Raw genomic sequence first — 72,089 nt, forward strand, 5'->3', positions numbered from 1 at the left:
GAGCCTCCGCCTAAGAAAGGTCATGACCTGCTCTTGCAGTCTCCTGGAGGAGAGAAGGAAAGGAAATGGCCAGGAATTACAGAAAGAGAGATTTCAAGTCGATAAGTGAAGCAACTTCCCAGGCATGCTGAGTGGATTGCCAGTTTCTTGTACAGAGTTGTGCCCTGGGGTTAAGTGACCCTCGGCCTCGGGGTTACACGACCCAATCATGTTCTGACAGACCGCAGCCCCGCTTTGGGTCAGACGCGCTCCAAACGATCCAGGCCTCTGGCCCGCTGGAATTTGCCCCTGCGTATCGCTCAGGTTTGCTCAGCCCCCAGGAACTGAAATCAGCGCTAGTGTTTTATTTTATTTCCCACAGCGGGCTCTCCTAAAACCTGGGCCCGTGCAAATAATTCTATACCTGGAATAAACACTTATTAATATTTTTATAATCACACATATCTGTATAGTATGTGCATACTTATTAATGTTTCTATGTAAGATTTTGTTCTATATTAAACCTGACTGGAATCAGTTTAGTCGGCGTATGAAGTAAATGGATTCGACCGTTAGCTAAGTCCGCTCAGTATCTATAGTTACCAGTGTGACTATAAGGTCATGAAGTAATAGTGTGACATATGTTTGCAGATGTGTGTACAGTGCACCCTGTCACCATAAACCCCCACACCTTCCTTCGTACACACAAACCAGTCCTGTCTGATAAGAATCCAAAAAATTGTACCTGGTTTAAACTTTAAACTTGATCAAATCAGTGTGTTTATTAAAAATTATATAATAGACTAATGTGAATTTAATATTTTTAAGGAACAATAAAGTCTGTGGTGGCTTTAATGGAGACAAAATAGTTCCTAGCTTCTTAAAATGAGGTTTTCATTCTTTATAAATCCTCGGAACCAAATGTCATATGAATTTCTAAGACCTACTATTCACTCAAATAAAATAGGCAATGATAATAGAAGCTACTATTCAGCCCCTGCTGTAGGCCAAGTGCTACACTAGGAAACTACCAATACCATACCTTTAAAGCTTGCCATAATTATTCCCGTGTACATGCTAGATTTCCCATTCCACGGATTATAAAAGGGTTCAGAGAAGTTCAAAGAAGAGTGTAGCTAGTCCAACAAGCAGTCAAGATTTGATCTGAAGACCATCTGACACTTCCTACCCTCCTACCCAGTCTCAGACCAGGCAAAATACTGTCTCGGTGCCCCTGTTGCCTGTCACTCCCTGGTCTGTGTCCCTGAGGTTGTCTGTCAGCCCACAGGTGAACTGCAGTGACCAGGCAGAGTCTCTAGTATTTTCACTGGCTGACTCCGTGGAGCTATTGATTTGCTCAGAACTCAAGGCAAATGCACACACTGAGCTCAAGAAACTATTGTCTTTAGTCGTTGGGTGAATGATCCTCTATTCTCAGGAAAGCTTAAGGATGAGGTGGGAAGAAGATAAGAGTAATAATCAAATCTTCTTATGGTAGTCATACATTTTGTTTAAGAAAATGCTCTTTAAATGAAACAACAACAAAATCATCTAGAACACATTTTCTAAGCGGTCAGATTTTGTTGCGAGACCAAGCTCTATTTTTAAATATGCTTTCAACCCTCCACAAAAGAAGAAAACAAACCCTCTTTGTTGTTAGTGGTGTGCACATCTGGATACAAGAGGCTGCTTCCCAAAATTCTACTTGCTCCACCAACAGCAATTCAGATCTCATCACCCCACCCCCTGTCCTCCGCCATGTGCAGAAGCCAGTTGAGGGTGGGAATGGTGCCCATTCATCTAGGGAGCTCAGAGCCACCAGCTCCCAGCTAGCCCAGCATGTCTTGCTCCCTCCTTCAACCCTTAGCAAGTCCTCTCTGGAGGCCTACTGTCTCCTACAGACCAGGCATCGAGAGAAATGAAGACAACTGGATCATCAGCGGCAAGGAGCTTACACCTTAGAGAGGAAAATAGACACATAAGCAAATGAATGGGCATAATACAGTGTGATAAGGGTTGTCGGGTGCTGTGTGCAGAGCAGAGTATGGGCTTCCAAGAGGCACCTGCCTATTCTACTTTGGGATAAAATGACCATAAGAAGCGTCCAATCAATCCCTGGGGAGCTGGGCCTATTGGCCAAAGGAAAATGGAATGAGCCAAGCAAATTCAGAGGGCCACCCTACAGGACTCTGCACATGACAAAGACTGGGTCCAAAGGTCCAGATACGGAGTAGCCATAGCTCCTTGGGGTAGAGGATAGAAAGTGAGGTGCCCCATCCACCCTGCATGACCCATCTCAAGTGCAGCTTCTTCCAGAAGTCATTTTTTCAAAGAGGTGCCCTCTCTTCCTGGGAACTCCATCACCTTGTCTTTATATGTCTCTTCCATGACACCCAGCACCAGCTCTAACTTTCTTGTGGCACTTCCTTTGTCCACAGAATTTCCAAACAAGGACTGGACCAGAAAGTGCAATTCAGTTCACTGGTTCAGCAAGACTTACTCCGCACATACACTGAACACGCACCGTGTGAAATGTTGGTACACCATGACAGGGCAGGGGGCTCACCAGCTGCCAGCACCCACCAGCACCCTCTGTGCACTCAGAGTCTGGTCCCCACAGGCTGGCCGGGCACCACCACCAAGCCCCCCACATCAACCTCTCTTGCCTTCATTTGCTTTTTACATTAGTTCCATTTGCTTTTTACATAAGCTGAGGCTCAGTGGAGGGAGATTCTTGCTCAAAGCCACAAAGAAAGTCAGCCCCAGGGTCTGAGCTGAGGCCCACACTGCAGGGCTCTGGGCCCTGCTCCCTCTCTGGTCTCAGTATCCTCGCACATCCTCACCCATCCCATCATGGGAGGGGAGTCCCCCTTCCAATCCGAGGCCTGCTTCTCTGGGGTCCAGACTATCCCCAGGGCCTGGAGAGATCCTAGTCCAACACAGTCTGCCTCCCTGGCCGAGCCTGCTGTGTGCAGGCCTGCTCCGTCTCTCTTCCAGGTCTGGGCCATTCCAGAAATACTTCTAGAACAAGCTGGCTTCAGGACCCTCTGGGGCTTTACTCTCTGGGCATGTGCAAGTATATACACATGGCGTGTCTGTTCGTGGGGGTCCCAAGGGGTCATGCATATGTTTGTGTGTGCCTGTCTGTTCATGTCTTTTTGCACACTCAGGGGTCGGTGTGTTCTCTCTTTGTAACAAATGTGAAGGGATGTGTGGGTAGGCATCCTTGTGTTGTGTTCAGTGTATGTCGCGGTCTCTAAGCTATGTGTGTATCTGTGGTGTACATATGGCATGTGTGAATGTGTGTATGCCTCCCTGGGGCATATGAATGTGTGATATTCTCTAGGGTGTGAGTGTGTAAATGTCTCTTTGGTGTGTGTATACATATATATGATGCATACATGTATATATGGTGTATAAATATAGATGTATAGATGTCTGTGAGGTATATGTAGATGTTTCTGTGTTGTCTGTGTATCTCTATGATGTGTATGGTGTGGTGTGTGGTATGTATGGTATTTGTGTGTTGTTTGTGTAAGATGTGTGTATGTATCTCCATGGTGTATATGTTTGTATACCTATGGGGTGTGGTGAGTATGTGCATGTGTATGGTGTGTGTGTGTGTATGTCTATGGTGTGTCTCTGTGTGTCTCTATGTTGTGTATAGTGTGTGCATGCATGATATGCACACACATATCTCTATGGTGTGTCTGTGTGTGTGTCTGTAGGGTGTGGTGAGTGTGTGTGTGCACACATGGTGTGTGTATGGCATGTGTGTGTGCACCTGTGCAGACAACTGCTGACCTGGCTTTTCTATGAGCATCGAGCACTCAGCTGACACAGCAAAACGCTGAAGCCTCAGGAGGAAGCCCAGGGGCACTTCTCGCATGCCCAGAATGAGAAAACAGGGCAGCTACCCTTGTGTTTTCCAGGCAGCACTGGTTCCCCGGCCCTTGATTCCCAGGAGCTCAGAGAGGGCCCTCTGGGGGAGAAGGACCAGGGACAGCTTAGGGCTCCCACAGAAAGGGCTCTTGTTGCCTTTCTCTGCCATCCATACCTGACAGGAGGGTGTTCTGTGAGGTCTGAAAACCTGAGGTTTGTGCTGGAAGATGGACGAGTGCAAGGTGTTGAGGAAGAGCAGAGCAGGGAGGTGGGTATTCTAGGCAGAGCACAAGTGCTGAGGATGTGTGCGCACAGGTGTGCACATGTGCAGTTAACCACAGGGTCCACACACTTCCGATTCTTTCTCATCCCACTTCCAGCTGCTGGAGCGGAGCAAGCATTCTCCTCGCACAGGGTGGGAGAGAGTCAGCTCCTTACCTGCTTCTCCCTGGGGCTCCTCCGGCCGGAAGATGACACCTGGGTCTTCTGCAGGTTACAGGGACTCCACTGTGCCATGTCAGCACACAGAGACTCACAGAACTGGCAGAAACCATACCATTTCTCCAGGCAGCCAGGCCTTTGTTCCAGGCCCCTCCGAAAGGCTTTTATCCATAGGTTTGCCATGAACAAAATCCTGTTCACATGGTCTAAACCTGACAATAAACCCAACCTTTCAGATTAAACTCACTGGCCACACCAGGGAGGAGAAAAGGAAGAATTCCTGTGCATTTCAGAAAACCTCTCCGAATAATCCCTTGAGCTTCCCCACCAGCTCCAGCCCCCTAATGGATGCTTTGATGACAGCAGATAAAGGGCAAAGGTACTTTTATTCTCTTAGAAATTGCTCCAAATAAACAACCTTGATGTTTAAAGCAATAGAAATCCCCGGAAGATTGATGGCTTGGAAAATGCTGCTGAGTGAATGAATAACTTCCCCCTTTATTTCCAAGAGCTAATATTTGTCCATATTTGCTGCCTTTTAGAAAAAAAAAAAAAATGCAACCTTTTTTTCTGCTGAGTGTTGGTCAGAGACAAACAGTCACCCTCCAGTTATTACTTGAACTTTAAACCGAGCTCCGTTTGTGAATGATTGAGGCCACTGTCCACGTTCACCCATTTATCAGGCTCAGACGGGGGGCCTGCCCTCTGAAGGCCACCCCTGGGTGTGGACTCCAGTGTGGGGCCAAGCATTCAAATTCCTTTTGAAGGATTTAAAATGTCCCAGTGTCTCCAGAAAAAAGTCCTGATATCTCTTTCAATGGTCATGTTCATTCAGAATCTTAACAAAATGTGCCCTTGAATGCCAAAAGGTAGCCTTTAGCAAGCAATGGCACCAGCCTGCCCTGGCTAATGGGCAGTTGAGGTTCTCAGCCATGCTGCCAGGGCTCTGCTGAGGCCTTCAGTGGCAGATGGGATGCAGCCTTCATGGGCTGTACCTGGACAGCAGGTGATGTGATCACCCCAGCACTGGCACAGTCAGGGAATCTGGAGAGAGCACTGGCACAGTCAGGGAATCTGGAGAGATTCTGGTTTGCACAGCACCTCAAGAAATGCTCTTAGAAGCATCACATGGCCAAGGCACACAATGGGCTCACACTCCTCTTTTTCCAATGCTTGGGTGATACATACTGAGTCTCCCAGACAAGCTGTGCAGCTTCCTGAACAATCTCCTCACCCTGAAGATCTCAACTCAGGATCTTGGTGTGCATCCCCCTTCTTGAAAGACCATCCAGGAACCCTACACATACCTTCTGGGTCCTGGATCAGCTCAGTTCCTCCCCCCCGTTCCTTTTACCCAATTCAGCCACCCGTTCTCACGATTTTGTTTTGAAACTCTCCATGACCTAGCATTATGCCAGCTCTGAAACCTGAGTGTAGACCTGTCTGCCTTGGACCACCATCTCCTAAATACTTCTGGATTTTTTTCTTGGTTCTTCTCATTGCTTCACCATTCTGTTTATCTGACATCATGGACAACTTCTATTTCTTAGCCCCTTTAACTCCATCGGCTTATTGTAACTTTGGTTGTTTTTTCTTTAAACTCATCTGGAAACATTAAAGCCCTGGATCCAGCCAGCCAGCCCTAGTCTCTGAGCCACAGCTAGAGTGCATTGTGTTCATGCAGAAAATACCAGGTGCAGCGGATTGCCATCACTGCAAATTATAGTTTGTCACCCCTCTGGGTCTGCGATGTCACCTGAAATATTCTGAGCTTCCTGCACCCGGCTCACGCCCATCTCCAGAGCCTGTATTAAGTGCCCCTCGTACTCCCTGACTCACAAGCTTGCCCTGGCAAAGGTCACTCACAGTGTCATACACAAATTAGAAACCATTAGAAAGAAAAATCCTGCAATGTCTGGCCAAATTACCTACCAGCTTACCTACACCTCCAGTCCTTGCAACCTCCTTCCTGTCTGTCCTATTAGAAGGCAGGGAAGCTCTCTTGTCTAAGGGCAGGCCTTCCAGCATGGTTACTTCGAAACTGCTCCTGCCTACCTCACCAAAACTTCTTTGTTGCAGAGCTGTTCGATGCGTTTTGTCATCTTCCTTTTCCTTGAATGAATTAAAAACTGACTCTCTCATGTCTCTTGGCTTCCACATTCCCACGTCTCCAGCTTTTCCTCTAATCTGTATGATGTCCCCTCTCATAGCTCCTCTTCCACTGGCCCTGGTTTCAATGGCGCTATTTCGGGAGATTTACATTAACCTTTTGAATATGCTTTTTCTGAGCATTATCACTCATTCTGGGGTTTCACAGAACTTGTCTATTCTAAAGACTCTAAATATTGGTCTCTAACTGCAAAGTTTCTCCAGGCACCCAGGTCCTGCTTTCCTACTCAGCACTGCTACACAGAACTCACACTCTATGCTCAGAACTGAGCTTATATAGTTCCTGCTCTAGGCCTCGTTCTCCCCTGAATGATCAGTGTCTTCCTGGTTCCCAAAGCCAGAAGCCTGGGCAGATGCTGGACTTCTTTGTCCACACTCATCGGGGCCACAAGAGCACCTCCTTCCTGCGTGTGCCAGGACCCTCCTCTGTTCCCCAGGTCCTTGAAAGCAGGGCCATGTCTGAGTCATCTGGGCACATTAGCACCTACTGTGGAGCCAGGGACTTCTTACACTCTTAATAAATGTTGAATTGAGTGACGAGTTCTTTGAGGCAGCTTTTGTCACATGTTACAGATGACTGAGGCTCAGAAATGTTAAATCGCTTTACCAGAGTCAGAAGTTAGCAAGAGGAGCCAACACTTGAACCTAGATCTGTCTAAATCCAGAATCTGAACACTTACATGTTTATCCTATGTCATATTTAGGGATATGGCATTTTCACGTGCCAACGTTCTGCCCACATTTATGGAAAGTTGAAAGCTAAGCATACGAGATATTTTCATTGTGAATTGCACTTGGAAACAAACTTCCACTTTAGTCTCTCAGGCTTTTAAATCCCAGTTTGTCTCTGCGATGATTTCTGACAGATAAGGCCCAAGGCCCTCCATGTCACTTTCTTAATCCCTTCTGTCTGAGGCCAGCTCAGGCTCCTCCTCAGCTTCCTCTTCTTCATTCTTGCCTTTCTCTCCAGGTGGCTATGCGCCATCTGGCAGTTGTGCCCAAGGCCCCACTTTGCCAAATGTGCTTCTTCTCCAACAGAAGGCAGCAGAGCCTAGAGCTTTCCCTTACACACACACACACACACACACACACACACACACACAGGCCCGACTGAGTCAAGGCTGCTGTGCCCCAGGCTTTACTACAGACTAAGGGAGCTGGCTGAGGCTTTCTGGAGCCAGCCAAGCCCTAAGCATCTCTGATGTGCCAAGCTCTGCAGTATAGGAAGGCTGGATGCCATGGTTCAGGGCCCGTCTGGGTTGGGCAGAAAACATGGGATTTATCAGCATGTCAATGGCAACCGACAGAATGAGAACGTAAGAGTTTGCCCAGGGAAAGCATGAAGAGTAAGATGAAAAAAGGACCAAGGACAGATTATTTGGTAAAGAAAAATACAGAGAGGACTGTCGGGCATGAGGAATGAAGGCTAGTCACGGACAAGGGGCATTAGGACAATATGATGTCATAAAATTCAAGAGTTTCCCCCCAAATGAAATGGTTGATGGTGTCAAATACAACTGGAAGGCCCTGAAATAATGATAACAATGACAATAACAATAAGAAGGGAGAGAAGGAGGAAGTGGAAGGGAAAAAGAAAGGAAATTATTTATTAAATGCTTATACATTAATTATTAAAATAACCTTATGAAATAAATATTAATATCTCTATTTTATAAATGATGGATGATTGAAAACTACCTCTGGAATTTGGCAGAAAGTGCATCACTGGTAACCTTAGCTAAATGAATTTTACTGAAGGAAAGTGACTAGAAACCAAATTGAAATAGGTTCAATAGCTAATGGAAGGTAAGAATGGAATACAGTCTTTCAAGAAGTTGGGAGAGGGAAAGAAGAGAGATCACACAGTAACTGAAAGGAAATATAATATCAAAAGAGGTTATGTTTTAGTATCAAAGAGGCTTGAACATGTTTATAATCTGAAAAGGGAGTGGTAAAATGATGACGAAGACACAGGTGGGCATAGTGGGCAATTAATGAACCCGATGTGGTGGGAAAACTCAGGTCAAAGGCTCAGGGAAAGATGTCCTTAGGCAGGCAGGGGAAAAGAGAGTCCTATTTTTAGAGACTAAATGACAATGAGAGTGAGGTGGGTATAGATAAATCTGTGGTTGGTGGATAGGAAGTGGAGGGAGATTGTGGCTTTTAGTGGCAATTTTCTTAATGAAGAAATTGAATAAAGAGTAGAAATAGAGCAGGAATTTTTTTAAACCACAATACAGCAATTTATATAGATGCTTAAAATGAATACAAAGGGAAATCAATATTACAAAAGTATACATACTACAACAGTGTGTCATATATTAGATGGTATAAATGAATACACCAGATGCAGTTTAACTAAAGATAAAACTAAATATCCAAAATGCAGCACTGTTGGCTTGCTGCATCAACACAACACACTTTCATACAGATCTGAGAGGGGTCAAAACTAATAGCTCAAAGCAATTCTTGCATGTGATTTTAGCTTAAAGGATTTCAGAAAACAGATCTACAACAGCAGTTTTTGTCTGTCAGCTGCAATTATGATGGGTACACAATAACATCATAAACATTACTTGAATAGGTCTAAAAGACTGTACAAGTATACATTTCAAATATTCAGAATGAATTCAGGAAAAAAATCAATTTTCCCCAAAGCCTACTTACTATCCACATTGGACTGGTAGCTTGTATGTTGGTCCTACAATACCCTGCAAATCAAGATAACACTTCTTAAGGTCATCCAACCAAACATTTACAGAGAGAAAGAAATGTTGAGAAGGCAGAAAAAAATAAACCTCTGCTTTTCCTTGTGTGCATTTGTGAGCCGCCAGCTCATTGGTTTTTCACAAGTAGTTACTGTGTCTGTCACAGCAAGCTCTGAAGCAGGATCAGCTAATCAAGTGTCATAGAACTAACCGTCAGAATTATGCACAGTTGACAGTGAGGATGGGAGCAGACTGAGAATATGACTGACAGGGTCGCTGAGCTGATGCATGGCCATTTGCTTAACCCGAGTTCAACTGAGCAGCCAGCAGGCAGAAGTGCCAGCTTCTCTGGCATCAGTATACAGCCTGGACCCCTGTTCTCCTTTGAGTACAATTGCAGAACCAAATTCTAACTGGTACCGCCTTCTGAGTGCTGGGCCATCAAGCCATGAGGACATGTGGGCCCTGCAATCCCAATCCTTATTTCCATGACACATGATTGGCTGATCTTGTTTCAGAGCTTGGCTGTGAGCAGGAATTTCTTTAAGAGTGAAGGGCTGGAGTAAGATAAGGAGCTTGATGAGAGAGGTAGATGTTTAAGTACTCCCTGAGGGATGATAAAGGAAGCAATCCCCCAAATTAAATAATTGGTAGATGGCTCTTAGGACTCCACTGAAAACAGAACACAGGAACGTGCAGGAGCTCTGGATTTCTTGTTTTTACTTTTCATGACTTCAGCTGCCAATTGTTGGAGCAGAGACAGTTTAATGTGTAGACCCCAGGTTGAACATATCTCAATGCCTTCGGTGGAAGGATTGGACACAGTGTGAAGTTTACATGAGATAGCCTAGGTGGGATGCTAGCACAGAATGGGCACCAGCTACCTGTTCAGTGAACACTGGTCTGCTCGCCTTGACAGAGTTTTTCCAGCAAGGAGGTAAGCAAGTTACATTAGACATCTCTAGCTATGACATTTTGTGTCCATGTGGCTATTTCAGAGAAGTCTAAATTCAGCATTTCTCAAAGTGTGGCCACATGGCTCATGTCTAACAGAACATTCTGGAGAGTTTCTTAGAAATTTGGGTTCCAGAGCTATTACTTACAGGGTAGGAATCTTTATGGAGAGAATCAGACTCTCTACATTTTAATAAGCTCCCAGGGGAACCCTATAATGCAGAAACATCACCTGAGTGCTGACTATGGCATTAGCTATGAAGCCACCATGACCAGAAACACCAAGACCCTGCCTGGCCATAGTGACAGGCAATGGTGGAATTCTGGATGAGGGGGGATCCTGCATGGGACTTAATGGTAACTCTTTCCCCCTGAACATTCCTGGTGAAATTTGGGGGCAAATCTTGTTTTCAGCCTACTGACTCCTGGCTGCCCCTCCTCTGCCTTGGATGTGGGCATTTGTCAATATGTCCTTTGGTCCAGCTGCTCTTTAGGGTTTTGTGTGTAGACAATGTGTCTTACTCATGTTTTTCCCCTTCATAATGCCTGATTGTTAGGAGAGGACCTTTAAGAAAGAATCAGCAAATAATTCATTATGATTGTCATTTAGTATACTGTCATAGCTCTGTAAAGTTCACACTGTGCTTCTATAGTGTTACTTCTACACTAGTTGATATGATCCACTCAGAATCATATTAACTAAGGCAGTGATTAGGCAGTGTGCACATTGGGCTAAAGGCCCCATTATGTGTTTTAATCCGTTTGTGCTGCTATAACAAAAAACAACAGACTGGGTGGCTCACAAACAACAGAAATTTAATTTTCAAAGTTTTGGAGGCCAGGAGTCCAAGATCAAGTTGCCAGCATGATTGGCTGAGGGTCCTTTTCCAGGTCACAGACTTCTGGTTGCTTCCTCGCAGGGCAGAAGGGGCTATGGAGCTCTTTGGGGTCTCTTGTAAGAGTATTAATCCCATTCATCAGTGCTGCACCCTCAAACAAAACTACCTCCCAAAGGCTCCACCTGCTAGTACAATCACCTTAGGGAGTTAGGGTTTCAAGACAGGAATTTTGGTGGAACACAAACATTTAGACCATGGCACAATGGTTTTCTATCTAAACGTCTAGAGTTTTCCTAATTGAATAAAGGAAAACAAGACCTTCTGACTCTCCTTTATCTGCAACCAGATTACACAGCCCCTACATCCTCTCAAGCCTCCCTGGCCCCCACCCCCTCAGCTCCAACCCCTTTCCCATGGCCTCACCACGATGGTTGTCAGCCTCCATCCTGGAGATCATTTCACCGAAGCTCAGCTCTGGTCTGCGATGGGTTTCTGAAGACCATCTTGGTGCATTAGACGTAATGTCTCCCCAGCATCAGGAACCAGGATCTTTGCTGGGCCCTCACAGCTTCCTCTTTAGTCCCCTGGACAGCAGTTGGACCAAAGGACGTCCTGACAAATGCCCATGGCACCCCGTTGCTGCCGTAGAGACCAAAGGCACTGTCTAGGAGAAAACGCCGAGGCAGAGGCCCCTGACAGGGAGGCTCAGGGAACTCCCACAGAGGTGTGTGTCCTGGTTCTGCCTCCTTTCTCACTCCAGTGGTTGATTAAAAGGTGTCAGACTATTTAAATGGTTGCTAACTTCATGACTAAAGTGTCAAACCTAATTTTTTGAAACTTTAGAAAATTTGTTTGAAAAGCTTTTTAAATGGAAACTTTTTTTTCCCTGCCAAGTTCCACCATAGCACACATTTTTACAGCCCTTATAATTCCTTGAAAAACTCAGTGTATAATAGAAGTGCTGACAGATGCTGGACCATAGCAGCTAGTCTAACAGCTCAGCTGTATTTATTTTTCATTACACTTGACTCTAATTGGTGCCGGTTTAACTGTGGCTCATACCAGAAAGAACCTTTTAACTCAAACATCAGTCCAGGGAAATTGGCTTTTTTTCCCCATATCTTGGCTCTTAATATTGGTGACTGCCCATATTTCTCCCCATTCAGACTATCTTTGTGTTTACTGAGAGGCAGTTAGAGTCATGCTTTAAAAGCACAGGATTTGAAATAAAATAGACCTAACTTTTAATCAAGCCTCCTCCATCGAGTGACCTTTGGAAAGCCAGTCATTCAGCCTCTGCGAACCTGTTTCCTCATCTCTAAATAGATGAGGAATAATAATTCTTATTTTGCAAGGTTGTAATACACAGGGCCTGGCAGAAGTAACGCCTGCTTGAGTGTGGTTGGTAGGGTACGTGAATGTCTCACACGAGGTGGACAGCAATTTGAACATTTCACCTAAATTTCATATGGAGTGCTTGAGTGTGATATTGTTAGGTTACAGAATTACATGCTTATGATTTTGTAATAAAAGATTTTGTAATAAAAAAGGGAGTTATTTGTGCCAGACTCTGTGTATCTTGTGGAAGGTTAGGCATGAGGTAAGGGATGCATCTAGCAGAGTGCTTGGAGCATGAGAAGAGTTTGCTACTTGATATTATTTTCTACATGTTCTATTCATCAACATTGTAATTGATGATGACATTTCATGCAGAAAAGAACCCCCTGTCTGATTAGTCTGTGTGGAATTTCCTACGACTGCGATGAGCTGCAAAACCACTAACTCATTCATGGAGAAGCCCCTTGACAATCCCACACAGACCAGACTCTTTTGCATTGGAAGCTAGCAGTCATGGGCCAGAGGTGGACCTGTGAGTCAAGGTTGCTTGGGTCTTCCCAGCTGCTCTGAAATGCTCTTGGGTGTGGGAATTCTTCAAATGACTCTTAAGTGGCCTCCTTAGAGATGCTGACAGGTCCAATCAAACTCCCTTCTCCTGGGCCTCGGATGAAAGGCAGTGGCAGAGGTGTCTGGGAAATAGAAAAGATGCCTTACCTAGGCCCGAGGAAATTCCCTCAGAACAGTGCCACACACAGCCCGAGCCTGTGAGTCCTCCAAGGCCTGCATCCTCAATGGAGGCCATGTTAACAACTAGAGTGTCTGCTCATTGAGATAGAGACGCTCTGGAATTCAGGCCAAAGACCACCCCCTCACCAAACACACAAGGGAACCCAAAGTGGACTTACCCCTAACCCACCTGGATTTATACTGGAGGATAAAGGAAAGAGCTTCTGGTTTAGTAACTGGTATGCACAAGGGCTTTACATAGGTGACCTTGACCGAACCTCATAGCAATTGCTTCAACCCCAGTATAATTACTGCTGTTTTGCAGGTAAGGATGTGAGACCTGGAGAGGTGAAGTCTTGCTAAGGCCACACTGGGGCTGAAGGGCCAGCATTTGAACCTAGGTCTCTAAGAATGAGGACCTTGAATACAACTCCAACTGTGAAGAAGAATCAAAAGAATGAGCAAACGCATGCTAAATCTTATTTTATTGCTCAAAATGTTACAATAGAAAAAATAGAAACTTTAAAATGAAAAAAAAAACAGAATCACTCAGAATCCTACCATTTATTCAAACCACTTCTTTTTTATTTTTCCATACTTGTTTAATTTTTTTGTAATGGGCACATTATTGCTGCTTCTGATACTATTCTTTGTATTCTTTTTCTATATTTAAACATATTGGTACAAATACAAAGAAAATAAATTCTGTAATGAGCTTTCTGGGCCATAACTATTAATTTCCCTAAGATACATAAATGAAATTAAATTGTGGCACTAGTTCAACAAATTTAAACTAATTGAGCATTTGAACGTAGCTCCAAATTGCTTTCCAGAAAGTTTTACCAATTTTAATTCCTAATTGTAGTGAATATGTGTAAATAGCCATCTCACTACACTCTTGCCAATTCCAATAATACTATTTTTGGTTTTGCCAAATTATTGTGTAAAATATGTTGATGTTGCTTTATTTCCAACATTGAATATTTTCATGTATTTTCACATATCAATTGGAAACACTGAAATATACTTTTGTATATTTACTGGCCATTGCCTTATTTTTTCCATTAATTTTTTAGTACTCTTTTCTTATTTTCTTAACCAAGTACCAGTTCTTTGTATAAAAAAAACTTTATTAAGCTTTTGTCCTGTTTGCCACCGCGTTAGCCAGGCTTCCCTGCAAGTTGTTAGTAAAGAGCAGCTCACTCACAAACACGTGCTTGGCTGTTGTGAAGGCCTTCAGGAAGGTTTGTGTTACGAATATGTATCCCAAGCCTTTGGTCTTTAACATTCAGCTTTGACTATTTAGCTTAGGTATTGCATCAGCCTCGTTGGTGTATAGTTTCTAGTTGTTTGAATGTTATTGATATAGAATGCCTCCCCTATACCCCAAATGGCATACCCCAGAAGTTGGCCTCTAGGAATAAATTGCAAAATATAGATATTCTTTCTAAGAGACAAGGAGTTGTTTTGCTTAGTAAGTAAGCCATGCTTCCATGTTTTTTCATATTTATGTTGTATGAGGTCATATCTCTCCACTTGACTCCAGGCTATTTTTTGTTCATCGCAGTATTTCCTGAGGGCCTGGCAATGCCTTGTGTATCACAGACCCCATAAAACATTGATGAATGAGTAGCAAATTTGAGGGGAGGAAAAGATCACGAGATCTGGAGTCCTATCTCAGCTGTCACCTTGGATGAGCACTCTGTTAGCCCCTTTCCCTTAGAAAGCAGAGTCTGAGGCAAGAATGAAAATGCCGATACTTTATCTGGAACCACAAGGCCAGAGCAGTGAGAATGAGAAAAGGTGGAAGTCAAGTGCAAAAGATGTAGAATAATGTGACAAGATTTTTTCCCACCTGCTAGTCAGGCTTTTCACCAAGTCTTTAGTAAACATTAGTAGATCACTCAAAAGGTAAGTTCAGCCACTATTCAGGACTTTTCTGGAAGGTTTGTGGCATGGGCTTTTGTTTTCATGGGCTAAAGTGTGTACCTCCCAAAATTCGTATGTTGAAACCCTGACCCCCAGCACCTTAGAATATATACTTGGAGATAAGGCCTTTAAAGACGTAATGGAGTTAATAGGAGGCCATTGCAGTGAGCCCCACTCCAACCTGACTGGTGTCCTGAGAAGAGGAAATTGGGACACAAAAAAGACACCAGATTATAGCTGCAAAAAAATTAGTAAGTCTTAGAATTTGAGGAGGTATTGTATTTTATATGCAAAATTATACTACAGTATACCATAATATTTTTCAATTCACATTTGGATTTCATGGAATTATTTTAAATAAGATTGTGTATTCTTAGGAAAGAAAGAAAGAAAGAAAGAAAGAAAGAAAGAAAGAAAGAAAGAAAGAAAGAAAGAAAGAAAGAAAGAAAGAAAGAAAGAAAGAAAGAAAGGAAAGGAAGGAAGGAAGGAAGGAAGGAAGGAAGGAAGGAAGGAAGGAAGGAAGGAAGGAAGGAAGGAAGGAAGGGAGAAAAAATAAGGACTTCATTAATTTCTCCAAGGAGTTTTGATGTTTAAATAGGAGCGGGGGTTGGATGAGGCACGGGAGAGCAACAGAGGGGAAAATGGGGACAACTGTAACTGAACAACAATAAAAAATAATACTAAAATAAAATAAATCTAATAGTTGAAAAAATCTATCTTGCCATTAACCTTCTCTTATTTCACTTCTACATTTCATTTGACAGTGTGTTCCAGTTACTGACTTGTCAACAGCTTTGTGTACATTCAAGCAGAATCTAATAGCACTTTCGTCAGCTTTGTTAAATCTTATCCCTTTTGCCTGGAATGGTGTGGCTCAGTGGGTTGAGTGTCGTTCCATGGACCAAAAGGTAACTGGTTCAATTCCTGGTCAGGGCACATGCCGGGGTTGTGGGTCAGGTGCCTGGTTGGATGCATGTGAGAGGTGTTTCTCTCACTCATCAATATTTCTCTCCCTCTCTTTCTCTCTCCCTTCCCTTCTCTCTAAAAGTAAAAAATAAAATCTTTTATAAAAAAGAAATCTTTTACAAAATGACTAATCTCACTTTGGATTTGATTTGAGTGATATGTTAGCAGCTTATACTAACATCTCAATGCCTCAGCCTCCTCATCTCCATAACAAGAATGGCCACAGTACCAACTTCATAGCATGGTGGTTGAGGATTAAATGAGTTAAGTTTTATAGAGAACTTATATAGTGCTTTGCATATATCGACTATTATTTAGGGCATGCAGTTGCTGTTATAAGTCTGTTAAGCCTTTAATAACCATTTTCGTTGAAGCTGAAAAACAAGGTAGTAACCAGATAGCAAATGAGTAGGAGCAGCTGATTCTTAACAGAAGGCAATTCTCAAATTTTTAGTAGGATGTGGAGAGATGGTTTGTGGTTGCAGTGGCAGCTGGGTAAGTAAGAGGTTTATCTATGCGTCCCCGAGTGACTCTCTTGCTTTCTCTAGGTCTTCTCTCTCAATAGAGTAAGTGGGCTGAATTAGTGGACCCCTGATATCTTTCTTCCCTCTGACATCTTATACTTTAATCTCCCTCTGAAATAGTCAAGATTAAAGGTATGGAGGCACATGTGATACAGCCAAGGACCATGCAATCTTCTTCCTATCCTGCAAGGGATGGCTTCTCATTTGAGGACATCCTAGGAAGACCATAAATGATCTTTTTTTGTGGTCAGAGTGGGAAGGCCTGTGGTTAGTGGTGTGGGTCCCCAAGAGAGTTGAAGATCTCACTGGAAAACCAATATTCCTGCAGGGAAAAGTATTTTTGGAAAATTGGTGGTAGTAATAAGTAGCTGAGGAGCAGGCAAGAGGGAGAAAAGCTGTGATCTATGAATTGCCTGATGCTCCAACCACTGTGCTAGACATTTAATAGATATTTCCAATTCTCATAACAGCCCTTCAAGGTGAGGTTTATGTCCCTATTTTAGAGATGTGAAACTTAAGGTTTAGAGAGGGAAGGTAAATTTGCAAGTATACACAAGTAAATGGTCCCAGAACTGAATTGCAATCTTTCTGGATTCTGCTCTTTTCACTTCAGCATGATGCCATGGTCTCCAACTTACCCATTCCCTCAGCCAATGAGAATAAGACCTGGTGGTATGCGACTACCCCACCCATCAGCTGGTAGGTGGCAGAATGAGTCTGTGGCCTAGAGCCCATTTCTGAATGCCAAGGACAAGCCTCCAGATGCTTACATATTTCATCTTTACCCTCTGTTCCAAAATGTTTTCCAACTACAAGAAAAGACAAAATTAAATTATAGAATTATTCTTACATTGATCTTACTCCTGCTCCAATTCTTAAAGTGGTGAATTAATTCTTAAAGTGGATGACTTAGAGGGGGAAACATATAATAAAAAGCACAAAATTTGGATTCATATCCTAGCCTCCATGATTCCAAGGGGATTGAGATTAAGCAGGTCACACCACCTCCTTGAGCTTTAGTTTCCTCAGATGTGATATATATTAATGGTGTGTAATTCACAGAGGATTGTCGGGATTAAAATATAAAAATGCATATAAGTTGCCCAATACAATGTTTGATCAATTGTTCATTGTAAATGCCCCTTTGTACCAGCTGCTAGTAATTCATCGCTTTGACTCTAAGGTTTATTTAGAAAATAAGACGCACAAGGGAGCTAAATAGAGAGCACATAAACAGACCCACTTATATATTTTTATAATTTTCACATGCAGCAAAAGGGGCACAAAAGATCAGAATAGAAAGAAGGAAAATGGGTCTGAAAAATATTTTCATGTGGAAAAAATTAAATGAGACTGTTACCTCACATTATATACAAATATCAACTCCCTTTGGTCCTAAGTGTCAACAAAAATATTGTCAAATTTTTGGAAGAAAATGTAAGAGAAACCGTATTTTGCCTTAACATAGATAATAATTTGTTAAAGAAGACAATGCAATGATAACTATTCAGTAAGATGCATCAACGTGACTACATTAACAGTTAAAAATTTTGTTAATGTAAATCTTCTTTCAAAATGTTTTTATGGGCAACATCAGAAACACAGCAGAATGAGAGTTTTTGTCATCTTCTGCCCAGAGAACACCTGTTTAGACAGGCACCCATGGAGAGATGAGAGTGCCTTTGTGGAAGTCCAGGAGGCCAGCAGAGAAATTTCAGCACACTGTTGAAGAAAAAAAATCTGAGATTGGACACACTGAAGAGGGTAAGAGGAAGAGTTCCACTTTAACCCTGTTACCCATCCCTAAGCTGCCACAGCTTAGTGCTCAAAGAGACCTTCTTAGTCCATGATATCTCTCTTAGGGTAAAACGAAGGTGAGTGAGTGATCGTCCATCTTCCTTGGCTGTGTGGGATGTCACCAGAGACTACCTCTCCCTTACCTCTCCCAGAATACTAAAGTGTGCAGCATGACTTGGGGCAGGGGCAGGGACAGGGAGTAGCTGGGAGACCAGCAGCCAGGACTCTTGGAGACCATCCAAAGAGTGAGGACCTGACTAACTACCTCATGGACTCCATCAGGAAACCCACCCATGAGCTGCTGGGGCCACCTCACCTGTGGACCCCCCAGTTGACCCACAGGCACCTCCAACACTTGGTGGGCCCTCACCACATGGCCAGCTCCCTGTGTGTGCAAGAGTGAGCCTTTGCAGATCGCTAGTGAGCCTTCACAGAAAGCTGGCCCAACTCTGCAGGGCTGGGAGAAAGTTCACAAATGTGAGCATTCAGCACCGACCTGAGGAAAGCAAGCAGGAAGCTGTCAGCATCCAGGCAGGCTTTGCAGAATCAAGAGAAGGCGTACAATCACATAATCTTAAGAATTTCCACCCAACTTTGGAGCACATAAATACATGAAGCAAATATTAACAGATCTTAAGGGAGAAATATGCAGCAATATAATAATAACAGGGGACTTCAATACCCCACTTTCAACAGTGCAGAATGGATAGATCCTCCAGTCAGAAAAATCAATAATGAAACATAGGACTTAAACTACACATTATACCATATGAACCTAACAAACGTACACAGAACATTCCATGCAACAGCAGCAGAGTACCCACTCTTCTCGTGCACAAAAGAATATTCCCCAGGATAGCTCAGCAATAAAACAAGTCTTAAAAGTTTAGGAAGATTAAAATTATTTCAAGCACATTTTCTGACCACAATGGTATGAAACTAGAAATCAATTACAAGAGGAAAACTGAAAATGGATAAATTCCTAGTAAACTACAACTGACCAAAACTGAATCACAAAGAAATAGAAAATGTAAACAGACCAAAAAAGGCCAAGAAGATTGAATTAGTAATTAAAAACCTCCCCCAAAAGGAAAGTCCAGGACCATATGGTTTTTCAGGTTAATTCTTCCAAACATTTGAAGAATAATTAATGCCAGGCCTTCTCAGACTCTTCCAAAATATTGAGGAGGAGAAAAAAGTCCCAAATTTGCTTTACAAAGCTAGCATTACTCTGATATCAAAGCCAGATCAGGATACTATCAGAAAAGAAAACCGCAGGCTAGTGCTCTGCAAAATATAGATTCAAAAACTCTCAACAAAATAGTAGCAAACAACATTCAGCAGCACATTGACCAAAAGGCTTGCACACCATGATCAAGTGGGATTTATCCCTGGGTTGCAAAGATATTTCAACACACACAGACTAATAAATGTGATGTACCATATTGATAGAATGAAAGATAAAAATCATTTGATCATCTCAACAGATACAGAAAAAGCATCCAATCCAAATGCGTATCAAAGAGAAAAGGAAGATATTCACGTCATGAAATATTATCACCATGAAAATAAAGGAATTACAACTCCATGCATAACCACCCATAGCTGCAACGTAGATGACTCTGAGAGACATAGTATTTATGAAGGGATGAGGGAAACAGGTGGGAATCGTGCAGGAGTACTTAGGTAGTTGTAAGTTAATGGAATTGGTCAGATTCCTGGTTAGGCGGTGATCTATGGGTTTTCATTACATTATTCTATCATATCAATATTAGTACATAAAATAGGAGGTCACATGTGATGCTGAGATAGTGTCATCAACAATAGATTATGATGAATACAACACAAGTCTATGCACATGAGGTACCAAGATTATTTAAAAAGAAAAATAAAGTTAAATAATTAAAAGTGAAGACCGAGAAGTTTTACATTATTACAGTATTAGTTTCTTATTTTTCAGCTTATCTTGTTAACTACAAAGAAACAAAGTATTTTGTTTAAAAAACAGATGTCTCCATTTCCCAATGCAATGCTTCTCAAACAATCTGGGTGAAAAAAACACTTCGTTTGTTTGCTTTTCCTAATCCATGGTGTGCTGATACTTTTGTATGTATATTCTGTTCAAGGAGATGAGTACGTTGATCATGGACTTGGTTTTAGTGGCAATGTTAAATTGCTATAAAGTCTATAAATGCTTTCTCTCTGGTTCTGTACCCATCTAGTGTGAACCAGTAATAGCCAGTTCGCTGCCTGGCACCTGGTTAAAAGCATGTGCTTCATCATCACGTAGGTTTAGGATTGATTCTGGCTCCATCACTTACTACCTGCTTGAACAGGCAAGTTATTTTAACTCTTTGAACTTAGTTTTTCACCTATAAAATGAGAACTAAAATTTTTAAGATAATTACTGTGGGGCAGGACTGGGGCCAGGATGAGGCAAGCACTCACGCTCAGAGCCATGCAAATGCCTGGTCCACAGTAGGAGTGAAGCCTCCTTAAATTCTGCATCCTCCGTGCCACACCTGCTCCCCCTAATCCCAGCCCTACTGCAAGGATTAAGAGAAAGAAGGTAAATAAAATGCTTAAACAGTGCTTGGCACATACTAAGATGTTAGATGATAATATTTATTCTGATACTATGGTTATTACTCAATGTCACTTATCATTTTTGTTGTTTTATTGTTATTATCAACCTAACTTAATGGTTAGCTCTTCATCTCTGTTCATTAAGATGAAAATCTCTGTGCAGAGAAAATGTTCATGTGCAAAATGCAACAGATTCAACTTAGCTATTCCCTCATCCATTTATTCATTTGGCGACACAGAATGCCTGTGATATGCTGGAATTATGTTGTTTACTGGAGACAGAGAATAAATAAGGCACAGCCTGTGTTCTCAAAGAACTCACAGCCTGAGGTCGCGGGGGGACAGATTCAGGTAATGACGGCAATATGGCAACTGCTGTAATGAAGGAGTAATTTGGGTCTAGGGTAGGCCAGAAGAGGAATCACCTATGTTGGCTAGATCAAAGACATCTTCCAGATGGCAGTGATAGTGGGTCCAAGGCATGAAAAATGAATGGTACTTCACAAGCGTTCCAAAGCATAATGGGTTCTTTTCCCCCAGTGTATCCTTCCATATGGTGAAAATGCATAACACATAGAGAAAAATAACACTTCTTGGAGATGAAGTAGACTGGAAAGATCATCAAGTGCCAATGGTGTTCAGCCTGAGGAAGCATTGACCTCTGGGGGGCTTTTGAGGACTACTGGGTTATTTTCGGTAGTTATAATAACCCGGGGTGGGGGTGCTAGCATTTCATAGGCAGGTAACTGAGATGGTACATATCCTGCAATGCACAGAGCAGCCCAGCACATGGGGGAATTGTATTTATCAGACACCTACAGTGTTTCTTTGGAGAGGTGCTAAAGACAGCCTATTAGCTATAGACAAATATGAAATATATATATATTTATGTATATATTTTATATACTTTATATATTTATTATATATTAATATATATTAATATCTATTTCATGTTTGTCTGTATATATACATATATATACACATACATATATATACACATATATATGTATATATGTGAAGAGTGTGTTTTCCGTTGACTAAGACCCACAACTCAACAGGAAAGAGACTGAGGAATTTTTCTTACCCTGAAGGATGACCAGAGGAAGAGTTTTGACCTAGAAAACTTGAAAACCTTACTTGACAATAATGAACAGTATTTCTCAGAGTTATCAATAAGTTAACAATAATCTTTATAACTCTGAAATTTTATTTTACTTTGAAAATCAAAACATTTGTGTTATAAAAACTAATCCTTGCTGGAAAACCCAATGCACCCAATATGACTTATGTTTTATTTCGGGAATACAAAAATAAGTAAAACAGTTTTTTAAAACTTTGCTACTATAGGATAGATCTGTTAAATTTTAACAATATGCACTAAAATATTTAGCTCTTTTACCAGTTTGCTATACTTTTTGGAAGGGCAAACACTGGTGTGATGTATAAAAACTGTCGTGGTTGACACCAAATCAATGGGCAATCCGATCAGTTATTGCGTGGTTTAGATTTCATTCCACAGACTCAGTTGTGTGGTCAGCACAGCTAGGTTTTGTCTGACAGTGACCCACTGACTGGACAATGGGAATCCAAGCTAATTCTGCACCAGCCCCTAAAACTTAGGGGCAGGTGGTAATTGCTCTGGCTCTAAGGATATTTGTCTGTAGCTTACAACAAATATTTCACCACACCGCAGGATTAGAGAACTGTAAGATACTTGGTTTCCTCCCACCTTTGTTTTGCAAATCTGGAAGGGATTTAGAGATTTTTCCAAATCATCCCCTTATATGGATGGGGAAGAAGAAACCCAGTGAAGATAATTCCATTGCACAGACTCACAGGGTGAGTTCATGGAGATGCCAGAAGGGAAAGTCAGTTTGGTCTCCTAGTGATAGAATCAGCATTAGAAAGACCCCAGGAGTCATTTAGGAGCCACTCAACTTCTTACCCCCAGGTCTCCTGGCTGTCTGGTTCCCAGCCCAAGGCTGTACCAATACTCCCTGACTTCCCAAAGATCCACACTGATGATGATACCTGCATATAAGTTGAAGGGGGGGTTAACATTCACTTTTATTTACTGAAATGCACAAATTAAATTATTTATTATACCAGGGAGGAACAAGAGAGTCTCTGAGCAAGTAAAATATTTCAATAAGTCCGTGCTCATTACTCACTGGAGATACTCCAGTCTCCCACTTGAGGCCTACCAATACCTTCTTTGTACACATTTTTAACAAACAGATCGCCCTGGGAGAAGCAGAACCTTAGAAGCAAGAGTTGGCCATGAGGGCTGAGACAGGAAAACTGACAGGATACACTTAAGTACAACACACAGACTTTTAGTAGTGAAGGTCCTCATATCCTATTTGTTTTCAAGGTGGGGGAAAAACAGATCAAAATTATCTGGACTCTAAACATATTAGCACAAGTAACATTCAGGATTATTATCAGTGAGTTCTTCCTTATTTTCCTGATCCCACTTAGGAAACTCTGTTTTGGCCAATAGAGACTTAAAACCATCAAAAGTATATATTTAAATAAATAATGGAGGTAAATTCCCCAGGATTAGAAAAAGATAAAAAATTCAGATTGAAAGAGGACAGACGAAGGATGGAGATTATACCTAGATATATTATAATGAGATTCACGGAGAAAATTCTAAAACTTCTAAGGGGAAAGTACAGATCACACAGGAAGAATGGAAAATCAGATGAAATTTGATTCTTAGTGCAGCAACTCTTGAAAGGACAAAGCCAACCCCATCTGCTATGGTGGCACCATTTGCAGAGCAGACCTATGACCTTATTAAACACGACTAGCAGCTTACTCTTCTGAGCTTGTCCCCAGCACTGGAAATTACTGGAAGCAAGGACAGAACTACAGTCACAGGCAGAAGATAACATTGAAACAAACTGCAGCCTTGTGTGACAACATCTCAACAGTCCAAGGGCCACACAACAGCAACCCCCATCTTTTAAAATCCAATTACAATCCAATAAAAGCTCAAAGCCCCCTCACCCCTCAGTGCTGGTGTATCTCTCCACGCCGTGCTCCTCTCCCTTCTTGAAGAGAGAATAAAAACTTTGTTCTCTACACTTTCTTCTCTTTGAGAATTCTTTCACAGCCTGCGTCACCAACCACCCTGACAACTCTGATGCAAGAAGATAATGAAGTAGTATTTTTAGGGCATTGAAGAAAAAGAACTTTAAATCCAAAATTTAATTTCTAGCCAAACTGTCATTCAAATATGAAGGAATGATAAAAATATTCTCCCACATAAAATGCTTCAGAAGTTTTTCACAAAAGCACACATAGAAATAAACCAAATACTTTGGCAAAATGTGTATTTATCTAAAAAAAAGTTGAGACTAGAGAAAAAGAAAAATACAATAATCCATTGTTCACCCATAGTTTAAAATTTTAGACAATATCAATAATGGTGAGTGTGAATGGGGAGGTCAAGAAATGGGGGAGGTTGATATGGATATCAATTTGTTTAAATATGATATAGGATTTTTTAGCCATAAAAAAGTGGGACACACTGAAATAATCTACTAAAATGGCATAAACTAGCCCATTTAGATGAATAATTCAAGTAAGAGTAGATGAAATTTGTCAATAAAAAGACCAAATTAGGTAGATGGAATAAATATATGTATGTGCTGTTACTAAAGACATACTTAAACTATAAGGCTGAAAATAAAATGAAATTATAAGACAAATGTTCATTAAAAGTAAGCTGGTTTAGCTACATTAATAAGGTAAAATAGATTTTGAGACACAAAAGATTACTAAGGGTGGAGCAAAATATATTAAAAGAAGTAAATACATGCCCCATCATTTTTGGAAATTTCAACACATCTTATTGATTATTGATAATACAAGCAAAAAAAATAGGAAGAACAAAAACGATCTGAAAATTGTAGTTAAGAATTTTGACCTCACACCCGTCAGAATGGCTACAATCATTAAGCCAACAAAGGACAAGTACTGGTGAGGGTAGGAGGAGAAGAGAACGTCTGTGCACTGTTGGTGGGAATGCAGACTGGTTCCTCTGCATAAGTATGAGAATAGTATGGAGATTCCTCAAAAAATTAAAAGGAGGATTACAGCAATTCCAAAAGTTAAGACCAAAGAAAAGAAGTATAACCAAAGAGACCCAAAACACTGATTTGAAAGAATATATGCAGCCCTGTGTTCATTGCAGTGTTATTTACAATAGTCAAGCTCTGGAAGTCACCCTGGCATCCATCGACAGAGGAGTGGATAAAAGAGCTGTGGTACATTTACACAATGGAGTATTACTTGGCCATCAAAAAGAATGGGATCTTACCATTTGCAACATGGATGGGCCTATAAGGTATTATGCTAAGTGTAATAAGTCAGGCAGAGAAAGAAAATACTGTATGACTTCTTCATACGTAGAATCTAATTAACAATTTAAATGAACAAATAAAACAGAAACGGGCTCATAAATACAGAGGACAGACTGATGGTTGCCAGCGGGGAGGGGCTGGGGGGCTGGGTGAAAAGGTGAAGTGCCTGAGAAGTACAGATTGGTTGTTACAAAGTAGTAATGGGGATGTAAAGTACAGCATAAAAAATATAGTCAATAATGGTGTAATAACTACGCGTGGTGTCTGTTGGGTCTTGAGAATGTCAGAGGGAACACATTGAAAAGTGCATGACTGCCGAACTAGTCTGCTGTACACCTGAAACTAATACAAAATAAGTTTGAATGTAAACTGTAGTTGAAAAAAATTTTTAAGAAAGAGAGGGAAAGTTACCATATGCATTTCTGGGAATTAAAATCATCTCAAAGAAATGTTTGTAGCCCCATGTTCATAGCAGTATTATTCACGATAGCCAGAGCATGGAAGCAAGTCACGTGTCCATTGTCATCCGAATGAATAAAATGTGGTCTAAACACACAGTGAAATGGTATCCAGCCCTACAAGGGAAGAAGGTTCTGCCACAGGCTACAATGTGGGTGAACTGTGGAGACACTGTGCTGACTGAAATAAACTGGTGAGAAAAAGGGAAAAAAAAGAATCATGGCTAATGAGCAAATATAGAGTTTTTCCAATAATTAGAAAATGGATGCTTTTTTCATTGACACATAGGTCATTTAGAAAGACTGATGAGGTATTAAGGAAAAATGAAAGCCTTGCAATTAAATTTCAAATGGAATTATATCATCCATGACCTTTGAACACAAAATAATTAAATTATGAGTTTAAAAAATGTTTTTAAATTTCATGGAAATTTTAATATGAATGCTAAAAACATATTTGTGAAAGAAAAATCATAATTAAGATCTTTAAATATTTAGAACAATGATAAAGAAAACAAAAAATATCAATATATGACCGAGAACATAGTTATATTTTCTTTTTTCTTTTTTCTTTTTTAAAAATTTTATTTATTTATTTTTATTCAGTTACAATTGTCTGCATTTTCTCCCCTTCCCTCCACCCCACCCCAGCCAGTCCCACCTCCCTCCCCTACCTCTACCCTCCCCCTTGATTTTGTCCTTGTGTCCTTTATAGTAGCTCCTATAGACCCCTCTCTCCACTATCCCCTCCCCACTCCCCTGTGGCTATTGTTACCATGTTCTTAATTTCAATGTCTCTGATTATATTTTGTTTGCTTTTTTCTTTTGTTGCTTATGTTCCAGTTAAAGGTGAGATCATATGGTATTTGTCCCTCACTGCCTGGCTTATTTCACTTAGCATAATGCTCTCCAGTTCCATCCATGCCATTGCAAAGGGTATAAGCTCCTTCTTTCTCTCTGCTTCGTAGAATTCCATCAGAGAGATGCAAATTAAAACCACAATGAGGTACCATCTCACACCAGTTAGAGTGGCCAGCATAAACAAATCCACAAACAAATGTTGGCGAGGATGCGGAGAAAAGGGAACCCTAGTGCACTGTTGGTGGGAATGCAGACTGGTGTGGCCACTGTGGAAAACAGTATGGGATTTCCTCAGAAAACTGAAAATGCAACTGCCCTTTGACCCAGCAATTCCACTGCTGGGATTATACCCTAAGAACCCTGAAACACCAATCCAAAAGAACCTATGCACCCCAATGTTCATAGCAGCACAATTTACAATAGCCAAGTACTGGAAGCAACCTAAGTGCCCATTAGCAAATGAGTGGATCAAAAAATTATGGTACATTTACATAGTTATATTTTCTAATACAAGCTATGAATAATATCAGAAAGAAACCAAGCTTCAAAATTAAGAAGCTATCTTAAGAAATAAGAAAAACAATATAAAACCATGAAAAACAAAAGGAGATAATAAAACTAAGAGCAGAAATCAACAAAATAAAATACAAAGATACAATAGAAAAGATTGATAAAACCAAAAGTTGGGGTGAACAAAACCAAATAAGCAAACTTCTGACAAGATTGATCAAAAGAAGACACAAATTAAATAAAAAATGAAAAATGGAACACGAATTAGTCCATAAACACAGAGAGAGATTAGAAAGAATGAAAAAATTATTGTAACAACTATTTGCCTCTCACTTTGGAAACTTAGGGGAAATGAATAAATATTTAGAAAAATATAAATTAGCAGAACTAAGTAAGGAAAAATAATCAGTTGAGTAGTCTTAAAATTATTACATAAATTGAGTCAGCAATTAAAATCTTCCCACAAAGAGAACAACAAGTCCAAATGACTCTACAGGCAAGTTCCACTAATTTTTTAAGGCATTTTTAACTCTTTTTAAAAAGAGGAGAAAATGACCCCAATTAATTCTATGACGCCAGCATAATCCTGATACCAAAATCGACATTCTACAAGGTGAGAGGTTAGAGTCATTTCATTCATGAGCATACAATCAAAACTACTAAACAAAATATTAGCAAATGTAATTCAATAGCGTATTAAAATATAATAGACCATAACTAAGTTGAGTGTTTCCTAGGTATGCAAGGGTGGTTTACTCTGAGAAAATCCATAAATATAATTCATCAAATTAACTGATTAAAAGAGGAAGATCTTATATGATCATTTTGACAGGGGCAGAAAAATATTTGGCAAACTTCAACCCCCATTCATGTTCAGACTTAGTATGTTAGGAGGAGAAGGAAATGTTTTTAGCCCAGCCAATGATGTCTATCAAAAACTAAAAGCAAGGAGCACTCTAAGTACGGTTAGAAAGTAGAAAGCCTGCTCCCCACCTGGGAGCAGGGCATTGTGTGGGCTTGGGCGAGCTCCATCCCTTTTAGGGGGGTTGCCACAATTCCCTCATCTGGGGCATGGGAGCATCTTGAAGTCTCCCCACTGCACCCTGGAATTCTGTAATTCTAAGGAGATTCTTGAGGAAACTGAGATCTATGCCCAGCCTGGCCACCAAGAAGGCAGGCCAGAATGTGTTTGCCTAATGACCCTTTGGAAATTGGCAACAATGTACTTCTCCTTTTATACTTTCCAAGAATTCTAATGGACCATCAAGTATCAAATCAGGGCCACTGGAACATCCCTAAATGAGTTATCTTTAATCTTCCTCCATGCTTAAGTCTTGCTCATTTCAGTTCAGCTGAAATTGCACACTACCCTGTGGTTGGCAGAAAAAGTCCATAGTGGTTTCGTCTCCTGGTTTCAATTTAGGGTCCACTCTCCTCTAATCACTAGATGTCAGTGTGTTTTCTAATAATTCCTGTTTGGCCAGGTTCTGAGTTAACTTGCTTCCTCCGGCCCTGGCTCCGAAGGCCTGCCACAAGCAGCGGGACCTGTGACTTCAACCTCCATTATCAGCTGTTTCTAAGCCACAACTAAAGCCAAAATAACGATTAGCTTCATGTAAATAGCGAGTCATAACATTTCCTTCTCACGTTGGAGAGAAATCCTGAGCTCATTCTGGTGAAACGTCTGAAGGTGTGATGGGTATAATTTCTTGTGGATAATTGGATCTTACGTCCTAACCAGGGCTCCTCCAAAAGGGTTTCAGGGGCTCTGGTGGGCTCGTGCAGGGGCAGTCAAGGGTGCTACCCCCACACCACTGTGTTGGGCATTTTGTGGTTGCGGAGGTTCTCTCTCTAGGTCAGCACCATCTCAATGCATCTACACATGCAGCAGTATTTGTGCAATATGGCCCCGCAGTCTACAGCCCGTCTGTTAAAAGAGTTTGCTCTGGGGTCATCAGGCTCAATTCCAGCTGGGTGAGTCTGTTGTCCTCTCAGGGAAACAGACTTTGTTTTTGAAGGTGTAAATACCCAGGGTACTTTTCAACCCTGAATTGGCCTTTGGGCCTAATTCAATACACTCAGAAACCATCACCTGGCTATCAAAATTAATCTGATTTTGTCCCCCAGAAGCTTCTGCTCAGAACAACCTGTATAACTCCTGAGTGTTAGGGCTCCTGCTGACAGCCCAGCCCTCGCACCAGGGCGTGGCCGCACAAAGCCCTGGTCCTTATTGCTGTAGGGATTCTCAGAGTCATCCTCTGAACTGCCTGCCTCAAGTCCTCAAGTCCCTAGGGCTTTAAACAGAACAAAATATTCTCAACTTTCACCAATATCCCTGAAAGTCAATACAGAGACTCCCTTATTTTACAGGGTCTTATTGCTAATCAGAAAACCTACAGGGGCAAAACAAGCAGAAATTACAGTGCCCTAATCGGTGTATTCCAGAAGCAGATGCTGAGAGGGTGTTTGGACAACAAGATGTTTGTTAGGGTTGGCTGCCCATGCAGGGGAAGAGAAGGCGGCCAGATTGGGCAGAGGGATACGCTGAACTGCGATGCAGACTAGGCAAAGCCCCCACCATCCAGCAGGAGATCTGTGAGTAGTGTCCCTCAGAGCAATCCACATTGGGGTGACAATGCTGGACCTCCACGACCCTCTTTCCTTGCTCAGCACCTGATACAGGCTGCTCCCAGGAGGGCGTAGCCTTGCACCAGGCATTTCCCTGCAGCCACGGCAGGCCCTAAAGGAACTGCAGGTGGTCTGTTGACCTCATTCCCGATGGCTGGAGCACCAAGTCCTTTCCTGAAGGGGGCACCTGGGTGGCACATCTCTGTGTCTACCTTTGGTGCTTACAGTGCTATGGTGCTCTTTGCCATGGAGCTACTACTCCTGATTCCACTAAAGATTGTATTGGGTGTCCAGAGACAGTGTGCAGCAGACCTTCCCTCTCCATCACACTAAGCATTCAGACCCAGGGGAGGAGGCGAGCCAGAACAGTGTTCCCTCCTTAATGCTGCCTCCAGTAGGTTTGGTGTATCTGCTGGCATGATAGCTGTCACACTGCTCAATCCCTTGGGCCTCTGGCCAGTCCCAGAACAAGGCGCTTGGACCCCTTCCTCTGAACACAATGCTGGGTGCATCTCTTAGTTCAGCTTGAGCCTCTTTGCATCTAACAGGCAATATTGCAGTGAGGGCATAAAGAGGCGAACTTCTCTGCTTTAATTAGAAGCGACTCTTATTGTAAAATGCAGTTGAAAATGAACACGTTTTCAGTATCTACCAGTAGGCACTATGTATATGAAATGGGTGACATTTGCTTTCCTTAGATGTCTGCAAAAGTGTTTATTTTTACAGAGAGAGTCCGTCAAACTGCGAATTAGCATGCACACACCCTTTCCTGTTCTCTCCTCCCATCTGGCTTACTCGCAGAAATTACACTTCTTCTCAGCTTGCGCAAACTGTTAGCACACAATTCAGCTCCCACTTGCTTGGTGTCAATTTAATATTGCATTAATTAGACAATTAGAGAAGGGCCAAAGAAGATTCCTAGCTAACGTGCTGTAAGTGGGAGTCAACTTGATTAGAAATGGCTCTTTTTCATTTTAAAATAGTTTGTTTGGTTTTGCCTTAGCACAAAAAAATTTTACTTGATTAAAGTCTTAGAAGCTCATAATGAATTGACTCAATGAGATTAAAGTATTTCCATGGAATCAGAACTCCGACAAAAGGGTCTGACCCTCCCCACAGTTACTATGTGCCACCTTAAAAAAAGAGAGTAACTCCTAGCTCTGTTTAGAACATCAAAAAGAGAGATGAAAAGTGAAAGATTCAGCCCAATGGGTGAAGAGGCACACTTAGCTCCCACACTAAAATATCCATTGGGCTGTAGTCAAGATGAGGGGGATCGATCTGGCAGTGAGGTTCAGAGGTCAAGACACTGGGTTCCCACCCTTGCAGTGTCTGGCTGTGAGAGTGGGGGCTGAGGTCTTTCCTCCAGCCTGGATTTCCTAACCTGGGGAAAGTGATGATGTCAGCTGCTTGGGATCATCATGGGGAGCTAATAACAGTAGGTGATACTGACATGGAATAGTCAGAAGAAATTGAATGATCTGAAAATGACACGGAACTTTATCAAAACAGACTCAGACAATGGAGCCTTTTTTCCCATTTTCGTTCAAATACTTGGCAACCTGAGAACTATTATATTTAGTAATGATAATTAAACTAGTCCCTGTGTTCTGGTGTTCTCATAATATCATGAAACTTTCACTCTGGAACAGATCTGAAAGCTAATCTGGTCTAAGAGCTTCATTTACTGAATGTTCAAAGGGTTTAAGGAAATTAGAAACCTGTGTTTGGTAAGTTAGGACACTAGCCCAGGCTCCTGAGTCCCCAGCCACGGATCCGGCCACTGAGCAAGGCTTTTTCTGGGCATATCTGTGCCCAGGCAAGCTTCTCAAACAGGAGCTTTGCTCCTGACATTTCTTCATGGAGATGTCCAGGTACCGAAGGTGAATACAGATCAGATCAAAAGGTATGTGGACTGTTTGGGGGCCTGGTCCCTGGTCAGGCCAATGCTGCCTTCGGTGGCTTCTTCTCAAACCCACAGTCTGTCAAGGTTTCAAAAACAAGCATAGCAGATTTCAGCCCTGGGTTTCAGCCCTTCTCTCAAGCCCTGGGTTTTCCAATGAAGTGAGCTGATTTAGAAGCTCTCCTCATGTGAGCTGACATTGACTTGTCTGCTATTTCAGCATCAGTCTGTTATTCTGCCTGAGCCTGGGGTGTGATCAGACACATAACTTTCTATATGTGCTCCCTGGCCGGTGAGTGAAGCCCAGGTGAACCAGGGCAGAGATGGCGTCTGACGTGGCACTTACCTTCAGTCAGGTGGAGGTAGGAAGGCGTGACCAACATCCAGCAGGGGTCCATGGAGAGGCTAACCACCCTGCCTTCCCGTTTCTAATTCCCAGTCTTAGAACAGAGAACATCAGCTCTTCTCCTCTCTGTTATGGAGACATGAATGGTGTCAAGGCCCACTGGAGAGAAAGCAGCATGTTAGACTTGCCACTCTGGCCTGTAACAAGAGTGTGATGAGTACATTGTGAATAAATGAACACATTTCCTGAAAGCGCAGTAATCAGGCCACACTGACATGTATAAATTGACAAGTCCCCCTGCTGGGGGACCATAGGACCCGGAATGTATTACATCAAGCTATATTGTGTCAAAATTTTATATTTTATATTTTAATTTAGACTTCTGATGGGAGTCTTACCAGAGCCCATCGTCTGCTATGCAACTGCAGAGAACCAAAATAAAGGTTAGGAAATGCGTTTGTTTGGTATTTATTACATATTCAACACTTTCTGCTACATCGCAATGGAGGAACCACGAGGGACCAGTAGAAATGTACTACCTCCATCAAACCAATTCCTGGAGGCAGGCTGCCTCCACTGGGCTGGGCAGCCTCTCCCTGCGCATCCGCATTGCAGGACAGGATGCTGGTGTCTGGCATGCTGGTCTGAGGGTTGGGCAAAGCCCTGTAAGGTCAAGACTTCTCATGGTGAAGCCCTCCTGACCACGCCCCTCTCATCTGAGCATCCTGGAGAAATGCAACCACTTTCAATTTCTAGATCCAGGCATGCTGTCTCTTGCCCTGTCTGCACAGCCCATTGCTGTCAGGTGCGATCTCTGAGGATGCCCCCACCCCACTCTGCTCTCTCTCCTTCCTCTGTCTCTCCCTTCATCCACCTCTGTCATCCTCTCTGGTGTAGCCAGGTAGACTGGACTCTCTCTGAGCATTCCCTGGATCCCAGTTACAGGCAAGAACTTCTCTTCCATTCACCCCCATGTACCAGCGTCTGCCCACTGGCTTGGCTTCGTCAACACTGTGGTCCACTACTCTAGGCATAGTTAGTCCCGTTACATATAAATTCATTTTCCCAAATGCAACTGTGTTGGTCATTGGACTTTGCTTAGACAGAAGCCCTGAGGTCTCGCAGACTCCGACTGTCCTGGGGGCCAGAGCCCAGCTCTGCCCCAAGCTCCCAGTCACTTTCCCTTTCTGAGTTTGGTCATCTGGCTGTAACACCAAGAGGTGAGACGAAAGGGTTACTGGAGTCTCTTCTGGCTGGAACACTCCAGGATTGAGATGGGGGTGGGGGAGCAGCATTCCTGGGGAGTGACACAATTCCAAACGGGGAGATCAAAGGGGCTCCGCACAGGGAGGCCCCAACCAGGAGCTGCAGGCCTGCGTCTGGGGTCAGTAATTAGCTCCTGCCGCCACCTTCCTCTCCTGTGGGCAGGGGCAGGCGGGTGGGCGAGCACCCAAGCCAGAGGCAGGAGGGTGGGGGGGGAGGGAGGGGGAGGGAGAGCCCACCAGGAGCTGGGACATCTGTATGGAACTTTCTGTTAGACAGATGCAAAGTTTAAACATTTTAACAAAAAGCAGTCCACTCCAGGCTTTCTGGGCACCAGTGTGAGAACTGCACTGTGCGGATACCTCTTAAAGTATTTGATGAGAGACTAAAAGGCTGACAGGCTAACACTTCACTTCCTTCCAATTAGGGGCCTTTAACATCAAAGGCCCAGGCCCCACTCAGCCGGGCTTACTTGAATGAATTAGGGGAGAGAATGAGTCCAGGAGTTGCTTCCTTCTCTCCCTCGCAGAGACGTGGGGCTCTGGGGGCTTTAATAAGATGTTTGAGGTCACAAGGGTCAGGCTCTGACTGGGGGCACCGGGAAACTGCCAGAGTGTTTCAATATGTGTGGTGTTTGTCATGCAATCAGGCCCGCCAAAGCCTCCCCTTGTGGGGCCTGTCTTTCGGGGACCCTTCCGGAGATGGAGCCCTCAGGCAGGCAGGGCCCCCAAGTCCCACTCTGCTGGGTGTTTGGGGCCCAGGTACCGGGGGAGCCAGGGCCACTGGTCTTGCAATAGCTTTTTTCCAGCGAGCCTGGGCCTGAGATCCTGGAGGTGAAGTGTGGGGAAAACAGCCCTGTTCTGTGGGTGCCTTCGGCTAGCCTCAAGATGTTTACTGTGCAGACAGCAGCCACAGGAGTGTGGGCGCGATCCTCAGCCCCTGAGCAGACGGCTCTTGGCATCAGTCAAAGGGAGAGTTCAATTTTGTAAGCAGTCAAGGCCAGAAGAGAAAAGACAGCATTTCTTTTGATTTCATTTAACTTTAAGATCCCAAGAGGCCCGAGTCTCCTCTATAGCAGCCCCTGCCCATGGGTTCCAACAGCTGCTTGTGCGCTCAGTGCTGGGCAACTCACTCTCCGAATAGGGGGTCTCTGTCCTGTGGTGACTAGACCTCATTTCTAGGCAGAGCATCTTCCTGTTGAATTAGGAGAGGCCTTTTGCAATGCTCATCCAGCACACTGGGCCCTGATTCATGCAGCTGAACAAACAGTAAAGTCCTGGAGCCAGACAGACCTGGGTTCAAAACCTCACTCCATGTTTCCATGGTCTACAGACAGGAGAGTTATTTCAACATTAAGCTTCTGCTTCCTCTTTGACAAATTGGGGTTTTTGCATTGACTTTTGAGGATGAGAAACCTTCTTTACAAAGCGCCTATCAGAGAATCTTGGCATACAATTGGTGCTTATGGAGTTTTTCTTTTTATCCATCACCTGCTGGGCCCCCTGAGGTCCCTTGTCCACCCACATTTCATCACCCCCACCCTCACCCTGCTTCCTTGCATGATGACAAGGAGTGCTTGGTGGGGTCCCTGAAGAGAGAGGCCTCAGTGACAGAGTGGTAAAAGTGACCTTCTACACCATAGGTGGCAAACAAAAGGCCGGAGGGCCAAATCCTGCCCTCCACCTTGTTTCTACCCGGTGGCAGCACTGAGATCCTTACCTTTAGTTAAGGATTAGTTACATTTATACCGTCCTAAAATTACATTCAGCCCTTTGAAGGCAACAGCGAGGTTGATGTGGCCCCCAGTGAAAATGAGTTTGACATCCTGTCTACACTGAGGATGGATTGAGCTGGTTCCAAGAGGTTCAGGTGAAGTCTAGCGAAACAGGGGAGCAGAGTAGAGAAAGGAGCCACAACACAGAAGAGGAGTCTGAAATGTACAGGAGACGTTTAGACAACAGCGGGGGACTGCAGTTTTTCTAGAACGTTGTGTAGGGAAGGAGAGAAGGCCATAGAGCTTGGGCAGGACTCCTCTGTAGGAAGAGCTTTGAGAATCACATTAAGGCCCTTGGAAGTAACGACTGTACCTGTCAGTTGTTACTCCAGGAAACCTATGGTCACTCTTGATCCTTACAACGAAGCAAAGAAGCCAGCATTGTTATCCTCACATTACAGATGTGGATGCTGAGGCTAAAAGAGTTACAGTGGCTGGTCCAAGATCACAGTAAGTAGAAGAACTCACTGGAACCTAGTTTTCTTGCGGAACACAAAAGCAATACAAACATAAGAAAATAGAGAGAGGGAGAGCTCAGTGTGGGCTGGCTAAGTCAGAAAAAGCTTCCTGGAAGAGGTGGTCCTTGCTTGGAGTCTCCTCCACATTGGACTAGCATTTCTTAAGCACCTGTTATTTGCTAGGAGCATTTTTTTTATTTTTTCATCTTATTTTTTAAATTTATTTTTTATTGTTGTTCAAGTACAGTTGTCTCCATTTTCACCCCACCGCACTCTTCCGCCCCACCCATCCCCACCTCCCACCCTAAAACCTACCCCCTTAGACTTTGTCCATGTGTCCTTTAAAAGCTCTCTGAATTCACCTCACACCCTGTGTGGTCAGCATTTTTATCTCCATTTCCAAGATGAGGACACTGAGCCGGCAAAAGGTTAAGTAACCTGCCTAAAGTCAAACCCTTAGACTAGGAGGTACGTCTCCCTGTCTCCAAATCGTGGACTCTTTTCACCCCATTTATTTTACCTCTGAACAAAGGAGTGGTGTTCTGGCTGAGATCATACATCCGGTCTTATGCCCAATGACCTCGCAGCCTCAAAGTCACAGATAAGAGACTGAGGGAGTGTGACCCGTGTGTCTACCTCCCAGGGCAGAAGCTGAGAGCCTGGTACCAGGCCGAGCCAGCACTCCCATTTCTTATTTATGCTCTGAATGACAAGGTCCTCAGGACTTCCCCAGAAACCCTGTTATAATTCACCATTAATGAGCTGGGTCATTATTTTTAAGGCCCCATCAATATCTCCCTGTGGCAAAGTCAGCTTTAAGCCATAGACATTTGCATGCAAATTGTAATGCACCCCTACACCTTAGTCACTTCTACTAGAAGGGACCACTGGGATCATTTTTGTCAGCCACCTTCTATAGCAGCAATGCAAGAGAACTGCATCCTGAGTGCATGCAGTATGCATTACCCCAAGACTCCTATGTCCCCAGGAGAGACAGACCCTGCGCAGGCTGGACTCCCAGTCCCCAAAGAGCTGTAGCAGCCACGATCAGAACAAAAGTAAGACACAGAAGAGTACACGCAAGTACACAGAAGAGTGAATGTGTTCCTGCACTCGATACACAGACACTGGCACTTTCCTAGTGTCACATGTAGCCACAACTGATCAAATAAGCCAGGGCTTTCATCTTTGTGTTCTATTATTGGAATAACTGAGCATCGATGGAGGGGTGATTCCATTACTCTCTATGGTCAATGGAAAGCATTGCAATGATACCATACCGAGCGTTGAGATGAGATGTGATCAGCTTTCCTTTTCCTCTTCCTGGTCTTCACAGCCACATGCACCAATCCAGCTAGACCTGGTGTTCTACACAGCTTGAATGCACTAGAGATTGCATGGTTAGTGGATAAGGATTGTATAAAGTCATAAGAGAACAAAAGAGTTTCTGTATATATCGCCTGTGTTGTATACAAATCAGTATATATTATTATTTCAAGTTTCAATATCTATTGGAAAGAGAGAAGAGGCTGTTTTGATTTGGTAGTTGATGGTGGAGAGCACTCAGAAATTTGGCAGTCCAGATGGGCTTTCTGGAGGCGGTGGGGTTTGAACTAGACCCTGAAGAGGAGACAGGATTCACCAGGCCATGGGAAGCAGGAATAGTGAGATAAAAAATGTGTCTTAAGACATGGCGGGTTGGAACTAGGTGATCTGTGTGGGACAATGAGACCTGGCTAAGGAGCCCAATTCAGGGAGTGTCTGGAAAGAGAAACTGTGGCCAGAGAGTGGCCCATCCTTCAATGTCAGGTGGTGAAAAGGGCACCTGTCATTCTGGGAGGCATCTGAGAGAGCCTCAGAAAGGTGATTTGGGGAGATCCTGAAATTCTGTGTGGCCCCATAGGCCTGAAACCTGGCAGGGAGACCATGGAAATCTGTGCTCCAGCCAAAGAGCTGTTCTCTGGACCCAGCATACCCCCTGCTCAGGCCTGGGCTCCCTGCTTTGCCTGTTTGTAACCCCCTGTGCCCCTCCCCTTGAAGTGTACCCACTGCCCAGTCTTCTTTCCAAGGCTGCTTCAAGTCACACTCTCTCCATGAAGCCTTAGGGGAGGGCATTCCCTTCACCATCTGTTCACCTGAACCTGGGGAGGAGTGACCTTCCTCTTGCCCCTGTGAGATGGCTGTTCCAAGCACGTGGAAAGCGGCTGTGGCGCCGGCAGGTACCATCAGAAGGGAGATGCAGAGCTGCAGCAAGATCCCGAAAGCCCCAGACTGGAATCCCAGCTCTACCTCTCCTCCGGGAGAGTCCAGTGAGCTCTCTGAGCCTCACTTTCATCTCCTGGCTAAGGAGGCTGTGAGGCTGCTCCAGGAGCTCCTGGCAGGTGAGGTGTGGTAAGACAGGTGAACTGACTTAGCTCCATTCCAGGTATATCAGAAGTGCCTACCTATCTTGGTTTCCTCCTGTCTCTCACGACCTCCTCTGCTTTCCTTTCCTCTGCTCTCCGAGGACCGAGCCAGCCCTGTCTTCCTGTCCCCTGGCCCAGATGGAGTTCACGTTGTTCTACAGATCACAGAGTGGGTCCTTTGGACCGTTTTCTCCAAGCTGTGGCTGCTGACAAATGATTCACTGGGACGATGGGCTAATGACAAGATGTTGCTGAGTTTCTGCCCACCCCCCCAACCCCCACCCAGTGTGGATGTGCTGGCCTCTATGGTAACCATCAAACAGCGATCTCATAAAGCGGCTCATCTTCCAGGGAGCAGGGCAGCTCCAGGGCCCATATTGCAAATGTTTGACCCCCAGATACCTCCAGGTCATGGGGATTTATTAGTTGGAATCTGCAGTTCAGCAGATGACATTTTAAAAGGCGTTTTATTGCTTCGTGACCTGTGTGCATTGCAGGGTAATTCTGAGGCTTTGTGTCTGCAGTGATATCCAAGCTGCAATGGCTCCCATGGAGTTGCAGGCCTGCCTGCCCAGCACAGAACTCCAGGAATAATCGCTCCCACTCTAGTCTCAACCCCGAAATCTCAGTGTCCAAAATCGCAGGCTCTCCTCCCATCCCGAGCTGTGACTTGACACTGAGAGGGCTTTCCTGCCAACTGTCTGGAAAAAGCTTCTAATCAAATCTCCCCAAAGGCCATTAGACTACGCTGTGCATACAGGGAGGTGGAGGCTGAGGCTCAGAGAAATACGGGAGACAATTAAAGTCAGACAGCTCGTATATGACACAACAAACACTGCAGCCCTGGGGAGGCCACCCGCCATCATTCCATTTCACAAGAACTCATGCAAAATGCTTCCATTTACTTGAAGAGCAACGATCCCCAGGTTGTACCTTGCAGGGTGGTTCCTGGATTAGCATCACCAATGACTGTGCTGTGGAGAGAGTGGCCTGGAGACCAGGCTCTTAGGGAAACTAAAAAGCCCCTGGAAGAAGTCATGTGAGTGACCCTTCTCTGTGTGCCCCTGGCAGCCCAGCTGTCTGTGTCCTCTCAAAGCAGCATGGTGCATAACACACAGCTTATTTCTAACAGCACTTTGAGAATCACTGCAGGAATTCCCTTCTGTAGACCACACAGTCTGACTTGGAGGCCTCCTGCAGCCTCTTAGAATTTCTCTTGGTCTTAGCACGAGCACCATGTGTTCAGTATTATAATTATCTATGCCCCCTTCCAATCCAGCACCTACACTATGAACTGCTGTGGGCAGAGACCAAGATGATTCACTGCCGTCTCTCAGGGCCTTTTCCCATAACTGGCTCAAAGTAGGTGCTCATCATTCATTGGTTGTATTGAGTTGAGCTCCAAAACTGCTACCTCTGAGTGGGGTGGTGGTGGTGCTGTCTCTTCCTCTCGTCATTTCTCTGGGGAGTAATGGGAATGGTGAGGAATATGCCTCCTGCCCTGAGACATGCATTAAGGCATGTGGTCGCAATCCTGCAAGACTCGGCCCATTCTTGCTTGGATGAGGTTCAAATGATAAAAGTCCCCCCCCCTCCACTGCTGTTTTGTCAAACACCAGCCTCCAGGGAGCAGAGATGTGTGAACTCCTTCGCTGTTGTTTTTTTTTTTAATTCAAGATCAATGAAACATATAGTTGCATCCAAAATGATAAAGATCTTCTCCTCAGACTGCCAGCTGTTCCTTTTTCCCTGAGCCAACTCAGTCTTAGCTCAAAACCACATACTTTTACTGAGTGTCTACTCTAAGCTAGTAACTGAATGAGACATTAGAACGACAAAAATGAGTGAGTTATCGCCCATAAGTGCATCAGTCTTCCAGAGGAGAAAAATGAGAAATCAGATCCTTGGGGTATCAAATGATGTATGCTGTGTAGGAGGCCCACACGTGTATAGAATCACGGATAGGGGTGGGGGCTGTGAACGTGGGTGGCCATGGCATCATCTTCCAGTGGAAGTGATGTCTGAGTCGTATGTTTGAGAGTAAATGGAAGGGGTGGTGACAAGAATTGGAAAGGCATCCTAGACAGAGTACACAGCATGAGCAAATATATAGAGGTGAGAAAGGGTTCGTTGGGCACAGGGACCTTCATGCTATTCAGTGTTACTGGGACGAAGAGTTTAAGTTAAGGAGTGGCAGACCTGGGAAAATAGAGACCCATCACCGATATTTTGTATGGTAGCCTAGGCAACAGAAAGTAATTACAGGATTTTAAATATGGTAACAAAGAGCCACGACCTTAGGAAGATTCTTTGGTGACCTGTACAGGGTAGATTGAAGCTAGAGTTGGCCAAGAAAAGATTATTTATAAGACTATCATAACATCTCAGAGGAAAGAGAAGAGTCTTAACTAAGGGCAATGGAGATAGGATGGAGAGAAAGAGAAGTTTCATAAGATATTCAGGGGACAAAGGACAGTCAAGCTTAGGTGAGCAATTAGATGTGCAGAACCCAGTGTTCCTCATTAAAGCTGCCACTTTAGGGCCCTGCACTTGTCCTGGACTGGAGCATATTCGGAGGCTGTAGGTAGACTCACGTGCTTAGCAGAGACCAGTTGGTAATATGCCAAGTGGAGCCTTAGCCCTTTTCCTTGGACTGATTGGGCAGGACACAGAACACCAGGAATTGAGGGAAAGCAGTCAACATCTTGGGAAAAGAACTGCGGGACCGTAAAAAACACATGTTGGCCCATCAGTTACTGACTACAATGCCCAGCTCTCCAAAGGTGCACTGTGGTTATGGGCACAAGGTCCATTTAATTGGTAGCCTTTGAAATGTTTTTGCTCCCTAATTTTCATAAAAAAGGAAATGAGGGCTGGGGTGGACGAGGTGTTGAGCTGTTCTGGCTACAAGGAAAGAGATCAGGCCTTTGATGAGCCCTGTAAATAATCAGTAGCACATGGCCATACTACACTGCCCAACTCATAGAGCACTGGGGGAATGCCAGGGGGGCAGCAGGAGAGACTAGGGGGCAAGATGTTGGCCGGTGACTGATTAGATAGTTTGCCACTATTGTCAATACTCAGCAGGGCTGGTGTAGGGCAATGAGATAGGGGAAGGGCACCACTGATGTCCTGTCCCTGCTATTGGCTAGTCATTGGGCCCTGTGCAGAACCTTGCCTTTCTCTAGATCTGTTCAGTCGCCCACTTCAACAGGAATCTGGGTGCCTACCTCACAGGTTTTCAGTCACAATCCCATGAGTGGCAGCAGAGGACAGTGGTTAAGAAAAAGCACAAGCTGGGGGTGACTGCCTCCCCTCAAATCCCAGCTTCATTTCCTACAAGCAGTGTGCCTTGAGCAATCAATCACCTTATCTCGCTCTCTCCATCTGTGTCCATCCTTCTGGAAACTGAAGCGTCAATGGTACTCACACCATAGGATGCAGGATTAAAGAAGAGGACACCTGTGAATGTTGGCACCTAGAAAGTGCTTATTAAATGGGGACATGCTCATGGTATAAGGGCTAAGCGCGGGGTCCCAAGACCAAAGAAGCTTATTGCAGTCCGGGCACTGTCAGATCAAGCCAATGATAATTAACCTCTAATTCAGTGTCAAGTATCTTGGCGGTGGGCACTTTGTCGTTCATATAGCCCCAGCTCCATCACTTATTATCCCCACTTTACAGGCAAGACTTGAGACACTAAGTGACTTGCCCAGGATTTGAACATGAAGTAACTCCTCCAAAGCCCGTGCTCTTAATCTCACCACATGGCATGCCTGTGCACTTCACAGTGGCCACTGGCCGGGAGCACTCATTGTCCTTTCGATGGCCTGGCGTTTGTTGAGGGCCTACTGTAGGCCAGGCCTGTGCCAAGCACTTTACATATCTTATTGCATCATCATAACCATGTGAGCTAGCTGTTATTGTCCCCATTTACAGACTAGGTGGCAATCCAGAGAGTGCACTCACACACTGCCTCGGGCCACGCTTTGGACCCGCGTCTGTCAGATGTAATGTCAGATGTAAAGTCCTTGTTCTCTCCCTAACCCCACTGCCTTCCTGCCATTGGAAAGAGATCAAGAGGAAGAGTGGAGGCGATGCTCCGTCCCTTGCATTTCTGTTTGTGGTACTTTCACAGACCTTTCCTCTGCAAAGCAGGTATTGTCTGGCTGTACGTGACAAAGCTAAGAATGGAACTTACTAAGCAACCTCCCCAAGGTCACAAAGCAAGGCTGCAGCACCTCGCTCATCATCTTCCCTCCAGAAAACGCAGACGGATTGGCATGTAACTCGCAGCTCATTTCACAAAACGAAGACCTTTTTCTGGGTCACATCCTGGACAACCAGCCCTCATTTTAGAATTTGGAGAAGGGTCTCCAGAGGGATAGGCCCCATGCCCCTGGCTGCTAGGAGCTGCACACTCAGCCCCTACCTATGGGCTGGCAGCATGGGATGCTGCTTTAATTAGATCGCCATGGTAACGAGCTACAGGAGAACAATAGACAGTTGTGTACTTGTGAAAATCATCAGCCTCAGACAAGGGCCCGCTAAACTGTAATTATGCTGGAGTAGAAGCAGATCTTCATTTCAGTGAGAGAAAGAAAGAACCAGCCAGCTTCGCCTCCTTACCTTTGGGTGTTATTTGAACATTGGGATTTGGGGTTCCAAGCTGCTTTATGGTGTAGAATTGTATTTTAAGTGTTAAAAACCCATATAAATATGACCATCTTTACCTCCTGGGTTTTGAGTTGTATGTTCCCACAGGGGAGCTGAGAGCCAGGTAAGGAAGGTGACAAATATCACGTAGGTAGCATTTATTACATAGACATGGCAGATGTTCTATTTGGTTCCCCCTAACTAATCATCATTCTAAGTGTCTGCCATGGGTGTCCCGAGCCCCCCTTTACAAGGCAGGGAGCCAAGGGTCCTGCCTCCGCTGCACGCTCACTGAGGAGCTGGAGAAAGGTCCTGACCCCCGGTGTGTTGGTCTCCGAGGCCCAAATTCTTCACTCTGAGCCACATCACAGTTCAAGGACAAAAGGAGACATCCAGTCCAGCTGCACTTCTAAGACACCCTCTCTGAATTCTCCTTTTGATAAAACGTGCGGGCTCTTTTTCAATCTGGTGAGTTTTGCCAGTCTGATAAGATGCAGCTCACCCCAGCCACCAGAGTCCCCGAGACCCATAAATAACAGAAAGATCATTTAAAAATAAATTACCGACTGAAAGCAGAGAAAACGCATCCTTGGACTGTTGCTCTCCAGGCCCCTCATAAATCTGTGGCCAGGGTCACAGACCGTAAAGAGCTTCCACAGAGAAATTTGAAAAATCCCAGCAAGATGGGGCATGCGGGAGTCATAGGAGAGGCATCTGTCTCCTGTGCCATCCGCCCAGGGGAAGGATGCAGCCTCAGGCTGGACAGCTGAGATGGAGTGGGCACAGACACAGGGGAGCAGCTGCCCAGCCTGCTGGGACATCAGAGACACCATGAAAAGACCTCAGCCCCTAAGACACACTGGTGCCTGACCTACTTTCACAGAAAGGAACAAAATTTCCAGGCTTGCTGCAGAACGAAGCTACATTTCCCTTTGGAGATGGGACCCACTGACCTCAATTCATTAGATTGAGGATGAGCCTGACTTTAGATTTTGTTTTTCGGGACAAAACACAGTTCTACAAGAAGAGAGGAGAGAAAGAATGGGTCGTTAGAGAACACACAGGCCAGAGGTGAGGGGGTGGCCAGGAAGGCAAACCTGCCGAGCTCCCTGGTCCCCAACCAGCTGCCCCTGTGGTGCAAGACAGCAGGGTTGTGTGTGGCTGCAGGGAGCTTTCGGACAGTTGACGGAGCAGGGTCAACGTCTGTCCCCTCATCTGTCACCTCTTTGAGTTGTTGTGATATTCAAGTGAAACGGTGCCCCCCAGCCTTCCACTCAGAAAACACACAGTGACAGGCCTTGACCCGCCACCTGTGCTCAGAGCAGCTCCAGGGTGACAGCGATCTGCCTCCAGGACCTGGTCGGCACACCCTCCTCTTCCTCACTCACTCTTCACAGCCAGCGGGAAAACGAGATGAATGTATTCTCCCAGGAAAGCCACAGGACTTGGAATCATTGGCAGTGTGAACTGTACCTGCACTCTAAGGCTGTCTAGAGCCTTGATTTTAACCTCTGAGACAACTGAATGCTCAGGGATACTGTGAGAGCTAGAGACTCACTCCTCTGTGGGCAAAGGGTATATGTAGACATACGTCCAACCATTTGTGAACAGTCTCGGGGGCTCTGCAACTCTGACGCCCAACCAGGGGCCCCATATGTGCTCACACTCCAGCTGAGAAATGCATGCTCCATTCGGTGAGGAAGAGGGAAGGACTAATGCCAGGTCACAAAGTAAGGGTCATTGGTGCCCCATCCCTCCCTCTCTCTTCCTGGAGAAACTGCCACACCCATCTTCTCACTGACTTCCTGTGCTCACTGAGCCTCTCTGCAGTATAGTCTCTACACCACAATAAAAGGGCCTTTTTCAAATACAAATTATGTCATCTACCTCTCCCACTTATAATCCTTTAATGATTCTCCATTACCCCTGAGATAAGATCCAACTTCTTTGACAAGACCTGCGTAGGGGCCAGGGCGACACATTGCATACATCGAGGACAGGCCAGCACGTCCAGGTGCCCCGGACTCCAACGAGGCCCTCCACAGCAGGGCCTCTGCACCTCCCTGCAGCCCTGTTAAGTTCCTCCCTTACTCCACCTCTGCCGGTCTCCTCTCACCTTCTCTCACACTCCTTTGCGTGTACTGTTCCTTCTTTCTGCCACACTCTTCTTTCCTCTCTTCCCCAACCCCCCACCTGCCCACCGCTACCTCCTAGTCATTCTCCACTTCTCAGCCTTATCACCTTTCAAAGACTTCCCCAAGTTCAGCTTACCTGGATTAGCTGGGGTCCAGCCAGGACCTGGAAACCATGATAGGTTACTCCACACAGAAGGGACTTAATACAGGAGATGAGCTACACAGGTGTGGAAGACAAAAGCTTCTTAAGAGTCAAGGCCGAGTTAGCCCAGAGATTTGTGATTTCAGGAAGCCATTACTGGCCCTAGGGTTGGGACAGTGAAAGGGAAGAGATGGAGTTACCAGGACCCAGAAGTGCAGAGGAGGGGCTGTTAGAGAGCAAGGAGGGGGGGGTGGTTCACGATAAATTATTACAGAAAGGATTCCCCCTTTCTGTCTCTGGAGGTCCCCCCCCCACGCCCACCTGCTAAGTTCGCAATGCCCGCCGCCAGAGGAAAGACGTCTCTCAATGCCAGAGACTGGTGAAAAGGAAAGGAATTGTTTATTTAAAAGTTACACAAACTTAGAGTAATGACTTAATGTCTTCAATAAGATACTAAAGTCCTCTAGAATACCCACAGATGCACAGTCCTTCCCTCTCCCTGTGCCCAGTCCGGGGTACCATGTCTCAGGAAAAGAAGTAGAAGTCCATGATTCAGGCTCCCGGCACCATCAGCTGTGTGGCTGCTGCGATCTCCAGTTCATCCAAAGCCATGCGGCACCTTCTCACGGCCACCAGCAAGAGTCCTTCCTCCCCTTTCTTCCTGGCAAAGTCTCTCCTGCTGCCTAAGCCGCATGGCAAAAAGAAGCACTCCAAAACCTCGTGGTCCTCTCTACTCTCCTTCAGAATCACATGGTCCTTTTCCCCATTTCAGAACCTTGTGGTTCTCCTCTTTTACTTCAGAACCACATGGACCTCTATCTATCTACTTGCTTCAGAACCTCGTGGTTCTCCCATTTACTTCAGAGCCACGTGGTCTACTCTTTACTTCGGAGCCGCATGGTCTCCTCTACTCTTCAGAGCCGCATGGTCTCCTCCTTTCTCCCCCAAAACCTTGTGGTCCTCCCCCTTCTATGGCTGCCGCGCCTAGGTTTAAATCCCAGTGCCCATCTTGGGTGGAAGTCACTCCCATCCCCCTGGCTCAGAGCATGGCCACAGCTACTTAACACATCCATGAAACCAGTTAAAGGTTATAGATATGTTAAATGACTGTGCCAGGGGTTAGCTGCAAAGCTCTTGCTACCCAAAACAGCTCTGAATGGCCCTGTTCCATGTGTCCCATCCCCCCTGGCTCAGGCTTGTGGGGGTGAGGACATCCTATATACATTTTTCTAATATTTCCTGGACACCCCGAGTCCTGGACCCCATCACAAATCCCTTCTTGGGGCCCTCCTCTTGGCTGCACCCTGCTTCAGGGCCTGTGGAGTAGTGCTCTGACCTCCCAACAGCTGCCACATGTCTGGCATGGCACCTCCAAGAGAGGCCCACACAGTTGGAGCTTAGACTCTGCAAGAGGCAGGGAGGGAGACCTCTGTCATAGGTGGCACTGGTACCTCGATGCCTGGGTGGCTGGAGCTCAGAGTGCAGTGTAAGGACAGGGCTGGCATTTGCAATGTCACAAACTGTGAGAGACAGGAGCTCTACACTGCTGCTGTCAGAGCTAGAAAAAACCAAAGCATCTCCTTGATCCCTCCTGTTGCCAGAAGCTAACAGGAAGCCAGCTGGCAAGGGACTCTGGGACATGTGGTTTGCAGACTCCCAACCCCAACATCACAGAGCAGATTATGGAATAGGTTTGGCTGAGAGACCAAAGTAAATAACTGGCACAAACCCAGGCCACGCTGTTTATCTGTTGACCTTTGCGTTTGACTATGGGCTCTATGAAGGTTGGCCAAAACCATCTCCTAGCCCCGTGCTGCCACAAAGCCTCAAGTTGGCCCTCAGTACGTTGACCAACTGAACAGGAGCAGTAAGAAGTTTCTGAACCTCAGCTTCCACGGCTGTGAAGTGCAGCTAAACCCTCTCCACAGAACAATTGTGATGATTGCTATGATGATGGACGTGAGCAGACCATGAGCTGTCTGGACTCAGGTCATGACAGAACACGAGAGCTCTCCATGGACAATGTCTGGCTTCACCAGGAGCCGTATTCTGGGCTTGTTGTGAACAGTGTGTGAGGATGCTGAGGAAAGAGTGTGAAGCCCACTTACTGCCTATCTGCCCCTAAAGAATTTCAAAAGCTCCTTCTGCCTATTTTTGTCCCGTGGTGCTTGAGTGACTATGTGGGTTATCACCTGCGACAAACATTTTTATACGAGTGTTGACGTTTCTGGTGTTTCCTGATAGGACAACATCACCTATGGAGCCCTGTGAAAAGAAGTCAGCAAATGTTCTGACCTCAGGGTGTTAGCGGTGGAGACAGCAGGCGGAGAAAGGGAGATCTTCAGGATTCTCAGCTGGGGTCCAGAAGCCCATGCACACAGTGAATTCCTCCCAACCTATTTGCAAAGCCCCCCTGGAGTAACGTGTTTCAGGTGATCTAAGAGATGAGAGTATTTTGCATGGACCAGGACCCTGGATCAAAGATGTGTCTCAGCATGCCTTGTGGGAGTGGAATTCCTCAGGAGCCAGTTCAAGAGGCTGTCTATCACCTTGTCATCCTCCTACTGAGGAAAGGCCCCTGGACCAAGGAGTTAGGAGGTGTGACTTCTGGTCTCTTTTTATTGGCTACCCTGTAAGCAAGAGGGAATCCCTCCATCTGCATTAGTCCTAATTGTTTTCAGTTTGGTCTGTGTGTTGGAGTCACCTGGGTCACTTACTCCTAGAGATCTGATATAACTGGTTTGGAATGCGACCCAGATATTATATGGTTTTTTAAACATCTGTGCCTTTGGGGATGAGAACCAGTGTACCAACGCATTTCAGTGCTCATCAGAATCACCTTGGGCCCATCTCTCTCTTGAGTTTCAGAGTCAGTGTGCCTGGCTGGGGGGCAGTCTCAGAATCTGCATTCCTAGCAAGTTTCTGGGTACTGAGGCTACCAGGCCAGGGCCACGTTTTGAGAAGCCTTGCTCCAGTCTAGAGGTCTCACTGACAGGGTGATTTTGCCTCCCCAGGGACACTTGAATGATGTCTGGAGACATTTTTAGTTTTCACAGCTGAAGTGGGGATGCTGCTGACATCTAGTGGGTAGAAACCTTGGATGCCACTAAACATCCTACAATTCCCCCAATCATCCAGTCCCCAACGTCAGTTCTATGACTGCCTCTGCATGTGAGGCACCTGGAAATCTGTTAGAATGCAGATTCTGAGAATCAGTCTAGGGGGGGCCCCGAGATTTTGCATTTTTATAAATTCCCAGCTGATATCCAAACTGCCAATATTCCATAGCGCAGGTTACTTCAGCTCCAGAAAGACGTCCTCCCACAGCCTGGGATACAGAGATAACTCCGCTCTTCCCTGCTATATTCTCTTAGCCTACAACAGTGTAATTGCTGACATAGGAAGCCCTCAATAAATATAGAAGTGTGTAAGACACATGTAAGGTGAGCTAGCCTGCCCCGACCCAACCCACCATTACTTCTAGTCAAAAGTCAGGATCTCGTCTTGCCCTTCTCGGTTCCTCTAAAGCTGGACACAGAGCTTGTCACAGATTAGGAACTTTGTCTTTGTCTCTTGTACCAAGCCAGAGGGACACAGTAAGAGCTAGCATTCTCAAAATAGCAGATTCTCAGTTTCCAAGCTACTGCCATTGGTCCCTCCTGGTCTCGGTGCTTTTCATTCACAAGATTTTTTCGCTTTAACTCACTTCTTCAATCCTCATCATGAAGTCACGAGAAAAGCAGGGCTCCCTCAGCTCCATGGACGGACGTGGAAACTGAGACGCAGAAAGGTGTAGGCTAGAACGAGAGTCCAGCAGCCTAGCCACACCCCCATTCTGGTGTCACCCAAGGCAGCTCTCTCCTCTTCAATGCTCCTCCTCTCCCCTGAACCTGCCTTTATCCTCAGGATGCTCACACCTCTCCCCTTTCTTTCCCCTTTTTTTTTTGTCTTTCATTTCCTCCCACGCCACATACTGGGGAACCATCTTCTCTGCCTAATTGGCTTTCTGTGCAGCCTTTCAGTCTGGGAGAGCCTGTGGTGGCTGGCAGCTTCCTGAAAAGCCAACTCGAGGCATAGAATCACTTCAGCTAGTGGAAGAAGTCAAGATCCTGCCTTATGTCCTACTCATTTTTTACCAGTTCTTTCAGCCACATTGGGTATCCTCATTGAAGAGGCTTCCAGCCTAGCTGGTACCCTAATGGGGATCCTTCTTATCCATCATAAAGCAGGTACATGACTGACACCTGCTCTGTGCTCATTCTGTGATAGCCAGTGGAGAGACTGAGAGTTATAAGCCACTGTTCTTTCCTCTAATGTGGTGTTGGAAAAGGAAATTGGATTCAGACAGATTTCCATCCAAATCCTGGGTCTTGGTTCTCCAACCACGGGCTGTTTCTTCTCTGTCTGTTTTTCTGCTTTCTCATTCTTCCTCTTGACTGCTCCATGGTGGACAGCCCCAGGTCACCAGGCTCTGACCTTCTCTCTTTTCCATCTACACTCACTCCATTGGGGATCTCACCCTGCCCCCACTGAGGGTTTACTGATTTTTACTCATATATTTAAGCATGAAACTCTCTTGTGAACTCCAGACTGATATATCCAACACTTACTTAACATCACTACTTTGGTATCTAATAGGGGAAGACTACAAATATATATATATCCAAAACTAGATTCCCACAGTTCTCCAAACACAGTCTTCCCAAAGTTACCTTCTTCATCTCTGTTAATGCTAGCTTCAGCACATTTTGGAGAAACTGTGTCACCTCCCCTTCTCTCCTAGGTCTCACTTAAATGTGTCTGTATGTTTGAAATATGTGTATCTATTTCTGTGACTTCTACTTGACCAGACTTGCCCAAGCCATAGTCTCTCTAACCTGGATAAGTGCAGGAGTCCCCTCCCTGGTCTCCGTGCTTCCATCCTTGTCCTCCTACAGACTGCTCTTCATAAAACATAGTGTGGTCCTTTTACCATGTGGAGTAAGCTGAATGGTCACCTAAAATAAGATGTGTCTGTGTCCTCAAATGCAGACCCTGTGATGTTATTTCATTTAGGAAAACAAAGGTATTTGCAGATTAAACTAAGTTAAAGATCCTGAAGTGAGATCATCCTGGATTATCCAATGGCAAGTGTTCTTAGAAAACACAGGGGAGAAGACAGACACACCGAGGAGAAGGTGATGAGATGGGGGTGATGTTGCCACAAGCCAAGGAGCTGCCGGAGCCCCCGGAAGCTGGAAGAGACAAGAAGGATTTTCCCCTAGACCCTCAGGAGAGAGCACTGCCTTGCTGACTCCTTACTTTTGGACTTCTGGCCTCCAGAACTGAGAGAATACATTTTCATTGCTTTAAGCCAACAAGTTTGGCAGCCCTAGGAAAACTAATATGCTACATAAGTCAGGTCATATCCATTCTGTCTTCCAAATTCTCCAGTGTCATTCCATTTCATTTTGAATAAAATGAAATTCCTTGCCACAGGGCCTAATGTAAACTGACCCCCACTGGACCTTTTGCTGCTACTCTGGCCACATCCCTCTTGTCTATCTCTTCCAGCAACACTGGCCTCCTTCCTGTAACTCCATGTATGTCCTCACCTCCGAGACTCGTGGTTCTTGTTTCCTCAACTCAGAATAGCTTTTCCTAGCTATGCATGGCTCACCCCCTCTGGTCTCTGTCACAGAGGCAGGTGATGTTCCCCCATCTTCTGATGTCCAGTAGTACACCTCTTCCCACTTGCTTCGTCCACCTTACACTGCTGCTCTTCATTCCTCCTATCACCGTGTAGTAAAATGCATCTTTAGTGGTCCGGTTGGTTGTCTCTTCCCACTAGAAGGAAAGAGACCTGAGAGTAAGGAATTTGTACTCTTCACTATTTTGTCCACAATGCAAGCAAGTGCCTGGCACATGCTAGGCACTGAGAAAATATCTGCTGAATGGATGCCTCTTACCACCTACAGATCACATGCACATCACTCATCCTCTCTCATCGTCAGAGGCAGGATGGGGACCAAGCAGAGGTAGAAAGAAGAGCACACGCAGAAGCGCGGGAGACTGAGAAATGGCACAGAGCTCTATGTGCCTGGGACATAGGGTACACACGGTGAGCAAAGGGGTGGAGACAAGCAGGAGGGAGGTCAGAGAGATGCCTGGGTCAGATTCTGGACTTACTATGTTTCTGTCAAGGACTTGGAATTCCCTCCTTACCTTTGAAAACTATGTTCCTTGTGGGGGCAGGGAGGCTTTATTTTTAAAAAAAGGAAAAGCAAGAAAGCCAAAATTTTTATTTAAATGCCCAGATTATAGCAAATCTGTCTTATCACCTTGGGCTCCAGGTCAATGCCCTCCTTTTGCAGATTTGATTTTAAGGCCCAGGAAAGGAAGAGTGATTACTCAAAGTCATGCAAAAAGCTCCTGAAAGGGCCCTTGTCTGCTAACTCTCAGTCCAAGAGTCCTTCCTATCCTAAGATATTTTTCTATACGTAGAAAAAAAAACAGGTTTGTCTGCTGTTGATCACATTCTCATCTCAGACAGGATGGTCCCTCTTAAGAAGTTCCAAAGTCCCCTGGCCCAAGGTTGAGCAGACATACAGGTAGAACCTGGGCAGCAGGTTTGACCCCTCTCTCCTCTGAGCTGACAGGCCTCACCATGGTCCAGGGTAAGCACCTCCTTGTCTGCACCTGCTTATCTCTCTATTTCATTTCAATCTACTGTTTTGAGTTATAATTATGTACAATAAATATTAACATGTAAGGGACACAGTTCAATTACCTTGAGTGTTTGATGACTTTGACTTTGCACCTGCCACCATCAAGTTACAGAGCATTCCTCTTGCTCCGTGGCATCTCTCCCTTCACAGAACACCACTGCTTGGCTTTTGTCACTACAGATTAATTTACATTTTCTAGAATTTCATATAAATGGCATCCTACAGGATATGCTTTTCTTTTGCCTGACATATTTTTTACTCAGTGTGATAACTTTGAGTTTCATCCAAGTTGTTGTGTATGTCAACAGTTCACTCCTTTTTATTGTAGAGAAATAGTCTATCTTACGAATGAACCACAATTTATTTCTCATTCACTTATTGATGGACATTTGGGTTGTTTTGAATTTTCAGCTATTACAGAACTGCTCTGAGCATTTGAATATGTCTTTTTGTAGACATGTTTTTATTTCTCTTGGGGAAATACTTAGGAGTAGAGGTGATGGTATGTATTTAACTTTTTGAAAAACTACTAACTTGTTTTCCTCAATATATGTACAATTTTACATTCCCACCAGCAGTATGTAAGCATTCCAGTTACTCCACAGCCTCATCAACATTTTTTATACTCGTTTTCAGTCTTGGCATTTTATTCAATGGAGAGTGTGTGAGGGTGTGTCTTATTGTTTTTCATTTGTGACTCCCTGATGGCTAATGATGTTGAACACCTTGGCATTGAGCTGTTTGTCCTCTTATTTTTGAGTTCTAAGGGTTTATTATATATTCAGGGTCCAAGTCCATTTTCAAATACAGGTTTGCAAACATTTTTTATTTCTGTTCTGTGGTTTGCATTTCATTTTAACTTGTCTTTCCAGATTTGGAACAATGTCTGTCTCATAGAAATTGCTCAATAAAATGTTCTGAATGGAATCATAAACCTAGATGATGTTGTCTGAAGTCAATGTGAACCTATTTTCACCAGAAGAGGCCAAGAGGACTTCTGTTTCTCTCCTGATTACACCAGATGTGAAAGCAGACAGACTTGTCACCACTTTTCAGCTATGGAACCTTGAACTTTGCTGTCTACAAAGGCTGTAGCAATTTGTAGCCCCACAGGTAGGATGCGAGAGTGCAGAGGATATACTATTTTGAAGAAAATATATCATTGCTTGGGTAAATGTAGGGACATGAATTGCTCAGTTCTCCATGCCTTTAGAAAGACTAATGGCCTATTTTATGAGATACTTTGGCCCAGTGACTGCACACCTGGAGTGCTTGTACCTGAACAGCAGGGGGAAAATCAAGGACTAAATGAAGTTCGGCATAACAATCTTCCACACTCAATTACCCTAATGAGGGGTTTCTATGTTCTATCCAACACCATTGCAGGACTTCTGTTCGAATGTCCATTGAGGTATTTGTTTAATGAGAAAATCTGCAATTGTATCTTCTCAATGAAATCTGATTATCTTTAAGAGACTCCTCACATAAAGATGGAAAATAAAAATCAATGCCCAGGTTTCTCTCCCTGGCATAAAGGAGATTTCTGCTACAGGGCAATTTTGAGCTTCTGTAATCTTCCAATTATGTTTGATTGCAGAGCCACTTTCCTGTCTCAGTATCAAAAGATGGTCGACATTTTTCTGCAACCGCAACCAACTTTCAGATGCAGCAGCTGCTTATTTCAATGGCTTGTTTATAATCAGCAGCTCTTTGGGCACTTAAAACATCCCTTCGTTCAGGGAGGATCCCACCCCAGGACTTCTCCCTGACTATTGGTCAATCAGTACATAAGAGGTGTTCGCGACCTACCGAGGATAGGTGAATCTTCAGCCACTAGGCAAGAATAGTGGGCCGAGGTGCCTGCTCTCTAGGAGGTCATCTTGCTTGTGGGGGAACTGGAGGTACATATCTGAAGCCACATAATTCAGATACTGTGTTAGATACTGACAATAAAGAGACAAGTAAGTCAGAATGTTATAGGTAGGTAGACATGAACAAACAATGAAAATACCACTTTATAAGTACAGTGCTAGAGGAATCTGCCAAGATTTGTGGCACAACAGAGGAATTAATTCAACTGGTACAGGGAAACTTCCTAGAGGATGAGAAAGTTGAGCTGATTTTAAGGCTTAAAAGATGGACAGGGAGGGGAGGGGCATTCCCAGCACAAAGAAGAGTATGTGGAAAGACACAGAGACTTGAAATAGTGTGGCATTCTGGGTGGAATGGTGCTTCATTTGGTTTGGATCAAAAATAGTGCATGGGTAAGGAGGCGAGTGAAGATGAGAATGAAAAGGTAACAATACCAAGCAATGAAAAGTCTTGTCTGCATGCAAAGGCATTAGCTCTGGTCTATAAGCTATGCCAACTTATCATGAGGGGTGCTGTAAAGGTGGGTAACTGAGAGTGTGGGGAGGGCAGAGATGCCCAAGGAGGGCAGACTGCCAATTCAGAATCCAGCACCTTGATCAAATTGGAAAGGATGTCATGCTGAGAATGATCCTGGACCATGTCAAGCCAGGAGGAGAAGAGGCAAATATCCTGAGCAAAAGAATTAATTGATACAAATCATTAACACAATTCATTGGTGTAGATTGGTGTAGACACTCCCTTGGGTGCTGAAGCATAACTCCCCACTCCTCCGGTGTGGGCTGTATATAATGACTTCCTTTTGAAGTGTACAATATGCAAAGGGTGGGGGTGGCAAAGAGTAACTTTCAAGGTAAGAAGCCTGACAAACCCTTCCTCAGCCACATGGTCAAGTTCAATGTCAAAAGTAAGAAGTCATGTTGATAGTATGTGCCCTTGATATGAAGTGATGAAAATGGCACCTTTCCTCTGTGATCTTCCTCTTGATAACCCACAAACCCAGTTCAATAATGAGATGAAACTTCAGACAAATCCCAGTAGAGGAACCTCCTACAAAATATCTGACCAAGGTTTTCAAAACTGTCAAGGTCTCCATAAACAAGGAGAGAGAGAAACTGTCATAGTCAAGAGGAACCTAAATGTAATGTGGTATCCTGGATAGCATCCCGGGAGAGAAAAAGTCACTAGGAGAAAACCGTGGAAATATGAATAAACTTTGGACTCCAGTTAAAAATTCAGTATCAGTATTGGTTCATTAATCATAATCATAACATGTGCCCTGCTAATGCCGAATGTTAATGGTGGAGGAATCGGGCAGCAGGGTATGTGGGAATTCTTGCACTATCTCTTCGATGTTTCTGTAAATCTAAAACTGTTCTAAAACAATAAAATATGTTAGTAAGAAAAAAACTGAAGCTAGAAGATATAGCAGGGTCAATCTATGAACTTGATCCCCTGTGGTCCTGCAGGGAGAAGCAGCAGCAAAATGCTGGGAAGGTACAGAGTGAGTCCACTAGCTGGAGAAAAAGAGTTTGCAAAAATGAAAGAGGGACAGAAGCAGGAACAGTGCGGATGGGAGGGCCCATTGCCAAGAGAAGCCTAGGGGGAGGGGTGTGGAAAATGGAGCAAGTGGTACCCGAGATGAGTCTTAAAACATGGAAAGAATCTGGGTACACAGAGATGGAGTTAGTTTACCTAGGAACTTAGAAAAATACAAATGGTGAGAGGTCTCTAAAGGAGTGTGCCATTTGACTGAAGGGAGGCATAGCTTTACTGTGCTTTAAAGGACGTTTGTATGCTGAATTGAGCTGGGGGGAAACATTTTGGATCACAATGGTGACAGAAAGGAGGAGGAGTTGGAATAGCAGAAGGAGCGATCATCCACTAAAGTTTTCCAACACATTCAGGACCCAGTTTTAAAATATGAAACTGTAAAAGAGATCATTACTGGTAACATGTTAATGGCAGGAAATGAATTCTAAAACCTCTCATGGGGATTTCTGAACTCAGATTACCTTTTTCTTCTTACTGGTGAAATTGGAAAGATAGTCCATCTTCCTTGGAAGAAGGAAAACTCTCTTGACATATAGAGGTCAAGTATTGTGCTAGAATTTTATACATAGAAATTGTTTGTTGAATGAAATAATGAAATAATAGCAATTGTCAGAAGCCCTGAGTGTAACTGTCCTTGAAAGAGACTTTGCAATTGATGATTAAGTCAAAATTGATCTATTTTATTCATATATAAAAATCTGATTCTAAAGTTTAGCATAATGAAATATCTCTTTAAAGGCAATTGAGGAAATGGTTCATTAAAACTACCCTATTGTAAGTCTTTTTGCTCAGAGAAACAATTTTTGTTAAAAGAAAGTAATGACCACAGAAAACGATCTGTCTTAAGTGATCAAATTAGTGGTTTTCTCGTTTTTCACTAAATAGGTCCACGATAAGTTACTTGCGCCAAAAATTGTAATCAGATCTTTAAATTTATTCAAATGTTCAGCAGGTATGATTCACAAATGCAACACTTGCATTCAACCTCTATGCTTCATTTGAACACTTATGCATTAAACAGACAGAGAGGGACAGAGGGGAGAGAGGGGAGCTATAGTTATTTGGAACCGAGTAATGCTTCTTCCAATCTAGAACTTCAAATCGTTTTTATTGCAATCTGAAATGCTTAGCTCTAAGCAGTCCTGACATTTATCGGATGCTTATGAAAAGAAAGCAAAATTGGTCATGACCAAAAGGGCCCACTTCTGCAGAAGTTCACATTCAGTGCACCAAGTTGGCAGCACCCCAGGAGCAGAGGAGAAAAGAGGAGGTCTGCAATGCAGCGGCCACTGGGTGATCAGACCCGTCAGGGGGCCTCTGGAGCTGATCTTGTGGCCAGATAAACGTGGCATTCATGCTTGCCATCTGTCCACAGGTCAGTGGGGACAGAAATTCAAAATCATTATCTCTAATGAATGAATATACAATGACAGTCTTGTGTGTGGCAAAGGATCATCGCATAGGCACATGGTTGGGGAAATCAGGCACTGTGTAAAAGCATCGCTAATCCTGCAAGGAAAAACAGTTGCATGTATGGGTGTGTGTATATCTGTCTTCTTTTAACCATTAATATCTGAGATTAGCTTGAAACAGAGGTGTTTTCACGTGGCACCCCTACCCTTTCCTTATCCAGAGGAACACTGACATTTTGCAGAGAAGGTCTGGGGTGAGGGTCTTCTCAATAGAATGTTCTTTTTCTTCCAGCATGCCTGTCCACCTCATCACCTCATTTTTTCTTTTGCTCTTGCGAGACAGGAAGCTGACTCCCTCCCTGTTCTCTGCACAGTGCCGTGCATGCTAAAAAAGTTGGAGTCTGTTATTCTGGATGTATAATGCCTTTTGCTGAAATAGCAACTCCCTATTCTGTATTCATTTTCATTGCTTTCCAAGGTGAATGCATAAATTACATACATATATAATATATATAAAAATATAACTTCACAGAAAATCCAGCTCCAATAAACAGAATTTTACTGAGTCCCTGCTCTAAACTAGACACCAAGGGGAACCAGGAAACAAAGAAAATGTTTCCTGGTCTTATAAATTGCACAGCTTAAAGCAGAAGACAAATTTGTGTATAAAGGATTACGAAGAAAATTAAATGGGCACTGAACAGATACCAAATCCACCTGCTGAAGGAATCAGAGAACAGACAGAGCCAGGAAGTGAGCATCAGGCATATCTGTGTTGGGCACTTTAAAGCCGTACTGCCTTGATTTTTGACAATGTCCTTCCAGCAAATGAATTTTTGCCCCTATTTTTCAGGTGGAAAAATTAAATCACAGAAGGGTTTACTTAAAAATGCAAAGTCATACGGTGAGTAAGAGGCAGATTTGGAACTTGAACTCAGGTCTGTCTGACTTCAAAGCCCATGCTGGTAGGAATCTGCGGAGAGCTTACACAGAAGACAGTATCTGTGCTGGGACAGCTGGCAGAAGCGCATTTGTTCTAGAAGAAGGAGCCAGATGGGTTTGGAGGTAAATGTCTGGGGACTTGACAGGGCACCACACATGAGGAGGAGTCAGGGGCCAGGTGGGCAGGAAACACACCCAGTGCTGGGAGGCTGGATGCCAGATGTGGTGGAGGGCCTTGAAGGCTACATGGAGGACTTTGGGCTTGATTCTGTGAGCATTGGAGGCTCACTAGAGTGGAATCCCAGAGTCCAGGACTCATTGAAAATCTGGTCATGTCCAGGGATGTCTGGACAGCTGATGGAATAGACCCAGAAGGGTCTATGTGCAGGAGGGACCAAAGAACCTCTCAGATGAACAATGATGAAACTCTTGGTGGCTGACCCTTCAGCTATGACCATAAGGAGAAAGGGCTGCCCATTAGTCCCCAGCAGTGTACAGAGGTTGAGAAGGGGCCCTCCCTGGGAGCCCCACCAGGCAGCACACAGCTCAGATAGGGAGAATACTCAAGATTACAGGGACCATGTGGTACATTGCCAAGTGCTGACACTGGTAGTTTCTTCTGGCCCAGACCCCTGGGCTACAATCAGTCTTTGAGAGTGAGCTGTGATGAAGGCCAGTAGCCTTTGCAATAGGGACACCAGAGTGTCCCTGTGAATGTGAAGGCAGAAGGCCATGTCACTCTTGGCCTTAAAACCCATACCTCCCAGGTGGAAAATGGATGTTCCTCATATATTCTCATATGGACCAGTGGGAAGGGGAAACCATATCACATGAAGAAGAGCATGCACAAAACACCAGACACATTCAAAGAATTTGGGGACAATTCTTTGAGCTTGATCCCAGTGGCCTCATTATGGAAAGGTCACAGATGGATCCAGAAGACAAACACTGCCAGTTGGGGAAATTTCAAGGACTTTGCATTTGAACTGGAGGTTGCCACATGAGAGGGGTTTCTCCAAGAGTGCTCCATGGGTGCCTGATACTTCCCAGTGGTCTTGCACATGGTCTACAGGTGGTGTGATGATTTCAACTGAGGACATGTTAAAGCAGCAATGTGCACATGCATTTCATGAATTTGAAATGAAAGATAATTGTGAACTTTCAGATCATAAAAATTATGTGATTTTAGATAACCATTATATGCTGGAAGGTTTTACAGATACTATAAGGATAGTGTTAGCAGCTCACCTAAGATCTTCTTTTAATGGAATATTTCAGCTATCCTTTCTTTATCTCATTGCATATTATTCTATATGTCAGGAAATGTATATGTGTGTTATGGTTTTGTTGTATTCATTTTTAAATCCCAGAAGTATGAGTCAAGGGCTCAAAGTAGTTCATAGAAGTATAAAAGTTGTGATGATAATAGTAAATATTACAACTCGGAGCAAGGTCACAAATGAGTGAGTGAACATGGCTGTGGATCTAATACAGAACCGTGTCCCACATATGGTGGTGCAGGATGCTCCCACTGATGGGTTTGCTCAAGCAGCCAATAAAGAAAATGGGGCTCCTAAGTGAAATGATAGATTCAGAAATCAGAGTTTGGGGGTAGGACATTCATTCGTTCTTAATCCCCAATGCACTGTAATAAAAATATTAATCATATGGTCTCATAAAGTCATTTTTTATCAAAGTTTGTGGGTATTTCTACAAAGCCAATCTGAACATTTCAGCACAAATTGGATAGACCGACCCTATAAGAAACTCATGAACTGTATCACTAAATGCAGGGGGGGAAAAAGAAAACCAAAGGGGCATTATTCAAAGTTAAATGTGCGGAGCATAAAAACAAATACAATGGAACCGTTGCCCAGGAGCTTGTAGAACCCCCACAAAGTTAACGACAAATACGGTGTTCAGGTTGAGGGAGAGCTGCAGACTTTCTTTCAGACCTAACAGGGGTGGATGGTACATAATATCAGTGGCATACGACAGGGAAAGACCAAGCATTGTCCCCACGAGAGGAAGGTAATGAGTGGACTATTGGCACGCACAGAGCACAGAGACAGGGCAAAGTGCCCAGTGTCTTTCCATTGTATTTGTTGCTGAAAAAGTACTGCAGGCCAGTGATTTTTGTTCCTCCTGGTAACGATGGCTTTGCGGGCTGTTTTGGAGGTCTCCGGTATGCAGAGGACTGACCGTGGGTGCCACGAGCATGGACATGGCCATATAAAAGGAAAAGGCTGGACCTGAGTGTCACCCCGCCACTGTTTCTCTGCAGCTGGAGGTCAGCAGTCTGCCTCCTGACCTTGGTTCAGGATATGAGGAAATAGTGGAAACCGTGGTCATTCTGCTTTTCCATGTTTAATAAGAACTTGGTTGTACAGGGAAGAGGTATTCATTCAAGATTTAAAATAGATGATCCGATTAAAATGTTTCCTCAAATCATAGGTAACACAAGTAAGATCATGTTCATTATTTCAAATAGCTCCTCAAGTAAGTTATATCTTGACAATATTTTGAATCTTGAAACTATCACCCAGGGGCAGAATATCATGTGTGTAAGTGTTAGTGTTGAGAATAAGATGCTATATTTCCTAATAAGGCTGAATTTGGTAGAACATTTGAAATTTCTTGATGATTTTCTTTCCTTGTCTGAAAAAGAACTAATGCTGTGATATTTTAAAACTACATCTTAATGTAATAACAGCAGAATAAACGTCTTTCAAAGTGAGGTGCCATCAAAGAGCTGTTGAGAAATCCCTTTGCAAGTTGCAGCATTGAGCCTACCAGAAACATTGATCTAACTGGTATGAACAGGGGCCGGGTACAAAATTACTGTTTATCACTGTTTCTTGTTCTACCTTGAGACCAGTTGCCAGGGAAACACCTGTTAGAGAAGGCTGTTTCATATCCTTTATGCTCGACACAGCGTTTGGTCTACAATAGTCTCTCAGAAACATGTCATTAAAGTGAATGGACCATCTAGAGGATCCAGCTCTAATATTGTGTGATAGTATGATCACAAAATAAAATACTTTCTATTCTTTTAACATTTCTAGTCTTCGAGCCCTATGTAGGATCTCTCTGCCACCCTCCTCTCCCTCTGTCTCCCTGGGCTTGCTTGCAGAGTAAAGTTATCCAACATTTTTCAGGCACCTAAGTGAGACAAGCAAAGGTTTCCCCCAAGAACCCTCCTTCTAGTTGCAGCATCTGAGGACCACTCCTGACAGCTCTCAGAAATATCTTCAACTCCACGCCCAGCACACAACCGGCTCACAGTAGACATCTTTTGTTTGCCCTTGTTGCTGGCAAGATAAGGAGGTGCGTTCTTTGGATTTTTCACCCCAAATCCAGTCATTTTAGAGTTTTGGGAATAGAAGAGAAGATCTTATTTTTGATGAATTGATGAATTGACCCTTCTCATCATTGACTTCTTAAAATACTAACCATCTGCTGTGTAACCTGTTCTAGAATTCTGTAGCAAATCAACACTATTCTCCTCCATCTGTAGCTTCCAGAATCCTTGATTTTGAACATTATAAAAAACAGAAGAGTGTTGGCGGTTCCCCAGGTTTACCCAGACCCCCAGCTCCTGGAAATTTCAGGTACATTACTACAGAGGCTTGAGAAGAGTATCTCCAGCATCTTTTCAGCCGCCAGGACAGGAGCCACTCAGGCCTGGGTTCTTTAACCATTCACAGTGACTTGCATCAGGGCCCAACCCAAGGATCTAAACTGGAAAAATGTATGGGCCTCAGTATGCTAGAGAGATAAGGTGCCTGAGGGAGAAGTCCACTGGTGTAACTAAAAATGTAATAGAAGGCATCCGAGAGAAGAGCTTTATGCAAATGCTGGTCTCGGAGGGAGAAGAGGGCATCTTAGTGAAAATGTTTGTCCAGGGAAACCCTTCTCATCTAGAATTCCCCTAGTTAGACTTCGGTTCCTCTCCCTCCAATCTAAGCTTGAAAGGCCCATATACTTTTTGTAAAGCACAGACTGACCATTTTAACCCAAATTTAAATTATTTTGATGGCTTGTCATTATTGCCAAAATAGGTAAAATTGGATTTCTTCACCATGGCCTAAAATACCCCAGTTATCCAATAGCTGTGTCCCTCTCTAGAGCCCCAGCCTCATGCTTCATGTTCCTTTAATGCAGAACCATGCACACCTCTGTGTGCTTGTTCATGTGATGCTATGGTCCTTGTCATCAGTCGTCTGGCTGAGCCCTAGCCATCCCTCAAACAGCACCGGCATCTTCTCTGCCGAGGCGTCTTTTCCGACTCACCCACCCAGGTGAGACATCTGTCCTCTGGGCTCCAATTTGGCCCTGTGCTCACCAGAACAAGAGTCCAAACACTTCCGAGGACCAACATCTGAGCCCGTCACAACCTCCCAAGTGTGTCAAACCACAATAGTATCCCATTTTCCCCACGAATGCAGTAAAAATGACTCTGTGGCAGTTCCCACATGCACGATGACAAGTAGTGAGTGTACCGCTTAGGGCTGAGCAGATGTTTGGTGACTGGGCCACTCCCTCAGCCTGGTGACATTCCCGCTCCCCATTCCCACAGGCATGACTCTGACTGTGTCCTGTATGAAGTTCCTTTTGCTGCTGTAACAAAATATTACCAACCTAGTGGCTCAAAATAACACAAACTTATTAGCTTAAGGTTTTGGAGATCGGAAGCCCAAAACGTGTTCCATTGAGCTAAAACCAAGGTTGTAGCCGGGCTGTGTTCCTTCTGTCCTTGCATTTCCAGCCTCCAGAAGCTTGCACGTGACTTGCCTCATGGCCCTGCATCACTCTGACCTCTGTTCCACCATCCCATCTCCTCCTGACTTTGATCCTCTTACCTCCCCCTTGAATTACAAGGTTCATTTATAAGAACCCTTGTAATTACAGTGGGCCGATTCAGATCATCCAAAATAATCTCTCCATCTCAAGATCCTTAGCTTAGTTACATCTGCAAAGTCTCTTTTGCCATGTGAGGTAATGTAGTCACAGGGCATTAGTTTGTGGACTAACAAACTAATTTGGGGGGCTGTTACTCTGCCTATCAACTTGCCCCCATGCATTACAAGAAAGTGCAAATCATGAATCTTTGGATTTGTGTGTAATAATTTAAACCGTGAATGATGAAACCATGACTCTGGTTTTGCCTCTTCTCACTTCTGAGCCCCTTCAGGGTGAGGCCCATGTTATGTTGTGTCCATACTCTTGACACATAGATGTGCTCTGTGTGTGTTGATTGAACAGTGAACAAGAGCTCTCTACAACTTCAGAGAAACACTCCTAAATTTGGCAGAGGATGATCCACATGATCTTTTTCCAAGAAGGTAATACAATTAAATATGCTCTGATTTCTAATAACATATTCAGCACTCTCTCCCTCATTCTGATCCAACCAGAATCTTTACTCTAATGGGGCCGTGTTTCAAACCTACAGCTTTGTTCTCGGGCAGAGGGAGAAATACACATGGCCATTAAAAATGACAGTCTCAGCTGAGGACAGAAAACCATTTTTGAAGTGCCAGCCATCTGGAGTCATCTTGGTCTTGCGGCAAAGTCTGGGTCACTGAGACTTGCTCAGAACATACCTGCTCACCTCTCCTTGCCCCTGAAGCCTCAGAACCCCTTTACCTGTAGAGGAATCATAGTCACACACTCTGACCCAGCTTCGGGACAGGTGTCTGACAGAGTGTTTGGCTTTCCATAGATGCTCAACAAAATCTCAGCCCTTAGAATCTCAGCCTCATGTAGGCTTCTCACCAGAGAGGGCATGCTGAGATGTGGACTTCTGTGCAGAAATGAAGGTCTCCAGGAATCACATCTCTCCTGCTTTGGCTATAGACATGTGGAACTCCAGCTGAATCGAAGAGAGCCTTGCATTGAACTGGGCTTGCCTGTTTCATTGACTGTAGTCCTGGATGCTCAGCAGCGTGAACAGGCAAGCTCTGTTTAGGCCACTCTATATAGGCATCATCTCCTCGGGCAGTCTTTGCAAGCATCACCCCTTGTTAGCATCCTTCTTACGTGAACTGGGCACATGAAGGCAGGAGTGTGATCTGACCTGCCCAGAAACTGGAGGGACCGTCATTTCCGCCATCTGGGGACCCGCCATCACAAAATGAAGACAATAAGAAGTCCCTGAAAAGGTCACTGTACAGGGTAAATAAAATAGTTGAAATAAAGAACTTAGTGTGTTACTTAAAACACGTAGCTGATGATTGATAAATGGTAGATTTATTACTATCGCTGTCATTGTTAGCATCACTTCTATCAATGTCATTTTACTCTGGTGTCTCTTTCGGAGACAGGAGCCTGGGTGATCAGCAAAGTGTTTCAAGGATTAAACCTGAGAGCAAGCCCTCCCTCAGCTCCTCCCAGGTGGCACCCTGGAGACTGGCGCAATTTTCTTCACTTATGACTCGTCAGAGCTAATCTCTGTAAGTGGGATTAGCTGTGTCCCTGCCTTCTCACCGCTGGGCCATATGCTCCTGAGTGACAGCTGTTTGACAGCCTATGCTGGGGGATTGCAGTCTTTTTAGCCCAAATTTGATAAATGTACATTTCTTCTGTCCTTCCCACTTTGAGCCATCTGTCGGGGCAGCATGGTGCTTTCTCTGGGCTGGCACAAGGCTGAGATTAGACCACCAAGGAAGGTTCGAGGAGCATGCTGCCACCAAGAGGGTTGGGGCTGGAGGGCTTCCCAAGACAGGCTGCCCGACGCTCACCTGCAGGAGCAAAAACCTCATTTTTGCAACAAGAACCAAAGCTTGCTCAGTCCCCAGATCAGGCTCTCTGACAAAGAAAGAGCCACAAAGTCATAAAGCCATGCTCCTCACACACCCAAAAGCCCACAACCTGCCTGGGGATCCTACCCAAAGACAGATTCTGATTCAGTCGTGTTGGGCCTGAGACTCAGCATTCCTAATAAGTTCCCAGGTGATACTGATGGCACTGGTCTGAGGACCACAGTGCAAGGGTATGAAGGACACCACTTTGGGGTCAGCAGACCTCAGTTCTGTAGATAGATAGCTTCTTGCCAAAAGGATGCTTTGTGAGTAAGATTCCATTGGGACTGAGGTAACCAGCGGACTGAGAGGCCGAGCTAGCAAAGGGCCTCCTGATGCAGCAGCCTTCCCTTCTCTGTGTCTCCCAGGTCTCAGTCACCACCTCCCATGGGGTACCAACACTGCTAGGTCAACCAGCTGAACGAATGCAGGTTCAGGAGAGGCACACAACAAACAGGAAGTTAGATGAATATGTCACCGAACACCTCTATTTGCTCAATGCCCGCAGAATGTAAAGGGGTGATGGGGGCACCGGGTTGTGGGAGCGGAGGCAGAGGAGGCCCTCCAGGGGAGACGCCCCAGAGCTCTGAAGGCAGAACTTACCCTGCCCACTTGGCCTGAGGCTCCGGAGTGGTCCTTTGGGAAGCTCCCTGGAAGTGCCTCCTGTCAAGGCCGTGGGAAAGTACATGGACCTGCCTGGAAGCAAGGGAACGTGAGCAATTTCCCAAATGGACTTTGGCAATGTCAGACGGTGACATCAATCCACCCAAATTGCTTTTGAAGATGGAATGCTCAAGATCTCATAATTCTTCTTTAATTGTTAAGGAACTAATTAAACCCATTGCATCTCTGTTAACTGAGTTTTATTGTGTTAATTTCACTACTGGACAAGCTAAGTCAGGCATCCGCGGACTGCACTATGGGCTTCTGGCTCCTCACAAAAGTCAGTAATGATATTTTCAATGAACACAGAGCCTGTACCCACAGAATCCCAAGTGATTTACCAGCAGGTGCTTCCCAGTTTCCACAGGGCCAAGACCTGGCAGCTGAGCATCACCTTCCCAGCCTGGTTCAGTGCAGCCCTTCCCATCCCGTGCATATACACACACGTGTGCCTGGGCAGGTTCACACTTTGGACCTCGTGGTACAATGCAAATACGGACCACCAGCCTGGGTGGAGATACACAAGCCAATATACGATTTGGAATTTCATTCGTATTTTTCTTTACATGGTTGATAAGTCCTTCATTTTAATTATAGCCTTTAGTGACTCTCAGCAGGGAACTATGTACCTCCCATGGGCTGTCTGCCTTCCCTGCACTTCCCCAGCAGGATCCAGGCCCAGGCTCCCACGTGTGTGCTGGCCCACTTCATCCACAGCAGGCACACTGCACCAGCACCGCATGTCCTACACAACCTGGGAAGCAGGAAGCGTCCATGCGGATGGGGTGACATAAGCTCCTGCACATCCCTGCCCTACTCCGACATGCGAGGGCTCTGAGATGACCTTCCTCCAGCTGATAAAAAACTTTAGGAGCCAGAGAGGTTACCTGGCTAACCAGACAAATGGCAGAGTCAAAAAGAAAACCACTATCACTTAACTCCTAATATTCTAGAATGACAGTTTTCAGCTGGTACGCCACAGCACACTGGTGCAAGAATTTCTAAAATGTGCAATACCTGATTACTTAGTCAGGGGCACTGATCCCTTTTCTTTTTGATTGTCAAATAATAATCTTTTAAAAATGCCAACAACCAACACAACAATAGCCATCCAATGTGAATAAATCAAAATTGTACCCAGTTTTTGTCAGGTAGGCAAAAAATATAAAATTTTTTGGTGTGTGGCAGAATTTTAGTAATTAGTTTATGTGTGCCATGAAATGAAAAAGGTGAAAAATCACTGTTCTAGAGTAATGGGGTAGCATAGAGATTAGACATCTTGAAAATCTCCAATTCCTACTTTCTCCTTACAGAAGAAGAAACTGAGGTCTGCAGAGGAGAAGTGGTTAAAAAAGCATGGAGCACTCAGTTCCTAGGGATTCCAGAAGAACGTCTCCTGTCTGCCAGGCCAGACTTCATTCAGCAAAAATCCCCAAATAAACACTAAGTGCACTTCCAGGTATTTACGGCCACCCATCGCCTGTCGGGTTTTGGGGCAGTGAATTCCGCCAGGCTAGAGCCTGTCCTCAGAGACAGTGAGCCAGCAGGTGCAGGAGGCAGGGGAAGAGGCCTGGGAGGTGGGGTGTGAGGAGTGTGGCAGGGCCGCTAAGTTCTGCTAGGAAACTACACCTTTAAGACAAAGGCCATGTACTCAGAGAAACCTTTTGTGTTTTCCTCAGAGAGAAAAGACTCTAAACATACACCCCTTCTCATGTCTTCTTTCTTGCTTTTTAGAAAACAAAATACAGCTTTTTAAAAAACCAAGCTAAAGCAAAGAAAAAAATGTGAAACCTCGAAGAGCCTCTGAAACTTGACCACTTACTTTTTGGAAGCCCACTTCTTGGCCTCAAAAATAAAAACAAAAACAAAAAGAAGAAAGGAAAGAAGTAAATGTGCTGTGGACTTCATCTATTCACGCCCTTGCTTCCGGATGAAACAAATCCCTCCTGAGTTATGTACTTTAAGCTGCTGCCACGCAAGGCCCTCTGGTCTCTGAGCCATGGTGGCCAGCTCCCCAGGTGCACGGACCATGCTGAGGTAAGGAAACTGGGTCCAGACCCATCCTCCGACCCTTCCTGCCAGTTTGGCAGAGAGATGCCCACACTCAGGGGACTGTTACTAGTCATCACATGTTCAATCTAGTTTCTGGAGAAGGGACAGAATCCCACAAAAGCCTAGTGAAACAAAACAAAACAAAACAAAACAAAACAAAAAGGAGGGGGGTGGGGCGGGGGAGGAAACCAATCACCAGAAGGTGGCGCTAGACTTTAAGACAGGCCAGGCAGAAGGGATGAAACCTCCAGGAGAGAAATTGCAGGATTTCAGAGCTGGGAGAGTATCTAGAGATTAAATGACATAAAGTCAGGGAGGGAAAGATCCTAATATATCATTCTAGAATAACTCCACATCACTTATGGGGAAACTGAGGCCCAACGAGGAGCCAAGAATGGCCCGAAGTTGTACAGACTGGGAGGTAGAACTCATTCTACCAGCCCCATATGCTCTACAAAAGGCTGCCTGCTTTGGGGCAAAGCTGAGATCAGGGAAGGAAACACACGGATTGGCTTGTCACAGAGAAAGCAGGTCTAGGAATTGAAGCTCCAACAAGGGGAAGAACCCACAGTCTCTTCCTGGGGAACCCTCCTAGAATAGATAGGAGAATATAGAGGGTCCGGTCTCAGTGGTCCTGGGAGGGTCTCCTCTCGGCCTCATGTCCTAGAACAAAATAAAGACCACGGGCTCCCCACTTCTTACTGGCTGTGCAGTGTGGATGTTTCACGTCCCCATGCTGAGCCTTGATATATCTTCATCAGTCAAATGGCTTAAAATATCCTTGGTTCAGAATCATTTTTAACAACTACCAGTCCTAATGTAAAGTTCCTATCACTGTTCCCCACCCCCCAACTCCCTCCTTCCTGGCTGCTCTTCAAGTAGCATTCTCCTGGTAAGTATCACAGGTTGGGGCTGCCAATGCCCACCCAGGGTGCACCATACAAGGAAGAAGACCTTGCCCTTAGGACGAGGCTCATCACCAGTCACACAGAGGGTGGGGTCAGAGGATGGGTGGAGAAAGAGGAGGGGGAAGAGTGAGTCCAGCCGACAGAGTTGGAGAGACCCTGACAAAGTTGTTCAGGCCTCCTGTCCTGTTCAAAGCCCATTTGTAAAGAAGTCATTCCCTAGCCAGAACCCTCAGACGCCTGCAGACACCTGCACATAGGCAGACACAAGTTCAGACCTGCAAAGGAGGGCATGATGAGGTGGCCAGTGGGCCGGTCAGGATGGCGAGGCTTTCATGGGGCCTCAGGTCTGGTCGGGAGCCCCACTGTAACTGCCTTCCCATCTGAGGGGCCAACTCGCCCTTTTCAACCCCTGACTCCCATTGAGAGCCCACAGGAGCCAGGCAGCATTATCACCACCGTCTCCACAGACAAAAGGCCCAGGACTTTAAAGGGCTTCACTTGGACCACACAGCAAGGCAGCCCTCTGAGTAGGTGAAGCCCTCGACTGACAGACAAAGCCCAGGCCCTGCCTACCTTCTTGTCCTGGTTCCAGGAATAGCTCCTCACACAGTCTGAGCCTCAGTGCCTGGCTGAGAGTTGAGGGGATGGAGGATGGACCTCATCAGGGCCGCTTCCAGCTCTATGACCCGCTGGCTCCGGATTCAGTCCTACCAGCCCCCTCACCTCTCCCAAGGAAAGACATCCTCTGGATCTCTGAAAGGCCATTATGTAATCTGGGACACGATTCATAGAGGCAGGACTCTGAGCCATCTTTTAGGGACAACAGATGAGGAAGAGACAGAGGTCACCTACAAGGGGCGTGAGGGGAACTGACTGCCATCCCCTCCCACCCACCCATGGACTTCTGTGTTTCTTCTACCCAGGCTTCTACCGGTAACACTGGCTGGATGTTCCCGCTATTATAATCAGCTGATAAATGACACACCACTCATTAAGCACCCAGCCTTGTCCCGATTATGTCGTTAGAGAAATGTGGGCTCCCTGAGGATGAGCCTGTGTGTGACCCATATCTGTGCTGCTGCAGCATCTCACCCACAGTTGGTGGGCTGTCCCAGTGGTGGTGACATGAGCGGACATGGAATGCCAGGTTTGAGTCCAGTTTGCCACTTGCTAGCTGTGTCACTACAACCCAGCAAGTCCATCCCCTGGGACTGTGGTTCCTCCACAACACGTTAAGAATAAATATATATATTTTTTATATTATATTTATAATTATATTTATATACACATGCACATATAACTCAAGGGACATACTCATAGTGACCAGTTTGTACTAAGTGCTTAAGCAATGTTAGCTAAGATCATTGGTGTTTTTTACACGCAACCATTTGACATTCACAGAGTGGCCCCATGTGTGGGCACTGAAGAGATTCCTCACAGCAAGGACAGTGGCTGTGGCCTCTATGCCGTGTGACTGAGGAAGATGGGAGGGTGTGGGGAACACCTCTGAACTCACAGTGCTCCACACGGTGAGGCGACCATAGTTTGTCCTTGGGATTCGCAAACTCTCCTTTCTGTGTCAACAGACTCCTCTATTCCTGCAGGTGCTGACTCCTCCTGAAGCCACTTGTGATCAACTCATCCTTTGTTCCAAGAAAAACCCTCCTTTTGACTCATGCTTTCAAAAACCATTCACAGTGCCCACACTGATGACGATAGCAAGGCAGGCTTTGGAGGAGGAATAGAGATGGCTGACACATGGTCCCTGCCCTTGAGAAGTCCATGTCCCTCTATACGTCCATTCTTTCAAAAAGTATTGATTGAGCACTTACTAGGTGTCAGGCATGTGTGTAGCTGTGCTCAAGAAGGACAGGGTGTCTTTCCCCCAGTGCTTACAGTCAACTGGGAGACAGCCTGTGACAAAGCATGATAATTGTGTTGAGAGGAGAGTGCTGGACTTCACGGGAGTGCAGACCAGACAACAGATAACAACAACAAAGAGAGATCAAGGTTGTGAGACAGGGAGGCATTGAGGTGGCTAGAACATACAGGAAGAGGCCATCTTCTCAGGGCTCAGGAAAGCTAGGCTAATAAGAAGAACAGCATAGCATTGTGTTGAGACCGTGGGTTCTAGAGTCAAGCATCTGGCTTTGATATCCAGACATGCCACTTACTATTGGATGGAGTCCACTGGGGGGAGAACTCAATCTTTCTCAGCCTTTCTTCTCCCATCCACTCCAATGGGAATAGTATCAGTCCCCAATGTATAAGCTTGACATGCGGATTGAATGAAATGATTCGTGGGAAATGCATAACACTGTGCCTGCTGGTATAAAAACATCACTCAATACATGAGCATCTGTAATGCTGTGGTTAGATAAGATGTGAGCTGAAATAAAGGACTGCCAGGAAGTGGCAATGTAGAAAGGCATCCCATACTCTGCCCTGAATGGCATCCTTGGCCTTGGGCAAATCCCTTCTTTCCCTGGGCCTTAATTTTTTTTTCATTTACAAAATCAGCAGATTCATTACTTATCATTGAGGTCTCTTTCTGCTATGAAATGCTATGACTCTAAATGTTCTGGCCTTTTGAAGTGTACCACCACACAGAATAATGACACTTCTACATGGCCGGACAGGACATCATGGGCATCACTCACTCACAAGGTCACCAGGAATCAGAGCCAACTCAACAGCAGGCAGCACACACATTTATGTGATCATGACCCAAACCATATCCTCAGGAACAGCAAAATCGCTTATGTCAAAGATCTGACACAATGTGGTGAGGATGCAAAATTCCACAAAACCAGCGCCCGGCGCTGGCGTGCTAACGGAACACTCCTGCCCGTGTTCAGCGTCAGCCTGAATCTTCCCAGCCAACTCATTCACCACTAAAAATACAGGTGCGCAACAGAAGTGATGACAGGACCATCACGACGTGCACTCAGCGTCATGAGGCATGTGGTTTCAATATGCCCCATTGTGCGCAGGACATTGTGGTCGATACTTTATTGTCTGCCTTTCAACAGCATCCTTTCTCTGCAGGGCTGGCCAAGTGGCCAGAGCCATACAAATTCAACTTGATGTTGGGTTTTTTGTCCTCTGGCTTCCTTTTGATTCCAGGAAAAAGGTTTGGTTTTCTTTTTCTTGTTTTCCATCTTGTTCAATAGCATCAATATCTTCTTAAGACAAAGGCTGGGAGCCATCACCCCAGACTGCTTGTCCTCATGTTCAATAATTAACCAGTGATCAAGCATTGTAAATTCCACCCCTTTGACACCTTCCAGACGAGTCCAGTGTGCTTTAGCCGCATTGCTACATCCTGGCTCAGACGCTCATCATGTCCTCGTTCACAGTCTGGCAATAAAGTTGTTTTACTACTCTCCACTGGCTCCATTGTCTCTGCTGTTCCAGGTGAGCCCTTGCTAAAATACAAATACAAACACTCCACTACCTCACACTCTTCAGTTAGCTCCCCATTCCCTACGCCAATGATTCTAAACTTGAACGTGCATCTGTCCTCTCGAGTGCTTGTGGAAACAGACGTTGGTGAGCTCATGCGAACAGTTTCTGACTCAGTGGGTCTCAGATGCAGCCTGGAAATTTGCATTCAGAACAAGTTGCCATGTAAGCTGCTGCTCTGTCCTAGGAACCACACTTTATGTGCCACTGTTTGACACTCTTAAGACATAAACCCCTTAGCCTGGCATTCAAGAACCTTGGCAATCTGTTCCCTGCATAGTTTTCCCATCTTATCTCAAGGTATACCACACACACACAGAGCTCATTTTTGTTACTATGGGGAGCCAGATAGCATTGTAGAACAGGGACTTTCTAGTTGGAGCAAAGAATCCAGACTATAGGTGTGAAGCTCACACCCTCATGAGGCTGGTGGCGGGGATGAGGGAGAAGTCAATAGGCAACCCAGGGCTCGGCCACCCGGCAGCTGCCTGCAAGCACGGACACCCAAGCTTTGTAGCTGTGCTTCAATGCAGACACCATCCAAAATGCTGTCTTCTCCTGAGGCCTTAAAGCCATGTGGCAAAATAAACAACACAGCCAATTCACTATTGAAGCCAAACATAAAGAAGATCTAAAACAGAATAGCGTGGACGTGAGCCAAGTGGAAAGGTAGTTTAAGGTTATGAAATCTGGCTTGGAAATCACACGTTGTCTGAACTTGTGAACATCAAAGGGCCAGACTGGAAAACTGTAATAATATAATAATAATTAATAATAATAAAATTATGCCTTCCCCACTATTGCCCCGGGATATAAAATCATTTAGAAAATTAAGATGTAATAGGCATATTAAGTCATATTTACTCTGTCTCCTGAGAGGGAGAATGCACGCCATTTCCAGGGTCTTTCCTTCCGAGGAGGACTCACGGAGGACAGAGGGGGCCTCAGAGGGGCAAGCTGACAA

The sequence above is a fragment of the Desmodus rotundus genome, chromosome 5, assembly GCF_022682495.2.
Source record: "Desmodus rotundus isolate HL8 chromosome 5, HLdesRot8A.1, whole genome shotgun sequence".
Lineage (NCBI taxonomy): Eukaryota > Metazoa > Chordata > Mammalia > Chiroptera > Phyllostomidae > Desmodus > Desmodus rotundus.